General features: G+C 42.0%; 4 protein-coding genes across 5 annotated transcripts in view; 2 read left to right on the top strand and 2 right to left on the bottom strand.

The window, feature by feature from the left end:
• Positions 1–20,115, bottom strand: part of setbp1 (SET binding protein 1) — a 34,746-nt gene extending 14,631 nt beyond the window's left edge. Inside the window, exons 1-2 of one of the 2 annotated variants that reach the window (XM_063897617.1) lie at positions 19,420–20,115; positions 12,869–13,456 (exon numbers count right to left, since the gene is read on the bottom strand). In XM_063897617.1, the coding sequence (XP_063753687.1) occupies positions 12,869–13,297 (429 nt within the window). In that variant the 5' untranslated portion in view covers positions 13,298–13,456; positions 19,420–20,115. Of the gene's footprint in view, positions 1–12,868; positions 13,457–13,742; positions 13,846–19,419 lie in introns of those variants that run through there. The other variant, XM_063897618.1, reaches the window with a different exon arrangement.
• An 8,919-nt stretch (positions 20,116–29,034) lies between these two features.
• On the top strand, positions 29,035–37,159 carry cdk7 (cyclin-dependent kinase 7). The gene is made up of 12 exons (XM_063898331.1): positions 29,035–29,164; positions 29,390–29,449; positions 29,539–29,572; positions 29,655–29,722; positions 29,819–29,887; positions 33,105–33,215; positions 33,297–33,415; positions 33,782–33,881; positions 33,978–34,064; positions 34,153–34,302; positions 34,743–34,881; positions 36,770–37,159. The coding sequence occupies exons 1-12, from the start codon at positions 29,099–29,101 to the stop codon at positions 36,796–36,798; spliced, it is 1,032 nt and encodes a 343-aa protein (XP_063754401.1). The 5' UTR covers positions 29,035–29,098; the 3' UTR covers positions 36,799–37,159.
• A 2,296-nt stretch (positions 37,160–39,455) lies between these two features.
• On the top strand, positions 39,456–59,918 carry serinc5 (serine incorporator 5). The gene is made up of 12 exons (XM_063897172.1): positions 39,456–39,623; positions 48,232–48,399; positions 51,292–51,470; positions 52,649–52,731; positions 53,028–53,121; positions 53,390–53,601; positions 53,809–53,901; positions 54,977–55,103; positions 55,645–55,714; positions 55,905–55,941; positions 56,768–56,912; positions 58,168–59,918. Exons 1-12 carry the CDS (start codon positions 39,597–39,599, stop codon positions 58,310–58,312), a joined length of 1,380 nt encoding a protein of 459 aa, XP_063753242.1. The 5' UTR covers positions 39,456–39,596; the 3' UTR covers positions 58,313–59,918.
• thbs4a (thrombospondin 4a) lies at positions 58,949–69,924 on the bottom strand. Its single transcript, XM_063897170.1, is given in 24 exon segments — positions 58,949–60,381; positions 60,469–60,608; positions 61,274–61,409; positions 61,412–61,445; positions 62,059–62,255; positions 62,372–62,420; positions 62,541–62,719; positions 62,887–62,983; positions 63,103–63,187; positions 63,271–63,323; positions 63,726–63,844; positions 65,238–65,397; positions 65,494–65,601; positions 65,691–65,795; positions 65,911–66,063; positions 66,146–66,226; positions 66,523–66,660; positions 66,737–67,047; positions 67,140–67,191; positions 67,770–67,861; positions 67,975–68,077; positions 68,157–68,404; positions 68,537–68,734; positions 69,695–69,924. Coding segments are annotated over 24 exon segments (2,967 nt in total). The 5' UTR covers positions 69,774–69,924; the 3' UTR covers positions 58,949–60,331.
• Between the last annotated feature and the right edge of the window lie 2,165 nt (positions 69,925–72,089).

Below are 72,089 nucleotides of genomic sequence, written 5' to 3'. Positions count from 1 at the left end.
CAAACACACATAAAACTAACCACATAACCACCACAGAGAGATGATAAAGAGAGGAAGCATCGATAGCCCTACGACTAGAGATAGGAGTGCACAAACAGAAATAGGGAACCCCCCCAAGCCTTCTGGTTGTGGTTGGGTTATTGGCATCAGTTCAGCTTTTTTGCTCTTAGTTTCCGCCCTTCTACCACCCTCTCCGCCTCGTACACTCCAAGAAGCATTTCAAGGAAAAATAGACTCACTGTCTGGAATTCACACAAGAGGATATTAATAGTGGTTCTAAGGATCGAAGTCCTCCTGTGGTTCTAAGCGGTGCAAAAACAACTCCTTATTATTCTTTCTTTCTGCAGACAGGAACAACCTCATTCAAACAATGCGACAGGTTCTCATATGATAAATATGCACATTTTAATATGGGCTTTTCCCTATTGCGTCTCAGAGGTGTTGTCCTGTACTTTAAAACGTTAAGTCTTTGCACGGTTGCATCAATGCCACAGAGCAACATGGCTGTACTTGACAGGTTCATTCGGATTTCTCCCTGTCATACATACAGTGCCCTGCTCTTGTCATGTGCTGCTGTGTGAAGAGGTACTGTGCTACTGCTGGCCTGCAGCAGGGGGCAGCGGTCAGAAAACCAGCAATAGCATGGACTCTGACCCTGGAGCAGCACATAAGCACAAAAGCTGTGAAGCTTCGACCTTTTCCACACTGCCCTTCTTCTACAAGTCCCTTCTGATCAGATTTAGATAAGGAGAAAGGCCAGCACAACAAACCCAAGTCATGTTTAGTCCTGAACCGATTTGATGCGCTCTCTCTCCTTCGAGGCTCTCAGTGCTGTGTTTGGGGGTTAAGGGGTGAACTCCACAGCTAGGTCAACAAACATTTCTAGGATGTCTTCCTCTGGGTCAGCACTGTAACAACATGAACTGGTCTCAGTCAGCCACACAAAGGCTTTCCGACAGCCGAATGCAGGCAGATACGGAGCCGCACATTCCTTTCCTCTGGTGATGTAACCATCAGATAAGGTCAGAGCGCAGCGGAGGAGCTCATGGATAATATGTGACTAAGTGCTGCAATCAACCAACTGAAAGGCACTTTGCAGATGAGTTAGCATATTTACTGTCAAATTCATGTGCGTCTAAAGTGATGTCCGAACAAGCTGTTACTCTGATAGAAAGTTAAACTACCCTCTCCAATAGCTGACGTGAGGGGACCAACGGCCACTCCCGTCCTTTCCTCTCCTACAGCCTCTCCTTTACCACCGTTGAAAAAATTGAAAGTCAGTGGAACTTCTTCCTCACACACACAGCACCCTGGCTGCACCATTATACTGGGAAAAAAGAACACCCTAAACAGGCACACCCAAAAATCTCACAACCCAGCACACACATATACAGCAGCAAAAACATATACACATACTCCGTGCACGCACACACAGACACACACACAAACACGCTGCCCTTCAAATAGTTTTTCGCAGCCTTTTATTTGGCTGCACGCCCGGTGGTTAGAGTGTTTCATTTTTCCCTGTGTATGGAACTGGGCAGCTGTCCAGGCAGACACACAAAGAGAAAGAGAGAGAGAGAGGCAAAGAGAGACTGGGGGAGAGAGAGGGAGAAATGGTGAGGGGGGGGGTTACTGAAAGAATGAGAGCGGCAGAGAGGGAGGGAAGAGGACCAGCAAAAAAACAAGAAGAGGTGCCTTCCTACGAGACCCGTTACCAACAATTTCCCTCCAAAACCTTATGAGTGATAAGATCCTGTCTCTCTTTATCCTCTCTCTCCCTCCTTGTCACCACTAGTGTGAAGTAACATTTACTAAAGTACAATTTGGAGGTACTTATACTCCACTACATTTACGTAGAACCTTTATTTACTTTGCAGATGTAGATTAATGGCAAACAATCTGATTAACACTTAAATTAATGTTTAGTTACACCTGGATTAAATTCACAAGCTACCCTGCAGTAAATAAAGTCATTCAAACTAGCTGCACCTTTAGCAGCTTGATAAACACATTAATAAATCAATCATTATAATGACACTGTATCATAAATACGATACTTAAAGTATATTTAGATACTTGTGTACTTTTTGTAGGACTGTTACTTGTAACAGAGTATTACTACACTCTGGTACTTCTATTTTTACTTAAGTACAAGATCTGAGTACTTCTCCCACCTCTGGTTGTCACACACACTCGCCTTGGCTTTGACACCACGCTGTCTCTCTCTGCCCCTGTGGCCTCGTGCAATGCCCCCCCCCTTATCACATCCATCCTTTTCTTCTTCTTTTCTCTTTTCTGTAGCTGACCATTCTCCCCTTGTGGGAACTACCCCCCCCCCCACTCACCCCTTCTCTCCAGCTTCATTCAGAGTGCCGCTTCACTGTGATCTGTGTTTCTGACAGCTCCACACACACACACACACACACACACACACACACACACACACACACACACACACACACACACACACACACACACACACACACACACACACACACACACACACACACACACACACACACACACATACACACATACAGCTCCTCTGCAAACAAACACCATGAATACTAACACGGCTTTGTGTCCACAGCACTTAAAACGGGTTAAAAGGAGAGGGAGGGAGGGAGAACGTGGGGGATTCAGAGAAAAAGGAGGGAAAAGCGATGGAGGAGAAAAGAGGCACTGTGTTGATCTTGTGGCCACTCTCTCACAGACCTCCCCCCCTCCCTGCCTCTCTCCCTGCCGCCCCCCTCCCTCATCCCTGTTTCTCGTTCTCTCGCTCTTCCCACCAGTTCTCCCGGGAATAAAGACTTCCATTCATGCGCCTGAGGAGACCCACAGCAGGGGAGAGAAAAGAGGGAGGAGAAGGGGGAGGGAATATGAGGGGGTGTAAAGGTGGGACAGTTTGGGGATCACTGGGATCAGGCCCAATGCCTAAATTGTGTGTCTGTGTGTGTGTGTGTGTGTGTGTGTGTGTGTGTGTGTGTGTGTGTGTGTGTGTGTGTGTGTGTGTGTGTGTGTGTGTGTGTGTGTGTGTGTGTGTATTTTCTCTCAGCCAATGCTATCTATCTCAGATCGTGTGACCTCTGTGCCAGCCTAAGCATCTTCTGGGAAAGTTGGGTGGGAAAGTTTGGGATTTGGGCTCCATTCAAAACTTTTCCCCTCAGACTAATGCTGCAATCCCACAGCTATGTTCTCAGCCGACAGCTACGATTCAAAGAAAAAAGGGCTTGATTATCTGAGCCGAAAACTGCACCATATTCTTTCCTACAGGCTGTTAGGGACCTTTCCTGCTGGGCATCATCAAGCATTCGATCTGAGGTACATTTGTTCTTTAAGCTAACTGTCATGCAGAGGCCAAATTTAAAGCACAGCAGTCGGTGTCAAGCAAAGTGTTCCCTCCTACGTCCACAGCAGTAATCCTTCAGATTGGAGTGCTACTAAAGATAGCAGCGCAACACCCAAGAGTCTCCTTGTGACACTCACTTCAGACACGCTCAGACGTAGATGACTCAATCTGAACAAAAGCCTGTGATTGGCTGAACCGAAGCATGTTATTAGGGTGCAATTGGAGGTTTTCACTTGCTCAGTAATGACAGACACATTTACATGCTACACAAAGTGTACAGCTAATCCCCGCTATTAGCATTAATGGTGCGGGAGCAGACACATGTGGGACCTGCTTGTGAATAGCGCTAAGAACGGCATTAGGAGAGTTTTTCATAGTGATTATTACAGTGATTATGTACTAATTGTTCCTTTCATGGAAGTGGCCGAACCATTTCAGTCAGCGCACATGTTCAGCACAGTCTTGTTTTCAATGGAAAAGCACAATAACAAGTATTTTTGCTTAATGAATTCATCTACTGGGGTAAGTAAATACACACACCTACATACACATGCACAACAGCCAGCACAAAACCAAAGGAACGTGTTGTTTACAGCCCTCTGTGCACCATATGACCCAAATCGTACCACTTCTGTACAACAGGAAACAATTAACAGCCAATCAGCTGCTCTAAATCCTAAGGGATGGCTTCCTGTGTGGAATGATGGGTAATTCAAAACCGAAGCTCTGCTGAGATTAAACACTTCCTCTCTGGCAAACAGAAGTCTGTCACAGCGAAGCCTCGCTCACTGATTATTTATGCAAAAATAAGGCACTCCAATGCATCATTGTCTAGTTACTGGGGCAATTCACAACAACATATAACCATTTAACCTGTAAAGATGTAAATGTCAAAACTACCTTTTTTGATAAAGTGGAGTAAATTCAACATTCACTACATGTGCTGCTCAAACAAATCCATTAATCATTGTAATTATAAAAAATGAAATTGAAAGAGCTCTAACAGAACATCAGTCATTTTGATAATCCTTTCTGTTATTTATTTAGCAAAAATACAAAACCTGCTCCGTTTTAAGCTTTAAAACTTGAACTGATTGAGGATTGATGCTTGCCTCAACCTTGTCAAAATCCCAACTAAATGACCTTGGACAAAAAGGGATTTTGAATAGAGGATTCACTCCTAATTCGTGAAACCTTTTAGAGTGAATAATTAATTACCAATGAAAAAAAACTACTTTCAATGTATTCCACATATGTATATATTTCACATCCTTAAATCTTTATTGTTGTTATTGTAAATATTCTTCTCTCTTTTTGCACTATTTTGTCTGTCTTATTTACACCATGTATGTTGAGTTGTTGGAGGAGCATGGTATATGCTGTGCATATGACCAATAAAACCTTGAAACTACAACATCACTTGATGCTTACAAACTGCTGACAGACTGTCATGAAACATGCCCCCCCCCCCCCCCCAGTCTGCAGGTAAATACCTATTTCTTTGAATCACAAGTCCTCAGATGATCCCCAGCTTACGAGAGAGAGAGTTTGAGAGTCACTTTATGACATCCACTGTGACAGGAAGAATGGGCAAAGTGAGACACAATAGTCTTAACCAATCAGACTGCCCGCCTCCCCTCAGGCCCCCTCACACTAACAATAATGCCTTTGTATGTGGCTGCACTCCACTCGCGCTTACACACACACACACACACACACACACACACACACACACACACACACACACACCAAAGCGTAGCATCCTACCCTTTCGGAGACAGTCACAAAGACAGGCAGGAGAGGCACCACATCTAGGAGTGCATGAGTACAAACAAAACTATGCTAAACTTAGACTGTGAGCATTTTTGCTAACAACCTGGCTGTGTGTGTGTGTGTGGCTGGTGTGTGTGTGTGTGTGTGTGTGTGTGTGTGTGTGTGTGTGTGTGTGTGTGTGTGTGTGTGTGTGTGTGTGTGTGTGTGTGTGTGTGTGTGTGTTTCCTTCCAGGCCTGGGCACATGACTGCAGCTGCCCCCTCACTCCCTTGTCTAAACCAGCACCCCTCCTTGTTGTAGGTGAGAGGTCACACGGAGTGGCATTCCTCTCGGTCTGAGAGTGAACATTACGCTGAGCAGAGGGAGCGGAAAAAAGAGAAAGAGAGCAGGGCAGAAAGCAGAAGGGGGCAAAAAAAGCAGCAGAGCAGGGCAAGTAAAAGATGAGGAGCGCAGGGCATTGAGTGTGTGTGTGTGTGTGTGTGTGTGTGTGTGTGTGTGTGTGTGTGTGTGTGTGTGTGTGTGTGTGTGTGTGTGTGTGTGTGTGTGTGTGTGTGTGTGTGTGTGTGTGTGTGTGTGTGTGCATATGTGTATGTGTGTGAGTGTGTGTGTTGAAATGGACCACTAAACAGAAGACCCTTGTGGCTCTTCTCTGCTTCATAAACACAGCTGTTTGTTTAGTCTGAGCTGCCCCACGGGACAGACACACAGACAGAAGGACAGACAGACACATTGATATCATTTATTCATGTCCGCATCCATACTTAGGAGACATCGAGCATAAATAAACAGCAGAACTACAGACGAATTATTTTACAAAGCAGCAGAGAACTGGGCAAACTCAGACACACACACACACACACACACACACACACACACACACACACACACACACACACACACACACACACACACACACACACACACACACACACACACACACACACACACACACACACACACACACACACACACACACAGTCTGAAAGCCCTGGCTTAGAGGCTTTTTTAATGATTTGTATAATTACATGTTATTACATTATTATAGTGAATAAGATGTATATTGTAATGGTGATTGTGTCTAGATTAAACAGCAGATAAATTGAAAATGTAAAACTAGTTTTAAAAAAAGTAAAGATATTTAAAATGACAGTGAAAGAAAAATGGAAACAAATATTTTTGTAAAAGTAGTGTTGGACACCACCTCTACACTTTTACCTTTCTTGCTTACACACACACACACACACACACACACACACACACACACACACACACAGACAGACAGACAGGCAGACACACAGACACACAGACACACACACACACTTCTGACAGGCACGTCCCAGACAGCTGATGGGGCCATCAGATTTCACTGACAAACACACTTACGCTTTAAGTGAGACAGAGTGAAAGTCAATACTCTGTGCCTGCTTCTCCTTTCTTTTGACTCCAACATCCCCCTGCACTGAACATAACCCTCAATCCCTGCTGGACCTCCTCTCAAAACCACAGAATACACTCCTCCTCACTCACACACACACACATACATACAGACACGCTGGCACACACACGTACACACTAACCACATAGGCAGAGGCATGATGGAGCCACACTAACAAAGTAGCCACCAGGAACACATGATGCTGTGACTCAACATCATCCGTGACCACAGAGGACATCAAACATGGCCGCCCTCCAGATTATCCCACAGTTATGCGAGTCAAATGTGTCCAAAAACTCAACTCTTGCCTGGATATGTTTTTCACAGAGCCTACACTTATATTGATCTTGCCATGTCAAACCAAAGACTGCTTGGATTTGGGAATTCCTTTTTTATGTTTATAGTTGGAGCATGACACATGTCCTTTTTACAACAGTTGTTATTATTTTAAGAAAGACCAATTCATTCAACTTTAAAGCTTCCTGAAAATCTTATTGTGATCCTTCAAAGCTGGAACTTGACTTATTGGCAAAACTTTTTTAAATGCCTTCATGTTCATTGTTAGCACCCCCTGGCTTGGCCGTTGGCTTTCCTTTGAGTGCAAGTAGCTTCTTCAGATCTTCATTAAAAAGTATCTTTAGCTCGAAGGGCTATTATATTCTGCCTGCATCTGCCTGAAGAGGAATAGCAACCCACTGGGACAGAGGCACAAGAATAGTGAATGAATAGGGCTTGACCTTTGGGACGGATTGAGAAGATGGTATGTGTGTGTCTGATTGAGAAATTAGCTACAGTTCCAACCAAATGGTCAGCACAAACACACACACACATACATACAAAATCCAGCCCTGGGGGTAAGAAAGCAAAGGCCAGACTCCAGTTGTCTCGACCCTGACCCACTCGCACAAACAAACAATACAGCGCACACACACACACACACACACACACACACACACACACACACACACACACACACACACACACACACACACACACACAACTGTGGAGTCCAGCTATCACCTCGACATGTGAATGTCCGGCAGGGTCAAAGTTCATCTCTTCTTCTGCCAGTTCTTTGTGTGTCTGGGTGTGTGCATGTATGTGTGCTCACTTTGAGTGACCTTGCAGAGTCATTCATTGTGGATACACTGCAGCACCATCACTACTGCAGAGCTGATTAGGGACCAATCTTTCTTAGTATAATGTTGTGTGTGTGTGTGTGTGTGTGTGTGTGTGTGTGTGTGTGTGTGTGTGTGTGTGTGTGTGTGTGTGTGTGTGTGTGTGTGTGTGTGTGTGTGTGTGTGTGTTTGGTGGGAGATAGACAGATGAACAGATTGTGTTTGTCCAGATTTTCTTCAGGTTTGAGAGATACTTAAGAGCAGATCAGAGGTTAGATGCTATGAGGTGTGGTGGTCTGTGTGTGTGTGTGTGTGTGTGTGTGTGTGTGTGTGTGTGTGTGTGTGTGTGTGTGTGTGTGTGTGTGTGTGTGTGTGTGTGTGTGTGTGTCAGTGTGTGTCAGTGTGGATGTCGGTGTGTGTTTCAAGTGTGTACAGGGTGTGTATGGGGGTCAGACACAGATGGACAGCTGGTGTTTCAGTGGTGCTAAATCACTCACCCCTCCCCTGTGTGCAAGCACATACACACACACACACACACACACACACACACACACACACACACACACCATCCCCCATCAACCACAGGGAAACGCCCCTTAAAGCATTCCCAGCTCTTATTCTCAAAGACTGCACACTGAGGGAGCACACACACAAACACACACACCAAAATAAAGCCTAGTTATTTTCACCGCAATGACAGACATAAAAAAAGCCAAATATGACAGTTTGGTCAGGTGATCATTTAATGTCCATGCATTTTCATAAATCACTCAAGGATTGCTCTCTGTGGGCAAGCACACACACACGGACACACACACACACAGCTATTTTATGAGCTCATCAAGTCCCCCAGGTCACCAACCGCCATCTCAGCCAGGCATAAAAAAGCGCACATCAAAAGGCTAACCATTTCACACACGCACACGCATACATGTGCACACATAGCATGCGCATATACTTGGCGTGGCAACTGTGGCAGCATTAATTTCCTTGTGAATGCACTTGACTAACACATAATAATCCCAAACACTGCTGGGAGGCCACCAAGCATCAACCAACACACACACACACACACACACACACACACACACACACACACACACACACACACACACACACACACACACACACACACACACACACACACACACACACACACACACACACACACACACACACACACACACACACACACACACACACACACACACACAGCCAGGGGGACCACCAAGCAGAGGGGCTGTCAAGACAAGATAAGTGTGTGTCTAGCATCAGGGTTTCACATACACCCAACACCACACACACATATACACACAACAACAGCAACACACAACCTGGCCTGGACTCCTGGAAAAGCTCTGGCTTATCTCTCCCCACAGATAGTGAAATGGATTAACAGCCACATTTGGCACGTCCAGAGAACTGGACAGATAACCAGGAAAACACTCTCTGTAACTGCAATCACTGCTCAACATGATTTGTGTGTGTGTGTTTCTTTATGAATGTGTGTATGAGTGTGTGTGTGTGAGAAAGAGAGTTGATGCATTTTAGCGTGTGTTTGCTCCCCCACGTGTAGCCATTGGATCAATAACTGTGTCTATGCGTGTGCGTGTGGGCATGTGTGTCTGGAGAAGTGATGCAGTGGTTGACCCAGGACCCAATCCGTTGGAACACACACATTCATCTTCCAAACACACACAGCGTGCCCAGACAAAGAGTTGTGTGTGGAGGGGACATTCAGCATGTGTGTGATGTCAGCTGGAGACAGAGAAGGGGAGCCCATCATATCCCGTTTATGTGCGTGTGTGGGTCTGTCCCCTGACACAAGGCGCCTGCTCATTGACCTCTGCAGTTATGGATGCCTGCTATGAAGATGATAGGTGGGTGCAATTCCCTTCAAGACAGGGAAATTGCAACTTTTTCCTCCTCTCTTCAGTATGGCTGTGACGGAAATCACCACCTTGTTCAGTTATTCACTTCCCCCTACATAGTGGATACTCAGTTATTTACTCATAGTGAGCAGGAATCTCAGATTTTGTTTTTTAAGTATTGTTGAAATTGCTGACAGCTGTACATTGCATTGTGGGTTTGTCCACACCAGGGAGACTACTGTTTTTGTTCTACTGTGGGAATCATTGAAAGCACTCTATCCTATGGTTATACATTTACTTAACAGCTGGGGGATATACATGATCAAAATAGTAATGCATAATTATTTCTACCGCCTTTCAATTGCAATGTAAAAAAAACAGCGTCCCAAATCGTCAACAAAGCTATGGGTTTGATCCTTGAAAGCTGGAGCAAACCATAAAGGTGTATGGAGCATAAAAAAAGGTAAGGCTATTTAGTAATGTATATTGTTGACAAAGTTAAAAATGACCAGTATCGAGATGGAAGTATTTGGGGGTTAGGTCAAGTGCACTATTTAGTAAATAATAAGTAATTTAATCTGTTTTCTAATCTACACTTATTCTTACAGGGACCATTTCTGCCATGCATCTGCTGTTGAATAAGTCAGTTGCAAATTGGAATTCAGTAACCCCTATTTGCATTAAGTGTTCGTCATTTTTTTGCATGCTGGGTCCTGTTCCTATTTGAAGTTGGAACAATTCCCACAAGTGAGCAACAGAAACTTTAACGGAGAGAGGAGAACATACGTTTTGACAGCAGATTCTACAAGAGAGAGACTGGCTAAAAAGCGTTTTTTAAAAGTCTTTCTTTGCGCCATTTTACATGTTTACCTACTTATGTGTCTGTCCCTCTCCCCCCTTCTATGTCCATTAGAGTCAAATCTCCCGTCTTAATGGGCATCTATTGTATCCTACTTCTCCCCCTTCTCTATTCACCACACTACCACACGCACATACACACTCCCTCTGAGGGGGCCCCTTAACCAGGCTCTCCATATGCCTGACCCCCACCTCCTTTCTCCCCCTCCTCTCTCCACAACCCCCTTCTCCTCTCTCCATCTCCTGCTCACACTCTGGCTTCTGCTCTGCTGCTGCCCCACGCTGCCATCTGCTACAAGACAACAGAGGGTGAAAGAGGGAAGAAGAGGGAGAGAAAAGAGCGGTGAAAAAGAGTGAGTGAAAAGAGGAAGACACGAGGGAAGCAAAGACTGAGGGGAAAGCTAAGAAAGAGGGACAGATAAAAGAGGAAGAGGGAATGAGAAGAAGTGGACACAATACAGCAGAGAGGCTGTCCATCTGCTCCCCCTCTCGCCTCCCCTCCCCTCCTGACACACAGCCTCACACACACCACAAAGAGAGTATTTAACCTCAACGCACACACTCACACACACACGAGGGGAGAAACAGAGAAACAGAAAGCAGCCCAGCCTCTCTCTTTAACCCGTTCCTCTCCAGTGAGCCTGCCTGTATTACACCCTTGGGGTGGCAGGTGATGGGTGGATGGAGGGAAAAGGATGTTGGGGGGGAAGCAGGGGGGAAGAGGGAAGGGGGATGGGGGTGTGTGATTGAGGGACAGAGTGTAGGGTATGAAGGGTTGAAACTGATCTGAATCAACACCAACACATCCTTCACTACCCCCCCACCCCCACTCTTCCCTCACCAAGTCTCAATAGGGACCAGCTTGCTATCCCTGTCACTATGACAACCTCTGTCAATCATACTGTAGCAGAGGGTTTCCAAATGGGGACCAATGGTGCAGATTAGTAATGGCTGCCTAAATATCAGAGAGCGAGGTTCTGCTTTAAACTCTGAACATGATTGTGGTAAATAAGGCTTTTTCAGAATCTGTTTTACAGGAAACCCACAGCAGGTCAGACACACTCATAGCCATTTTCCTCTGGTGAGAGAACACACATCCAGCAGACAACTAGCTGAAATTGTGGCTTTGGATGACGTTGATATCTGCCGTTAAATGACAAAGCAACGCCCACATGATTTCTTTCACAACATTCATACAGTCGTTTTTACCTCTATGGCTTATGAAGCAATGATTATACGAGCCCCTTGTCACCGATTGCAAATGTCTACTGGTTTACACCTGTTTAATCAAAAGCATGCTTTATTTGAACATCCTTTAGAATCCTGGATAACTCAAACTATCTACTCGTTCATTAGAATAAATGATTAAGGGAAACAGCTTTTTTATGCCTCACTTGTTAATTATCTCATGACACATGAAGATTTATCTTTCAGCTCCTTTTATTAGTAGCAATAATATAGCTTAAGAGGACTACAAATGTATCAGCTGGTTTTGTGACACTGCAAGTAGCCTAATTGAGAGGATTATCAGCATGAAGCCTCTAATTGGCTGACTGATGTATTTCCTTTGATTGACAGATTCTAAAGCCCTGGTATCTTTGAGAAAATCTGACAATTTTCAGTGTAAGAGGGGTGTTTGGATATGACCCATTAGCCTTGTCCATATTTCCCTCATTGAAGATCTTTAATGGAGCTGAAAGGTTATTTTTGCGGTTGCATTAAACCCCTCTTTACCACAGACACATACAGTAGAGATAAATCTGACAATGCAGTTAACTCTTATTGATCTAAAACCACAAGACTGAAGCACAACAGTACAAAACGCAGCCCCACATCATGTTGACGACATGACGCCTTTCGCTCCCGCTGTGCCTGTCGAGCTCAGTGACATGGAGATGGCTGTCAGGTTTGGACACACACACCACAGTGTAGGTCAACACACACTACAAACACTAGATTCCCCCAAGGACCTGTACGTACACAGTGTCACACACACCAAAACACCAGTGCAGTGTGTAAAGGGTGTGATGGAGGAGGGGGATGAAGGGGCGTGACCCACAAGAGCTGATTTCATTAAAGCGGAGGAGGGAAGAGGGGAGAAGAGGAGACAGGAAAGGTCTCGGTGTATATGACCACAAATGGAGAGAGCAGACACCAGCTGTCACCTGCTTATGTCAGCTCTATTCTCAGCTCCTATGAGAGTGCGAGTGTGTGTGTTATGTGCTAGTGTGTGTGAGCTCAGCTAGCCATGACTGGTTTCAATTACGAAGCAAACTTTGACCCTGTGTATCCAAGCAGGGAAAGGAGCTACTGGGAGAGAGAGGTACAGAAAGAGGTGGAGTGTATGAGTGGGAAAGCAGGTCAGTTTGAAGATGTCGTGGTATAAAGACAGGTTTTTCACTCAGTACAACACGCCTACTTAGATCACAATTAAGGCAACTGTTCAAGGGATGGTGACATACCCTTTTTCTGGGCGGTCCTCGTTCTTCGTCCTTCTGGCCCCGCCCTGCCCCGCCTCCTGTCCGTCCCTGCCGCCCCCCTTTGCCCTCTCCAACCGGAGGTCTGATGGTCATCCTGATCTCCGGTGGGCAAATGTAGTTCTCAAGGTTCTTGGGGGGCTTCTTGGTGCGCTTTGTGGTCTGAATCTTCAGCTTTAGACTTCCTTCCTGGAAACTTGCTTCCTTGATGGAGAACTCCTGCTCCTCCAGAAGCCCCTCCCCCTGCTCCTCTAGCCCCTCCCCTTCGCTGATGGCACCATTAATCACATCATCACCACGCGCCAAACCGATGCCCCCTGCTCCTTCCCGGTCCACTTCATTGGGCCCCACCCTGCCTCCCTGTAACTCCGCCTCTTTGGGTCGGGCCGAGCCAACCAGATCCCTTGGCTCCATCCACACTCCCGCCAGAGCCAGGTCAGGATGGGGGAAGCTGTGGCAGCCAGCCAATAGGAAGATAAGAACAGTAGTCTGTCGGGCTGGTGAGTTGTTGTCAATCAGCTACTGGAGTTGGGTTAGGGTGTCCCACAGGAACACAGCAAAGCCAGGGACAGTCTGTGGAGAGAGCAGTCGAAGGATATGATTAGGGAGAGAAGGGCGATTTAAACAGAGTCCTGTTATCCACATGGCTTCCATTCCAGTGCTCACTCTCAGCACAGGCCTGTCTGCTGTCATCAACATCATTAGCTGCCTGTTTTGTATGAAGACAAACTCACAGGCTCATCACTGTGGGGGCATGCTGCAGCACTCTCATTTGCATTTTGTACCTTGCATAAACACACTCACTTTTGACACCCACTAACACTTGCCTTCCTCTCTCACTTCTCTCTTCTTTACTCACTCTTTGCTAATCTTCTCTCCCTCCCTTTCATTATATCCCCCACCACGACAGATCTGAAGCAGAGCCGCGCAGAAACTAGAGTGATCAGTGCAAAATAAGACATTCCTCTTCTCTGCTCTTAAACCAGAGTGAAGTTAGCCTGAGGACACAAGACAGAAAAAATGAAAGAAGCTGACTTCTGTTTTTTTTTTTTCTCCTTTTCACCAGAGCAGGGAAGGAGGGGGGGAATCACACATGGGGAGAAGTGAAGGCAGCAGAGAAAGACTGAGGGAAGGAATCTAAATTCTTTCCCCAGATGTGGTTTACGAGCTGGTCTGGAAAAACCAGCGTCTGAGCTGTTTTACACACGCATGCAATGGCATTGATACACACATGCATGAAAAACTCCATACATTCCATGCACGTCGGTACACATAGAAGTGATAGGATTGCTGTCACTGAGTGCACTTATTCACCGCTGCTGCTGCTGTTTATTTCCAGAGAAAAACTTGTGGTAGCCATTTCTCACAGGATTGAGGTTTTCCTTTTTGGATCATTGCACATGCTGGGCGCAGATATATATTACATACTTACATCAACACACATATGCACTTACACGCAAGCGTATAAACAGAAAGCAACCAAAACAAACACTGAACTACACTTCTCTCACTACAGCTCCTGGGAATCCCATCAGTCAATATGACATGAGGCATGACTGAGCTGGAAGTGGGGAATGCTGTCTCACACACTGAGCTTAAACTGACACCATTTACACTGATGTGAACCCAGACTAGACCACCACCTGTGGACAGGATTGAAGTAAAAGCTTACTGTTCACTGCAGACTTACAATGACCCGAGAGCAAAAAAAGATTTACAGCATATACTGAGAATAACCCACCTCCAGCATTGTGCTAATACACTCTCTGACATTCTGAATGAGTGTGTGTGTTTGCTCTGTGTGCCCTCCTGTACCAACCCACGCTACTGTACTAACAGCTGATCCCCATCATAATACCCAACAGGCCTTACAGCACATGCTCTCAGTCAATCCATCCAGCTATACGCGCTTATCCTTTTAGTGGGTCCCAGCTGACACTAGGCAAGAGGTGGGCTACAGTACAGGTCGCCAGACAATCACAGGGCACACATGGGCAATTTAGAGTCGTCAATTAACCTAATCGGCATGTGGGAGGAAACCAGAGCACCCAGAGAGAACCAATGCATCAGACGGTGAAAGTGCCTAACACTGTACTACTGTGTTTCCTGCTTACAGTGTGATCGACTAATCTTAATCCACAGAAGTATTTCAGTGTAATACTGTAAAAACTGTGTCCAACCCTGAGGTCAAAGTCAATGGTTGATCATTTTTCTTCTGCATTTGCTAGATTCAATGAAAATGAAAATGTTTGGCTTCTCTCTTTAGCCCTTAAGTTGGTCAATCGGAAACCACAGTCTCAAAACTGACTCGTTATTGATGCATGTTCTGGTAAACCCATGGTGGTTAAGTACGGCAAAGACTTAGAGCATCATAACAGTGGTTTTGGATGTTAAAGCTTATGAACTCTAAATCGCCTATAATACACTGCCAACTTTATATTGTACCGGTCATTTTCCAAAGCATTCTTTTCAGATAGAATTCCAACCTTACTGTAGTATTGGAAATCCATTTATTAAGTGCAGTATGAAACGGAACTTGAGTCTTTAGTCTGCTTTACTTCAAAGTCATATTACTTTCACAAAGTAATATATTTTAGAAGAAGGAACTATTCTGAAAATGCTTCCTTGTTTAGTTTGAAAAAAACTAATGTTACAGCTAGCAGCCCAACCGCAACCTATCTAATGCAAGCAACTATACAATCACTGTAATTATTTCTACAGTGCAGTTGATATTTGTCTTTTGAGTTTAATTTCAAGACAAACAGGATTTGAAGTGCAATGCTTTTTGGCAGTTCACAGTAAGAGCCCCCTTATTTTAACCATCCCACCAACAGCAGTCTTCAAAACAGATCTTGCTCATCTATAGCCAATGGTCAACAAGGGTTACATCAATCAGTAACACTGGCGCACAAATTAAGGAGGCTAAATGCTGAGTTTGACGGATCACTCCAGGAAAGTCGCTGCAAGATGATTTTCATACCCCATTAAAAACCCAATGGAAACCACTAGCTGTCTGGAAGTTAAAATCAGTCAACAAAAAAAAAACATGGTATGTTGAAGAAAATGGCGAGCAGTCATGTAGAGTAAAGGTGATTTGCATTTAATGGACCAACGCATGCAAAACCACCACTGTGGTCCCTCTGTAACCTTTCAGTATTCAAAGTGTTACAGGGATGAGTCCAGGCTCAGTCCCAACTTGATCGTTCAGCGCCCACATGACCATGTTTGGTCCTCCAGGAACTTCCCAGTCCCTAATGTCAGCTTGGTGACTCGCCCTCATGGCATGTGTGAAAGCCACCCTGTCTGTCATGTGACTTTGGACAATGACAGGAAAAAGAGGCAGCTGCCAACCACAACATCACACATACAAATGTTCACAGCCACACATGAAAACAAAAACTCTCCACTCAGGGTGCTGCTCTTAAGACTCCCCTCACATCTATAGCCCAGTATGACAACACACTGCTGTCATACATTAGTACAATCTTCATTCTGGGCTATTACTGTGTAAACCACTTAGCTGGGTCACGACTATTCCTCCTCCCGCACAGCTCGCTGCTTAAAGCTGTGTTAGTGCTCAGTTACTGGCAGACGGGCTGAGAGTTTATGTAAGTCTGACCCCTCCTCGGGCCTCCCTTGCCTAGCCTGAGCCTCACTGTCTCCTCTCCTTCTCCTTCTCTCTCTCTCTCTCTCTCTCCTACACACACAAACACACTGACACACACACATACACACCTCGACTAGCCTCAGACAGCAGGGTGATTGTGAGAGGCCAGACTCACTGCATAAATAGCTTTATTATGTTCTCAAAACTAACAGCGCTTACCAGCTTCCCTCTCAAATAGCATAATGTCATTGGCTGTGCTGGATGTAAGAGGCTTTGAACGAGACATCCTAAAACATTTTGCTGTCCTTTGAAAACAATTATGATAAAGCGTCCATAATGGAATACAGACGGACAGAACAGAGAGAGGGAATGATAAAGACACACAGACATAACAGAGGTAGACAGAGTCTGAGTGAGAAACACACAGAGAGAGGGTGAGTGAGAGAGATGGCAGCAGAAACACAACCTTTTAAGGCTGCATACCCAGCAGGCTAGTGCCTGAGGTAGACTCACAAATAGCTCATACACACATGCAGACAGATGCTCACACACAAACATGCTCACACATTTACACCTCTACAAGCACACCAAACGCCCGTGTGATTGCACAAGGTGAAGAGTCCTTTTTTCTCCCTCTCTTTGATGTGAGAGTGTAGTACAGGCTTGGCCATCCCTGGCTGTAGATGAGTATCTCAGAGGGATGATGAACATCGTCTGTCTGCCATTTTCATTTTCCATTTATCTCCTTTATCTCTTTTTATTTCAGCCCTCTAGTGAAGGGGCAATCACATAAACCAATGTTTCTAGAAGGATCCAATCTTTGGTTGGAGAGAAATCAAAAGGAATGGCCCCGGCCTTCCAATATACAAATCCAGTGGGCAAAGGCATGAATTTTCAAACTGGAGGTCTATTAGTCCTCTGCCTCAGAGCGCAGAAAGGTGCTGGAATTACATGTTTTTACCTGTCCACATCAAAGAGCATACTCTGCTTTTAAGTGAACATTACATACTTCTATTTGGATTTGAAATGCAGAATTAAACGTTCTCTCCACAGCTCAGTGAGGATGACACATGTGTTCAGCTGTAGGGCAGGGAGAAGGACAACCATAAAGTACCATGTGCAGGACAGCTATAATAGAAAATGATGGCCTTGCAGTCCCACATGCACACACTTCTCTGGATGAGCCATATGCCAGGTAGCACTAAAACCATCCTCACCTAACTAGCCAGCAGAAGCAGATGAATGTTAAACCATTTTAACTGCAGCAGAAGCCACAAAATGGCTGTCAGCAAAAACACCTCCCCTTCTCCCCAACTGTCTTCCTCCTTCCCCTCACCTCACCCCCTCCCCAAACCTCTGTTCTCTCCCCTCTCCTCCGTGCTACCTCTTTCCTTTACCCTCCACCTCCTACCTCTCCCTCCCTCCCTTTTTCTGTGAGCTCTGCCAAAAGGTGCTCCAGTGCTGATATTCTGTAAAGAGAGCCTGCCAACAGTTAGATTTGTCCTTGGATCCCGTTCACATTCCCTCCACCCTCTCTCTGTGATCCTACTCTGACCAGAGGTATCCAGCTCAGAAGGGGGATACACCTAATCGATTTCTCATGCTTTAATTCAAAGGTGGCATGGGCATCTCAGTACCTGGTATGGGGCTTAAAAGCCGGGTTCATACTTTTAAACCACAAGAACACAGACAAAGTTTCACCTACGGCAAACCTGTTAACAAGACAAGATCGATGGTTCCCTCCAAGTCTGAATCACCTCTATTATCCATCCCTCAACCCCATTTCTCTCCATCTAGTCACGCACTTCTCTTACAATTGCCTCTCCTCTCATACCCTTGTACTACCTCTTCATCCACTGCTCCTTTCCACACCTTCACTCCTATATATCCTAGAGACATGACCATTTTTCCACACTTAACCTGACTTATCTAGAGCTTGTCTATTTATCTTCTGCTGCTGTGGTTGAGACTGAGGTTTGTGGGAGCTGCTGATAACAGCACTGAACTGTCATTCACTTTCACCCATCACCTTTCTCCCCAAAGATTGTGATTGCCATCACGTTTGGCCATGCCATTTCTGACCCCCCAGAAAGTTATCAGCTCTTGAACCACAGTAGAGTAGCGCTGGCATCATCCAAGCATTCTAAGTGCATGGTGTTTGTATGCTGGATTCTCTGCACTTTTCCTAAAGTGGGATTTAGTGCTACTAATGAAAAACAAACCAGAACAAACAAAAGGTGAGGAATGAAAGTGCTTCAGTTTGCAACTTCCACAGCACTTTCCATCAACCATGTGACATTTGTCTCAAGCTTCTACAACTCAACAAGTCCACATATCCACACAGCAAATATTTCAAAATTCCATGATAAACAGTCGAAAGGTACATAGCAAAGACTGGAGGAGCGTGCTGCATGTCATAGACTGTGATGCAATGTGAAGGATCATCAATGTCAGTGAAGATGCAGAAGGTCCACCTCAGTAGAACAACATTTGAACTAAGAGTGTGTGAACTAAACAGCAGTGTTTGAGCTGGTCCTTCATCAATGTGTAGTGGACACTTCATCACATTGACCTAATTAGCTGTGTTATCTCACTGTCACCTAATTACAAAGGTATTTCACAGTAATAATGATGGAGACTGAGTGGTACAGCATGGTTTTGGGTGGTCTCTGTGTCTACATGTGTGAGTATGCGTACGCGTGCATGTGTTTGGTCGGAATTTGATGGCATGTGACTGCAAGAAATGTCAATTATAGAATAATACACTTAACATTAAAACGATAACTACATGGGTTTAAGTAGCATGGTAACATCAGGTATATAGAGGAGCAGACACATCAGATTACTAACATTCATACAAACATTAACACATTTATAGGAAAGGTGTATTCAGGTGTGGAATGTGGCCAGTCAGCCGGGGACTACTTACCCATTTCTGATGTTGTCACACACTCGACTCTATCGTGTAAATATTTTATCAAGATCATTTACAATCCATTTAGACACATTTTACACAAGCGACGGATGGGATGACAGCCTCCCGGGGAGCTGTCAAACGGTGCCAGAATATATGTTTTTTGACAGAAAACCCCGAGGAAAATGGCGTCAACGGTGCTTTGGAAAAGGGGGAAAAAAGCGAAAATAGGATTTGCAGCCGATCTGATGACAGGAGCAAGGTAGCTGCACAGGAGGGGAAAATCCAATCGGAAACTTGGCGCTTATGTCCAATTCCTCACAGAAATAAGATCTTTTCGAGGCGGATAGACGCGCGTGTTGGGGCAGCGGAGCAGAGAGACGCTCCGGGGCCGTGCAGGATCGCCGGTCACTCGGGGAGCTGCACAGAGATCCCTCGCAAATCCGCTACTCGGTCGGTAGGGAAGGAGGGGGGCGAGTATGACTATTACTGCAGTCAAAACAAGCCCGCATCCGACTACAAGCCCAAATCCAGCGGGAAAATATCAGCAACAAGACCGCGTAATCAGCCGCTAGTACCGGAGACCGAGGCGCCGAGGCGGTAGTTTAACTGGCTTCCCCTCGCCGGTTGCATCGGACCAGGGTTTTCTGTCTCTACCTCTCTCTGCTTTTCCGATCGGCGAATGTCAGGTCCCGGAGCCTGGTGTCTGGTAATGATCTCACCCAGCAGACTGAAAGCTCTCTGACCGAGCAGAGCAGAGCAGAGCAGGGGAGAGGAGGAGCGACACCGCCTCCACCTGGCAGCACACACGCGTTTCCCTTTTACAACCTTCCCCTGATTCCCATGGCCTTCTCCTGTCGGACTGTGTAATGCACAGGGTGAACGCTGGTGAACATCTGCTGTTTTTACTGTCACTGGATGTTTTGCACCCATACATACATACATACATACATACATACATACATACATACATACATACATACATACATACATACATACATACATACATACATACATACATACATACATACATACATACATACATACATACATACATACATACATACATAGGCCTACACACCTTAATGTTTAAGTCGTACTCTGAAATCTTTATGGCCTTTCTCTGAGTGCAGCTATATGGAATATTTGTCCAAAAGATTTAGGAAACAACAAAAAAGACCTTTAAAAATTGCCTTACAGAAATTACTTTATTTTTTGACAAGGACGGTTTAATTATCTGCTTAGTCTGTAAGGCCACATTGATCAGATAAAAGTTAGAGAACTGTATTTGAATATCCATATTTCTGTAAAAATCCTCGGTAACATCCAGAAATATGTTGACAAATTGTCACTGTTTTCATTTTTTTGTAAGGGCCTCAAAGTTTCTCTGTCCTGGGCTAGATAGCAGCACCAAATACAAAATGCAACACCTTGCAAAAACCTACACAAAATGCAATGACATATGTAAAGACACAGTAGATTAACATGCCTAACATACATGAACAACACCCTAAAACAGATTAATTTCCTTATCTCAAACAGGCTATTACAAATAGATCTTATAAATAGTTTTTGATACACCAACAGTATCTTCTCTTCCATTAAATAAGAGTGGCTTCTAAGAATATAATCACTGTTTCCACCTGTCTCATCTACAACGGACAGCCATCCAAATTACTAAGTACTTATTCTTATCAGATGTTGTTCACACATCCTTGGGGGAGTTTTGACATGAAGCATTTTACAAACCCGTGGGCTGACCTAAAAATAAAGTTTATCACCCTTGTCTTAATAGAAAAATGGTTTCCCCATAAACCACAACTGCTGGGCACGACCTGTGAGATGTTATTTGACAGGTGGAGTATAATTAAGTCTGATTTAACATGTGTGTTCGGTGAGACAATAGTTGCCACAACACACTAATGCTTCAGAGGAAGAGGCGGTGGCTGTGTGAATGGGGTTTTGTGGATGATAAAAGTAGATTAAAGAGTTGATGTGTGTGTGTTGAGTGTGTGCTGGTGCTTTCCCCTTTATATGTCGAATTACAGCAGGGTGGAAAAAACACATAAATCAACCTTGAACCGGCCACAGTTGTTCCATTAATTCATCATTGTCTGAAGTTGTGTTTATTTAGTGTTTCTGTGCAAACGTTGACCTTCCTTGTATGGAAAACATCCTTTAACAGTAACAAGCAATGCAAATTATGTCAGATGAACTTTCCCCACAGTTATTAGCTGTTAGTCATGCCAGGCGCGTGTGTGTGTATGCGTGACCACATGTATGGACCACACTAGGCGGTATTTCATTAAGCAGGGTGCTATTTGTGATTGTGTAAAAACTCTGCACAGTTTCAATTCCGTAGAACAACACAATCTGCAATGCCATGAGTGGGTTGGGTGTTTTTGCTTTTCACTCTCCCAACTGCGACACATTCATTTAATTCACAAATGTGTTCTGTGTGTTTGTGTGTGTGTGTGTGTGTGTGTGTGTGTGTGTGTGTGTGTGTGTGTGTGTGTGTGTGTGTGTGTGTGTGTGTGTGTGTGTGTGTGTGTGTGTGTGTGTGTGTGTATGTTGCTATAAGTGTGAATATATTGTGTTTAGAGTGTCTACTTCACTGGGAGTGTTCTCATAACAACAGCAACACTTATTGCCCATTTGCTGATTTCTTCACTTATGGGCATGGGGCCAGCATTGTATTACTGTATGTGCGCATTTAATTCTATATTCATAAGGAACAAATGTCTTGACCAGGAGGAGAGAAAAACAGCATGGCAGCATATTTCAGGGAATGATGTTTATTAAAAAAAAACTCATGTTTGAACTGGGTTTAGGGTTAGCTGAGATTTGCATATGACATTGGATTGTTATAATCAAATCAGAGATACAGGGTCCTGCTTCTGTGCAACCGCCAATCCTCAAATTAGATACAGAGTTAAATCCCAGATCTAATGAACATCAGAGGGTCCTGAGCATGATTCTCTTCAGTGATTGTAATGTTATGTCAAATGTCTGTTTCCTTGTATCTTGGTTTAAACATCTGTCCTTATTGATGTTGCAAAGGAGCTGCTGTGATGCAAGAAAAACTTCAGACTTGATCTGAAAATAAAGTATTATGGTCTATGTATAATAAATAAGCTTCACAGTTAATTGTAAAAGTTGAGTAAGATGAGGCTAGATTTAGATTTTGGTTTGCTTGGATGTAACATTTTTGGATTTAAGAAATCAAATTTGACTTTCAGATACATTTAAGCCCTTACAAAAATAGAATAACAAACGTGTGTGTGTGTGTGTGTGTGTGTGTGTGTGTGTGTGTGTGTGTGTGTGTGTGTGTGTGTGTGTGTGTGTGTGTGTGTGTGTGTGTGTGAGTGTGAGTTTGTCATGTGTGTCTATTGATTTGGGATGTGTGCAAGAATACAAAGAGACCCCTGAGAGTGAGGGGTCAACAGCTGCTCCCCAACAACCAATCAATTGCAGAGTATCAGTAAACATCACACACACACACACACACACACACACACACACACACACACACACACACACACACACACACACACACACACACACACACACACACACACTCACAGAGACATACAGACGGCACTCTGTTCTCAAAAATCTGTTGCCATGGATACCAGATACAGGCAGCCAAGAGGGAGCAGTTTCCAGCTTAAACTGTAAATATTGAATTATGATGGGGAGGAAAGAGACAGCAGTGCAGGGCAACGTTCCTGCCTGAATGATCTAAATATCCAGATAATCCTTTCATCTCTATTCACTGCTACAGGAAATCTGGTGCATCATTCATGTTCATCAAGTTCAACACAAAAAGATCAATCTGTCTTCCCGAATCCAGCCACTTATCTTACTCTCTATTACAGACTGAGCGCTGCCCCCATTCCCTCATCTCTCCCTGCCTTTTTGTCTGGAAGATCTTCACTCCCTTAAGTGGGATGCAAAGTAAATGCCTGATTTGCTATACATAAAAGTGAATCACATTCAAACCACTTTACCAAATGCTGGAGCTTTCATGTGGGTACAGTTCCTCTGCGGTTTCATGGGTGGGGAGAAAGGAGATAGAGGTGAGGAATGTGAAGAGGGGGGGAAAAAAAGATTTAACCATTAATAAATGCTTTGGCAAATGTTGTAAGAGGGGTCGCTGGAGAGAAGGACTGAGAGAACAGGAGAAGAGATACTCGGAAGGTGAATGTCAATAATTGGTTAACTGTCTTTATGAATAATATAAGCAGTGGATTCAGCTGAGCTTAAATAATAATAACACACTGATATTCATAAGAAAGCACAGCACTTGACTGCACCGGGAAGGAGAGCGGGCGAGAGTCAATGTGCTAACCTTGAGCTGACATTGTGAGCAGCAGAAACCCACGTTCAATCAATAAAGGGCTTTTCTCAGGGAGTCCACTAATCTCACAGGGCAGCAGAGGGTTCATCAGTGCTGAGAGACCCCAGGGACTGACAAAAGTAATGGGGTTAGCAGAGAGAGAGGGGAAGTGTGTGTGTGTTTGTGTGCAAGAGGAAAGATCTTCACTGTGAGTAAGACAGTGAAAGCATGCAAGGAACAAGCAATTGTGTGGTCCTGTGTGCTGCATATTTTGCGTAACACAACTGCATTTGTGTATGTGTGTGTGTGTGTGTGTGTGTGTGTGTGTGTGTGTGTGTGTGTGTGTGTGTGTGTGTGTGTGTGTGTGTGTGTGTGTGTGTGTGTGTGTGTGTGTGTGTGTGTGTGTGTGTGTGTGTGTGTGTCCGAAGGAGCAAGGGCCATGCTGATAGAGTGAGGAGTTAATGGGACGTGTGACAGGGTTGATTACTGAGGCCTCAGTGATCTGGCTGGGTTAATGAAATAAATTACTTCTTGGATAACACACTACCACGGCTATCTCCAGCTCCTGATACACTCTGATGAACCACAATGGCCTTCTCTTCTCCATCATTTACCATCAAAAACCTGCTGCCCTAAGTTGTATCAGACACATTCAGTTTACCTCTAAACAATACAATACAGTACAGTAGTACGGTACGATATGTAAAGGTACTATATGATAGCATACCATACCATATACTTTGTGGTATGGTACGATGCGAAATGATATGGAACGGTACGGTAGGGTACTGCACGATGCATACCATGTACTTTATTATCTTTATAAGGACATTTGTTTTAGATTAAGTCATGCAATTCCACAGATGATAAAAAAGAAACAAACTACAGAGTGCACAATAAAATAAATGTACTTAAAAACGCATGACTTACTTACATATACAAACGTGTTGAGAAGTTTAATGGACATAGGCAGGAGTGTTTGTAGCAGTTCAGCCTGCTCTTGGGAACCCTGAATCTCCTACCAGAAGGTAAGAGGTGGAACACAGGAGGAGGAAGTGGATGGGATCAGACGTGGATGTGTTTTAACCCCAATCATTTTCATAGCAGTCAAGGCGAGCGATCTGTGAGCCCATCCCCATGGTTTTGAATCCGTCCTAGGACACAATTAAATCAAAATGTATTTCCTGAATCTTGACAATCAAATAAGACAAGTATGAATAAGGAGATATTCAGAAATGCTAAGCACATAGTGAGCATTTCTCTATAGAGGACTAAAGTGGCCACCTGCCATTTGCACATGCTGTCATACTTGCATACTTTACAATGCTAGACATAGACACAAATAAAGGGAGAGAAAGAGTTATCGGAAGACTTTGTTTTCCATTTGGAGCTGAGGTAGAGATTCTTCAAATGAGAGTGAAAACGACGTCTGAGAGGAGATTCAGACCAGAACAGAACAACAACACAGATGGAGCTAAGACAATAACAAAGATTGCCCTAAATGCAGTTGACTGCCGACTCCCTGCTGGCTGTGTCTATGTGAAGAGATGACACTGCGCCCATCCCCCTGCTACTTATAGGGACATTATCATAATGTTGTCTCTGTATGAGCCGAGCTATCAAGTGGGTTCATCTTGAAGTCCTCCACAAGCCCCGGTGTACGCTCATGTCCCGGAGGATGGAAGAAGACAATGGTGAAAGAAAAAAAACCATCCTGCCCTAATATTTATTGAAACTGACAGTGTTGGCGTCTAACAATGGAGCCCAGGACTGACAGCACCAATTTGATGAATCTCTGCGTTGGTTGTAAACAAACCTAAGCAAAGAAGATAATGGTCGTCCTTCTGTTTGTCCTTCTGCTGTCCTATTTTCTTGTCACTAAAGACAATCGAAAGAATAAACTTGAAATGGGTAAAGTGACTCATGTTGGGGACTGTGCGTGGTTTCTGTAAAGAAAAAAGCACCAGATTAAGAGTGGAAGCTACTATTAACGCAGGGATAATGAATAATTAGTTCTCAGAAGAACATATTTTTTGTCAGCGCTTGTGTTAACCTTCACACCTCAAACATCCACCCTACAACATCCTGTTGTGTTATAACTGTGCATGTGGTCAGATACAGCTGCAGTTGGATGTGTGTATGTGTGTGTGTGTGTGTGTGTGTGTGTGTGTGTGTGTGTGTGTGTGTGTGTGTGTGTGTGTGTGTGTGTGTGTGTGTGTGTGTGTGTGTCTGTGTGTGTGTCTGTGTGTGGGGCCTTTATGTGAGAGTCACAAACAGAAACAAAGAGGAAAACTCCCTGTGACAGCACTACCACTTCCCCTGAGACTTGATGAGTAAAACGACAGCATGTCTCTGATACTGCACTGGCTACTAAATGCTGAATCATTCTTCTCCTGTTTTTCTCAGTGTACAGATCTTATATTTCTGATGTAATGACCTCATAGATGGCATTTTCTCTCTTTTTGCACTATGTATGTTGAGTTGTTGGAGGAGCATGGGACATAAGATTTTCATTGCCAACATATACGTTGCATATGCTGTGCATATGACAAATAAAACCTTGAACCCTTGAAACCTTGAAACTTCATAACTAAAGGTCAAAAGGTGTAATGCTTCACTACATTGTGAAATGAAGCAAAATGACCAACTAAAACAGAAAGAGAAGGTCTAATGTACGACAGTGGTTTGTTTGTTTTGTTTTTTACAAGGTCATACTTTTATTTTGAGTTCCTAGTAGAATAGGTAGTGATAATTTAAACTAACAATCTTTGTTTTCCATGTGGAACAAATCTGTTCAAATCCCCAGTGTTTTAATCAGGATTTAAAATCAAAAACTACAAATCACAATATTTGAATGACAATGTTGGGCCTTTGGTGAGTATTTGTCCCTCTAAGTATGTGCGATGTGTCTGGCACTGTTGACACTTTTCTTTTCTGCAGACATGTTCCAACAGATATGGTTGCCTGTTTATGTTAAGTATGTGTTACAACAACGGTCAGTATGTCTGCAGTCTTGAGTCTTCTGGTTTCCCTTTTTAAATGCAATGACCAGATGGGGAGCATGTTCATTATGTTCTAATGAGTATGCATGTGCGAAATCTGATTGGCCTATTGAATCCAATGTTTTCTGACCTTCACGGCAAACAAAAAAATGAATTTTTGTACAGTTTGTGGGGTAATAGGAACTGTATGCATACCAAAATGTATGCATGCGTATGTGAGGTTTGCATGATATGTCTTCTTTAGGATTCGTTACTTCATTCAAATACAGATTTTGTCATCTGATTTTTTTTGAGAAATGCATGATATGTGGGTGGCGATGATGGTTTTAACAAATGTGATTATCAGTTGAGGAACTCCACTGTAAAAAAAAACCCAACATCTTAAGGGACCTCCTAAATAGCCTCTTCTTCTCTGTCTTTGAAAGACAACCGTCCAAATATTCAGTGCTTTTCAATCATTGTGCAGAGTTGAATGAAGTGGCCACATACAGTACCACGCAAACACACACATGCACACAAATAAAGACACCTGTCCTATATTTGTTGTTTACTGTACATCATGTGAACATTGTCCCATCTGAAGCTGCCTCTAGCAGCAGGATGTGGTGTTGCGGCACGTCCTCGCTCAACAACACCCACTTCCTATGAGTTTGATAAACAGCCCTGCGGTTTCACTAACCTCCTGCCCGTCAAACAGAGGTACACACACACACACACACACACACACACACACACACACACACACACACACACACACACACACACACACACACACACACACACACACACACACACACACACACACACAAACATCAGCTCAACAGCTCCACAGCATCACCATCTGCTAATTTGACATACAGCCAGAGTGAGTTAGTGTGCGTAATGTATTCCATACTATCATGAGATTTACTGTGACAAACTGTATAAACGCCACCAGAATCACTTATGCCTCCATAACTCAGCAGCCGATCTCCTCGTCCACAGCCTCGAAGGGAGAGACTGAGGGGAATGAGCACAAGAATGCCCTCAAATCACATCAGAATTACAGAGGACATCAATATGTCACATTTGTTTTAGAGGGAGGGATGTAAGTGGGTCTGAGTTATGTCCACCACTGGACAGTTATGTTCCACATTAAGGCTGCCTGTGCATCCCTAAAGGTTGATAATACAATGCCATTTGTGATTTAGACCTCTGCTATAGTCTCTCCTCGTCTCTTGTCTTCTCTCATCTTCTTCTCTTTCCTTCTCTTCTCTGCATGGTTGCATGGGCACATACGGTCCTGTCAGTCACATCTGTGAGCTGTCAGGATGTGAATGGGCTTGAGACTGAGGGGTGTATTAGGCCTGCTGATCCTTCACACTCCTCTTGTCAAACTTAACATGAAAATGGAAGAGAGAGTGTGTGTGTGTGTGTGTGTGTGTGTGTGTGTGTGTGTGTGTGTGTGTGTGTGTGTGTGTGTGTGTGTGTGTGTGTGTGTGTGTGTGTGTGTGTGTGTGTGTGTGTGTGTGCCTCTGTTATGAGGGAGAGAGAGAGGCAGGGAGGGTCAAAGGAGAGGAGCCATGCCTAATCCTGTGGGATGTGAGGGTATCTACTGTGTATGGAGATGGGATGTAGAGATGTGTTCAGTGGTGCATGGATCACAAAACCTTTCTAACTGACAGAAGAGACTCTCGAGAGACCAATGTCAAACCGCAACAAAAAAAAGAGGCTATATAAAAAAGGCAAACTGTCTCGAGCACAACAGTGCTGCATATTGCATCATATCTGTGAAATGATACGGATCTGGGTTGAGATTTGGTTTGCCTTTATTCATAGAAATCATTGAGCAGTATAAAAAACTGGCACTGTGTTATTATCAGAGAATTTAATATTCTTAGTAGTTTCAGTAATATTTATAGAAAGGAACCCTATTAATTACATATACATAGGATGCATACATTTTTCTGTGGTTGATGTTTTTAGTTTTATTTTATACAAACCTGCTACTAAAATTATGAAAATTATAAGAGTTAAATTATTGTTATTATCACTGTTATTTTTGTAGTAGCTATAGCTTTGTTAAATAAGAAGTGGTTCGATGTTTTTGTTAATAATAAAGAAATAGGTAGGCTTACAAACTGACTTCATAATTGAATACATAATATTACAAATATAAACTGTTACCAAAGATATTGCCTGTAAACGTTTGAATAAAATCACATAAACCTGCTTTATGTGTTGATGTAGTGATCATTTGACCCAGTAGATGGCGCTGTTGGTCAGTATTAAAAGTGATTTAACCCGGAAATAGAACTCGCGGACCTTTAACAAAGCAGGAAGTGGCTCCTGCTGAAAGTGACAGTTAGCAATCATGGCGCTTGAAGCTAAATCCAGAAACAAACGATACGAGAAACTGGATTTCCTCGGAGAGGGACAGGTGGGTGGACACAGATATGAATGGATTCGGTTTTTAAATCTGTCCTCTTTCTTCCTCCTGCAGGCTGTAGCTGGTTGTGTAGAAAGCATGGTAGCATTAAGCGTTAGCCGGTTGTTAATGTCAACAAAGCCTTGCTGCTCCACGCTATTGTGCTCACTACAGCAGCAGTGATGCTGATTAAACAACACTTTTCTCTACTTGTTGCTCCCCCTTTGTCTTCAACAGTTCGCCACAGTGTACAAAGCCAGGGACAAAACAAATGACTCCATAGTTGCCATTAAAAAGGTACAATAAATCACTTTAAAGTTGGACATGTGTTTCTATTTCTATGCTATGCTGATGTTTAACACTATGATGTTGTTTTTTTCTGACAGATTAAGGTTGGCCACAGAACTGAGGCTAAAGATGGTAAATGATGACTGCACACATTGAACAATCAGTGCTGCCCATTGTCATCACCCGGTTAATGACTTGTATTTCTTTATAATAGGTATTAATAGGACTGCTCTTCGAGAGATCAAACTGCTGCAAGAACTGCATCATCCAAATATCATTGGGGTGAGTGAACATTTCTTATGTCAGTCAGTTTATTTCTTCTAATTAAAAAGTGAAAAAATGCACTTTCTATATTGTAATTATTCATCTTGTTTTTAGCTGCTTGATGCCTTCGGACACAAATCTAACATCAGTTTGGTGTTTGATTTCATGGAAACAGATCTGGAGGTGAGATAATTTATCATATACAGTGGGGCAAAAAAGTATTTAGTCAGCCACCAATTGTGCAAGTTCTCCCATTTAAAAAGATGAGAGAGGCCTGTAATTGTCATCATAGGTATACCTCAACTATGAGAGACAAAATGAGAAAAGAAATCCAGAAATCACATTGTAGGATTTTTAATGAATTAATTTCAAATGATTGTGGAAAATAAGTATTTGGTCAATAACAAAAGTTCATCTCAATACTTTGTTATATACCCTTTGTTGGCAATGACAGAGGTCAAACGTTTTCTGTAAGTCTTCACAAGGTTTTCACACACTGTTGCTGGTATTTTGGCCCATTCCTCCATGCAGATCTCCTCTAAAGCAGTGATGTTTTGGGGCTGTCGCTGGGCAACACGGACTTTCAACTCCTTCCAAAGATTTTCTATGGCGTTGAGATCTGGAGACTGGCTAGGCCACTCCAGGACCTTGAAATGCTTCTTACGAAGCACTCCTTCGTTGCCCTGGCGGTGTGTTTGGGATCATTGTCATGCTGAAAGACCCAGCGACGCTTCATCTTCAGTGCCCTTGCTGATGGAAGGAGGTTTTCACTCAAAATCTCACGATACATGGCCCCATTCATTCTTTCCTTTCCACGGATCAGTCGTCCTGGTCCCTTTGCAGAAAAACAGCCCCAAAGCATGATGTTTCCACCCCTATGCTTCACAGTAGGTATGGTGTTCTTTGGATGCAACTCTGCATTCTTTCTCCTCCAAACACGACGAGTTGAGTTTTTACCAAAAAGTTCTATTTTGGTTTCATCTGACCATATGACATTCTCCCAATCCTCTTCTGGATCATCCAAATGCCCTCTAGCAAACTTCAGACGGGCCTGGACATGTACTGGCTTAAGCAGGGGGACACGTCTGGAACTGCAGGATGTAAGTCCCTGGTGGCGTAGTGTGTTACTGATGGTAGCCTCTGTTACTTTGGTCCCAGCTCTCTGCAGGTCATTCACTAGGTCCCCCCGTGTGGTTCTGGGATTTGTGCTCACCGTTCTTGTGATCATTTTGACCCCACGGGGTGAGATCCTGCGTGGAGCCCCAGATCGAGGGAGATTAGCAGTGGTCTTGTATGTCTTCCATTTTCTAATAATTGCTCCCACAGTTGATTTCTTCACACCAAGCTGCTTACCTATTGCAGATTCAGTTTTCCCAGCCTGGTGCAGGTCTACAATTTTGTCTCTGGTCTCCTTTGACAGCTCTTTAGTCTTGGCCATAGTGGAGTTTGGAGTATGACTGTTTGAGGTTGTGGACAGGTGTCTTTATACTGATAACGAGTTCAAAAAGGTGCCATTAATACAGGTAACGAGTGGAGGACCGAGGAGCCTCTTAAAGAAGAAGTTACAGGTCTGTGAGAGCCAGAAATCTTGCTTGTTTGTAGGTGACCAAATACTTATTTTACAGAGGAATTTACCAATTAATTCATTAAAAATCCTACAATGTGATTTCTTGGATATTTTTCTCTCATTCTGTCTCTCATAGTTGAGGTATACCTATGATGAAAATGACAGGCCTCTCTCATCTTTTTAAATGGGAGAACTTGCACAATTGGTGGCTGACTAAATACTTTTTTGCCCCACTGTATTCACAAAATCTCTTTCTGTACATCTATGCCTTACTAGAGGTAGACCATCATCACAGGGTAAAATCTAATGCAGTTATATACACAATTTAACTAAATGAAAGAGCTTGCGGTCAGTTAACAGTTCCTTATTAATTCTATGTGTTTCAGGGCTGCAAATTAATTGTCCATTTATCTAGAGATCATTTGATAGATTAAACAATACATTTTTGTCTACTGTATCTAAGGCCAAGTGTATTGAGAAATGATGAAGAAATGTAAATCCTTGCTTTTCTATTTCCTTTTAAATGTCTTGCTTTGTCAGACAGTCAAAACTAAAAGATAAGTACTCTTTAATAGTGTATAAAACAAAATATCCACATTTTTAATTGCATTAAATAATTGATTATTTGCTGATTTGTTTTCAGTCCATCATTGCTGCTCTAATGAGTTGTTTACTGAGACGTGTACTATATTGTACATCTGGAATTGTATTTCCTGAATGTGTCATAAATAGCTTTATGGTCTACTGTTTTGCTTAAATACCATAACACCTTTATATAAAGTGACTCAGCAGACGAATACCACACACTGCAAACAACCATAAATAGAGTTAAATCATCACTTCTTGAATTAAATCATATTGTGAAGAAGTATCCTTATACTTTTTCTATGGGAATTTCCATCTCTCTGTCATGGTTGTAAAAAGAACATAATGTTGCATTTCATTAGTGGTCCACCACATGATCGACATTTCAATCTTTATTACCTCCCATTTATTAGAGATCAGGGAGAGAGAGCATTCAAAGTGAGGTTTATTTCCCCCTCTTATTATGTTCTAGGTGTGCGGCCACTGTCGTAGTAATTTGTTCACTACTATGTACAGCTTCTACTTTGTGAAATGCCAAGAGTGCAAAAAGAATGAGCGAAATAATGAAAAAATTGTCAAGAGGTGTGAGGTCAGATGACATAAAGAGCAGCTCAGAATATATGAACAAGACGACGACAATTGGCAGCGTAAGTGCTCTCCTCTAACCATTAAGTGCTTCTGCACGGTCACTGAGGCTTTTTTTATTTTCTTCCTCTGGTTTGTTTTAGCATACAAGGCTCCAGATGGGCGCCAACCACCAATACATCAGGCTCCAATAGGAAGATGCAAAACAAGATATATACACTTAAGAAAAAATCAATAACACTCCACTCTTGGCCTTCAGAATGAACTGATGCCATTAGTGGCTCCCAGGCAGCAGACAGACATGGAAATGAAATATGATGCTCATCTGATTATCTGTGCTCAAAGACTATTTTTAGTCCTTGTTGTTAGATTTGGCTGTAAGAGCTTTTTAAATACAGATATGTGATACCGTTTCAACTAAATTGTCAATAAAAGTCCTTAAGCAGGACACTGAAATGGGTGTTTATGGAAACAGTGAGAGGTTGAATCTAGATTAGGCTATTTAGCCATCTTGCAGCTGTGTCTGATCTTCAGAATTATACCAGTTTTTATGGTCTTCTCTGCTCTGAAACTGATCTGAGACATGCAAATATATGAAGTTATGGAAGTGGAGGAAGATTATTGGTCCGACTTTACATAAGCATCTCTGTTTTTGTTTTTTAGGTGATCATCAAAGACACCAGCCTAGTCTTGACTCCTGCCAACATCAAAGCCTACATCCTCATGACTCTGCAGGGCTTAGAGTATATGCACCACCACTGGGTCTTACACAGGGTAAGAGCACTTGTATATAAACACACAGGCATATTTGCACACACTGTCAGTCATTTACATTTTGCTACTCTGTTTGTCCAGGATCTGAAGCCCAACAATCTTCTGCTAGATGGCAGTGGCGTGTTGAAGTTGGCTGATTTTGGTTTGGCCAAAGCGTTCGGCAGCCCCAACAGAGTCTACACACATCAAGTCGTCACCAGGTATGTGCTTTCTGTCAATCTTCTTGAATCAAGAATGCAGAAAGTGGTCTTCTCTGCACATTCCTGTGTATTTGTCTCCACTAGAACTCTCCCAGAGTAGCGTAAATATATCCATTAAGACAAATCATCATGTGCTTGAATGTATTGAGTTAAATATCTGTCAGTAGAAGACTGGTGACTGGTTAAGTCGTGTGTGACCGCACATGTACTAATCAATACAGAAAAGTGTCCTCTTCTCTTGGTTAAATGATATCAAGTTTTCCCAAGTGTTCGAATTGACAGAATGAATGTTCAAACTAGCAGAGTTGCATACCGGATTCCTGTTTTAAGAGTTGTAAAAATGTAACTTGTTGATCTTTTTCCCAGGTGGTACCGCTCCCCTGAGCTTCTGTTTGGTGCGAGGATGTACGGTGTGGGCGTTGACATGTGGGCAGTGGGATGCATCTTGGCAGAGTTGCTGCTTCGGGTACTAAAAACACACTTAGAAATATTCATGCAATTATGGGGAATGTTGCTATTTCTGTATCCCTGCTAAGGTCTCTTTGTGTCTCCTTTACTGTAGATACCCTTCCTGGCTGGAGACTCAGATCTTGACCAGCTGACTAAAATCTTTGAGGCTCTTGGGACTGCTACAGAGGATAACTGGCCTGTTAGTATCTTTTGTTTACCACTGATGGATGTTTTATCGTACTTGCACGTGAATCCTTGTGTAATTAGTTTGTGATTTATGTCTGCAGGGCGTGAGTAGTCTACCAGACTATGTGTCCTTCAAAATATTTCCTGGCACACCTCTGGAACATATATTCAGTGCAGCTGGAGATGACTTATTAGAGCTGCTACAGGGCTTGTTCACCTTCAACACCTCCACGAGGACCACAGCTACACAGGTTAAGAAAAAAGCAAAGCAAATATTCTCACTTCCACATCATTGGACTCATGTCAAAAAATCTTAGCTTAAAACTGTATAATCACCATTTTACCAGTTCAGTTGAGTGTTACAAATTATAACCACCAACTATTTTGGTAATTAATTAATGGCTAAAATATATTTTCGATGCAAATGACCTCTGCAATGCCTCTGAAATATGGAGGTTTCTTTCTACTTGTTTTAAAAACATACAATGATGAAAAGTTTTTGGACATTGTAAAGCCAAAATAATTAATTGAGAAAATAATACAGATGGATAGATACTTTGATTTTACCAAGGGGGAAAATTGTTTAGGCATATGAAGCAAAATTAGGAAAGATTCTAGACATTGCTGCCAAAGTAACGAGTTCCTATCTTTAGGCGATGATGTGTTTATACTGTTGTCTTTTTCGGTCCAGGCTCTGAAGATGAAGTACTTCAGTAATCGACCCGCACCGACACCCGGACCCCAGCTACCCCGACCCAACTGTTCAGCTGAGGCTCTGAAGGAGAAAGACACAGTCGGTCTCAAGAGGAAAATCGAGGGCCTGGAGACGAGTAATTAATACATAATTCTATATACCAGTCAAGTACCACCTTAACCTCGATATAATCAAAGACAGTTAAAGCCAGTCAATATTATCATGGTAAAACTCTTAACGTTTTTTAGATTAGATTCAACTTTATTGTCCTTGCACAGAGTACAAGTACTTAGACAATGAAATGCAGTCAGCATCTAACCAGAAGTGCAAAACAGTGTCTATTAGCAAATAAACTGCCCGGCCAAAAAAAAGGTCACAAACTTGGGGGGGGCAGTGCTATGATCTGGGGTTACTGCAGTTGGTCTGGTCTAGGTTCAGCAATGTGCCCAAAGAATGAAGTCAGCTGACTACCTGCATATACTGAAGGACCAGGTTATTCCATCAATGGATTCTTTCTTCGCTGATGACACGGACATTCTCAAAAATGACAATTCCAGGATCCATCGGGCTCAAATTGTGAAAGAGTGGTTCAGGGAGCATGAGACATCATTTTCACACATGGATTGGCCACCACAGAGTCCAGACCTGAACCCGATTGAGAATCTTTGGGATGTGCTGGAGAAGACTTTGCGTGTTGGTCCGAATCTCCCGTCATCAATAAATGTTGTGACATTGCAGAAGCTTGTGGAAACGATGCCACAGCGAATGCGTGCCTTAATCAAAGCTAAAGGCGGTCCAACGAATATTAGTGTGACCTTTTTTTTGGCCGGGTAGTGTATTACTATGCCATAAAGTTGTGGACTCAAACACTGTCTGCAACAATATGTTGAGGCTGATTTATAAAAGGAGTTGGACATTTTAAAAGCCTCCCACTCCAACCCTTAGCAGCCAATCTTACATAACATGTTGTTAATTTTAGCCGAGGGAACCACTCGTTTTCTCAGGGTTACGCGCACTACAGTCATAAATGTAGAATACCACTTGTTTTGAACCTAGCAATTCGAAGGGTGTTGGCTGCACATTAAACTGTAGTTACAACATTCAGAGTATGGCAAAATAGAACACACACACACACACACACACACACACACACACACACACACACACACAGATGAGTGGATTGTGGTAAGGTATGTTTTACTGAAGGAGGACCTTGATGTTACTGGGAGGTTCAAAGCTCTTCCAGCTCCTCCTGTGGTTTGTGTCCTGGTTGACTATACGCTCTGCTCCATGCTACAGTATATTATAAAAAAAAAACCTATACCCGACTGAAACTTCAGTGGTTAGCAGATTGCTCATTATAGGTTATTTAAAGTTGCAAATGTACTGTACATACAGTACGTGACCGTATTGTTAGCCAAAGTATCTTTCTTACTTGAGGTGAAAGTAAAAACACAATATCCTATCCAGTTTAGGAGCATCAGAGATACTAGGGCTCGGGTTAGGGTTAGAGGCATTAGAAAAGGAAATTGAAAATGTAGCAAGCTGTCTTAAACTGCATAGTAATAGTAAAATAATGACAAATCAGCACATTCTGGGTACATTTAGGACACTTCTGAGCTACTGGTCTCTATTTTGACAGTAATACAGAAAGGTTTGCTAAAAAAAAAAAGGAAAGGCTTCCATTTTGGGTAAATATGTAGTTTTGATCCTGTAGTTTAAGCCACCTAGAATGTAATGGTCATGAGGGGGATTTCCAGATTAACAGAGTTGTGAATATAATACATCACTGTTTAGTATCAAAGATAAGAACTAAACTCTTAGTTCCTATGGACCACTTAAACATCAGAAAGGGAGTTATAAACCAAAGAGAGATGTTTCAAGAGCAGATACCGACCGAAACATATTGTTCATATCTGCTGTTAGTGGACTCCCAGCTAGCCTGGGTTTACTAAAGTGAATTTCATGTGACTGTTTTGTTCTTTTTCATGTTTTTGTAACAACAGCCTTTGTATTTTTTTCAGCTGTGATGAAGAAGAAGCTCATTTTCTGACCTGGTTTATCAGAGGATCACCTTCTTCACACCCTTGCGTGGTTCACCTTTCCCGCATTGCTCAGGATTATCCACTGGAATGGAAAACAAGTCCAAAACCAGCGGAGGGAAAAAGGTCAAATGTGTTGACTTTGGGACATTTTAGAGGATGTAGCTGTTGAATCAGTCAAGACTTGTGCCTAAGATTTGCTCTACGTTTCCGAGGTGTGCTGTGCTTGCCATCCCACCGACTGATGTACAACAGAGGTCAATAGTCTCAGCTCCGGTGGTCTTTCTTCATTGTAACAATGATGCCTAAGCTCTGGGAGCCTTTTGTAATATGTACATTTATGTGACTGAAAATATAACAACCAAACAAGTACGCCTGGTTTATTTAATTTATATATATTTGTGAGGGATGTTCCTACCTTAAATCACTCTGACCCTACACGGTTTTATTTGATTTATTAAGACATTATTGTGACAATATATTTACGCAGCCTGTTGGTCAGAGTCAAAGGTAGAGAGGTTCATATTTTTGACAACTATGTGTGTGTTTGTGTGTCATGAGCCATGTCTTCAGGGCAGACAGTGACACTTGGCTTGAACCTGTCCTGTAACAATGTTACAACATCACTGTGATCCAATGTGTTCTGACATGTCAGCGAGGCCTGATGGCCTTTTGGTTATCTGTCAAACAGGATCATATCAGAAAAGAAGACAATGAAAGACATGGGAGTATGTCGCAAGAACAATGCAGTCTCTATTATTAATCAATTCAAATGATTTCAGAAGATTTATGTTTTCTGTATGCTGCTTTAATCTCCACAATGAGCTCATGCTTAAATTCTCTATAAGGTAAACAAGATATTTATATATGCCGAACATGAATGCATACATTTTACCATCTCATTGAGTGTGACCATTTCTCAGATCCGAGCAGAGAGAAATTAAAGCTCATGTTGCCCTAAGTTTAGAAATAAATTGCTATTTGTGCCTGTTTATAAATATTCACAGTGCTTCACTCAGAGGAGACACAATGACTGTGTGGTGGTGGTGAGTGACTGCTGTGTTGGCTGATTGGGTCAGATGACAGGCTTGGCTGATAGCTGCACATTCATAGAGAGAAACAGTAAAAGCCTTATCAGCTTAGGCTCATGCTGAGGCCGATTCATTGGCCAGGAGAGCCTCTGTTGGAACCAACGCACTCGCACTGTTGCCCACATGCTGTTACTGAACATTAGCACAGGGTTTGTGGGAGAAAGTCATTCTTGCTCATATTTCTGATTCAGCGAGATAAGCATGTGGGATTGACTGCAGTGAGATGATTAAGACTTTGAAATGAATAATACAGTTTAGAAGCTTATGTAGAGTATAACTCAACCAAACGGCAGATCTCTATGTTAACGTATTGTTTCCATTAGCATTAGAAACAGACAGGCTTGCACGTCTCCCCTGAAGACTTGTTGTGATTAGGCTGAGGTGAAGATAGACATTTCCTTAATTCGTGATCATTATGATTTAAGCACAACCTCTTTAGTCAACTGTTCTGAGTTTCTGAAATATTATAACAACTTGATTTTTTTACATAGAGCCTAGGACAATAGGCAAAGTTATTTTGTTACAATACAATCTCATGAGAAAAGTTATGTTTATGTCGCCCAAATGTTTTTTCACAAAAGTAAAGTTTTTGGGGTTTTTTCCACTTGGGCACTTGACTGTACATGAAACAACATCATGACAAAATGCCAAACAGAACATTACTCAATTTCCCTCCTTGTGCCAAAGCCTTTGCATATACTTTGTCTGCTTGGGAATAAGACAGAATAACATCTTATAGGTTGTAACAATGCAAAATATCTTTAATACTTGTGTTTATGACAGCATTAGGAGTTGTTTTACTTTATTCCCTACAACTGCCACAAATAGGAGTGGTTACTTTAAGGTCACACTTAACCGCATGAGCAATGTCATGATATCATAGTCACACGTATGGTGATTAATAAAAATGTACCACCAATTATCTATAGGTATCAAGTAATGAACATTATGTGGGGATTAGGGATTCAAAGATTCAACATTCAAAGGCTTTATTGTCATATGCACAGTAGGTAGGGTACAATGTAGATATGGCAATTACAATCTTAAGTATACATTGTGCCATATTATCATGAAGACCAATGTGCAAGTAATGAAGATGAAGTAAACTATATACCTATAAAGAAATGCAATAAGCTTAATGTTGCAGAGAATTTTGTAATTGAACAAGTAAATGCAGGAGTCTACATCCATGTTAATAGATAAACAAGAACAGAATGTAAAATGATATACTGTTTATTGTAGGATTAGGCCATTGATGTGTTTTAAATTATATTTAACTATCACCCCAGCCCTAATAACAGTGTGAAGCTCTTATTACATTGTTCTTCTAGTCTATAGAGTAATAATCCATGATGGTCTTGTAATGTGTTGAGTGATTTTAATGCAATTAATCGGTGTGACATCTGGCTTTGTGGAAGGCGCTGACCTCCTAATTTAAGCATATAGCTTAAAGTGTGTCATAGATTTTCCATGGCCTGTTTACAACCACTTCTTGAAGCCCTCTGTGGCTTTCAGCTTTGTGCTGGGCTTTTTGTTGGTGATGTGCAGTGGGAGGAGAGACAGTGAGCATTAGGGAGGGGGAGGAGGAGGAGGAGGAGGAGAGACAGCGGGGACAGCAGCGTTGTTTCCCGTGTGGCGGTGATTTCGTGTGGAGAGGAAGCAGAAAGCAGTTCGTCTTTTGATCTTAAAACGGATTTAATTCATTGTCTCCCCGCAAAATGTGTACTCCGTGTTGCATATCGCAGGTAAGCAACACTACTCTGAATGACTGCTGTTTGATTGTTGTAACCCACACAATGACACGTTATTGAATCGCTGGGTGCAACGTCGACTCCAGCCTTGTTTACTGTTTGTATGAATTGCTGCTGCCTCTCATCGTCAGCTAACGCGAGGCAGCGATTATTTAATGTCGCGTTGATTCCCGTGACCCTGTCAGCCGCCGTCATTCACTAACATTGTACAATTATTGTATTTCCATCACCGACATGATTGAATAACTTCACTGTACTTACAGCCGGTGGGAGACAAAGAGAGATGAGGCTAAGCTAAACTACAGCCAGTATACCTGCTATCAGAAATAACGTCATCTTTGAATGTCTGTACAGATGTTTTGCAGGCGGAAACTGTGAGCAGCCCAATCGTGTCTTATCTACATAGCTAGATAACGAGATAGGCGCATTGACGTCTTCATTGTGGTTTATTTATTCTCTTTTCAGCAATGCACTGTTTAACTTTTACAACCACTGAGGAACATCTTGCTCTCCAGTTTAAAAAAACACAAACATTTTGAGCCAATCCGATTTCAAGCTAGTAACCTACTTTATATTCCAGTCTAAAACAACCTAAAATAAATGTTTTGGTTATGTTTCGCAATTGGGTTTGGGCGATACGTGAGACTATATTAAAGCAGTGGTGTAAAGTAACTACATACGTACTGTATTCAAGTACAATTTAGAGACTTGAACGTATTTCAATGTTTTACTTTGTACTTCTACCTCACTACTATTCAGGTTGTGTACCTTTACTCCACTTCATGTATGTAATACCTTTAGTTACTTAGCACATTTTGTTAAATGATTTGAAATATAATCATCACTGAAATAAGACTTTAGTTACAACTGGAGTAACATTCAAGAGATAAAGTAAATAAAGCTAGCTGCACCTTTATTGTCATTATTTTACTGTATTCCTACACTCTGGTAGTTCTACTTTTCCTCAAGATCTGAGTACTTCTTCAGTCTCTGTATTAAAGTTACAGAATTACTTGTTGTTATAGTGTATCCCCTGTAGAAATCCTATGGTTCAATTTAACCAGGAGAGCACCTAATATTATCTGGTTTTCTTTGTCCTCTATGATTAAACAATGACTTTGTTTTCCTTTTTAAGGATTAATCAATATAACTTTCAAATGAGTCAGCAAAGACTAATTGGTTGTTTCACTGTTTGTGTGTCTTAAATATTAGGCCTACCTCCTGTAAGTAATATGACGTTGCAGAATTGCTATGAAAAGTCTAGCTCATATGCAAAGTTAGAGAAGACTTTCTTCCGTACTGAGTGTCTTTTTCATCCAACAGATTGTATTTGACCACAGGGTTACCACTGCTGTGCTGGTCTGGTCAGGAATTTAATTACACAGACACATCCCTCATCTAAAGAGAGCTTTCTTCTATTTCCTTTTCTTTTCAGAGACAGGATGATGGAAACAGGGAAGATTAGGAGGAAAGAAAGGCCAAACAATACGTCAGTTTTGTGTTGCTTTGCTGGTGGTGTGCTAATCCCTGCCACAGACACTCCGTTTTGTCGCCATCTCTATTTATGTGTATACTTGTAATTAGCTTTTTTTGTGCATATATGTGCCCCTCTTGAGTTTCAGAGTAGGCTAAATTGATGTGTGGTCTGTTAATTTCCTCTGGCTCAGAGGTGGAAATTAAGGGAGGGTGGGCGGTGTTTGGATTAGATTTGGCGAGGAAAGAAGGCATGGTGTGGGAGCAGCTCACTCGTAAATTCTCAGTGGGATCAGGCATGTATGCCATATTGTGATGGGATAGGGGGTAGGCTTTAGCTCAGTGTTGAGTTTTGTCCAAAGGCCTGCAAGCGTTGGCTGTGAGTGTGGGACAGGACCAAAACCATGTGGGTGTTAAAGCAGCACAGCTATTGCACAGTTCACTTTGGCAGGGTTCATGCATCAAGAATGACCTCGAGGACACTAGAGGATGTGTTCAAGCAAGCGTTTTTCTTGATAAAGTATGCTTGAGTAACACATCAAGCACTTACTGTACACTCTGGCCTTTTCTGAATGTGCAGGCCCATGTTGCACAATTGTTTCGAGTACACCATGCTTTATTATCAACACATGTTTGCCTTTATCAGGGTAGTGCAAGAAAATAAGTAGGCTAATTTGATAGAAAAGGGATTGGTGTGACGTGTCTTGATGTTGTCATGGATCCGAAACCTTATACACTCACAACATTAATCAATAGAAACACATTAAGACACGGACACAGAAATGGATGAGGTTAAATATTATATTGTTACGTAACAAGCATAATAATGTGAAAACACCACGTTGCTCCCAAGCAGTCAAACGCGCAGTGTCTCCCAATGGAAGGAAGAATCGTACAGGTTATAAAGTGAGACTTCCCGCCTTGAACGCACACACACATTCCAATCTACATATGTTAGCCTGTCCAGTGAACATGTTACAGATGTGTAGGTTACTGTCTCTTAACCTTTTAAGGCACCAGTCTTACTCCCAGGGTATACAATGTCAAGGTCTGAGATAAGGTCTCTTGCTTGAAACTTTCTGAATAACACTTGGTTCATCCTTAAAACAGGTGTTTGATGAGCTATAAAATGTACTCAACTTGTACATTTACAGCCTAACTGAATACCCCCACCAAACATCTGTAGCAGTCCCCACCAACTTCTGGGTCAGTCATACTATTAGAATTACAGGCCAACTGGATCCATGTGAGACATGTCTGCTATTTTCAGCTTCCCCTCCGGAATTTTGCTGTGGTCAGCAGCAGCAGGAGTTTGTTTTCCCGCTGGGACTGGCAATCTGTTGTCTCTAGACCGTCATACAGCGGCGATAATGTTCTACACAAACCTCCTCCTTATCACATCTTCCCATGTCTTGCATGTTACCTATCAGTGTAGTGCAGGTGCTGATGTAACCGTGTGAAATACCAGCTGACTCTTAGTTACATGGTGCCATTGGTTGAGCTTACAATAAGGCAGTGGCTCTTTTAAAGTACATTATATTGTTTCAACTTGGCCTAACTTAAGCATCACTAGTAAACAACACCGTTTAAGAAGTGAAACAGGCCTTCTGGTAAACACAGCTCAGGGTTAGCCTGTTGATCTGACATTCCCTTGTATTTTGACTCACTGTGTTCCCCATTCTTGCATTGTCTATTTCCGTTGTTTGTTTTTGGAGGGACTCCTTTGTCTGCACAGGATTGTTTCATTTCTGCTCTGTTTTTCAGCTCTTCACTGTACCTCAGTTCTTCTTTGTCTGTCTTTTTCTTTTATGTCCATTGGACTTAAGTTTCTCTCTGTTGGTTGTAGCTAGGGGCTGTATTTGCCAAGAGAGAAGCAAAGCCCTTTCTTTGTGTATAGGAAACAGAGCAGTGATACATTTTTGCTGTGTGTATACAGCTGCCTAGCTATATGAACAATAGTGGAGCTGTCAGTCACAATGTAAGGGGAAACGGAGTAGGTTTTGGTTTAGGGCTTGTGCCAACCTCACTTTGGTGGAAAAGATTCTGCCTTGTGTCTTATTGTTGTTAGATTTCGCCTTCTCTTATTTTTTCGCTGGTTTCTCCCTGCTCTTTTTGAGCCCATGCATTGTTGTAAGTTGAAATAAGAGGGTGTGCCTACAGTTTCGACTGACATTTGGTCCGCCAGGAGTATTTATCCCCTGGCCACAAACGGGGAATTCCTTCAGTATTACATCAACCAACTACAGCTGAGTCTACACGTATAATAAAAGTAAAGCAGGACAGAGAAATACAATTAATTTATTAGATGCGGTGAATGAATGAACAGCCACAGGAATGGTTTGAAATTGTTATGCCACCATCTTCCAGTCTGTTTTGTTTTTACAGTGTTCATCTTGGTTGCGAGTCATGTCTGTCTGCATGTGTTGCGATATTTTCCCATGGAAAACTGTTTGTGTTTTTCCCCCACCCAGATAGTCAACATCTCAAATCAACTGAAGTTTTTCCCTCTGTCCCTCATCATGGAAGTCACAGATGTTTTCTGTCTGACAAATATTCCATCCAGATTTTGTCAAATGTCTTCACTTCCTAATTTTAGGAATTTTATTTGAAGTAATTGCTTGGCTTGGTTGATTTCATGAAGGAGAAACCCTCTCTGTATCTTTTTATCCAACCCTTTGCTGTGCCTTCCATGATAGAGTGAGTGACCTATTTTTGAGATTGATTTGTTTGTTTTGCGTAAGCAGTTGTGTCTGCGTGGCTCTGCGCTCCCGTCTACCCCTGTGTGTATGATCTAGGCTAGCCTTGTCGTTTCCTGTTTGTTAAATACTGCAACACTCAGCACTGCTGGGTTGGGGGGCGGAAGAGAAGGGAGGAAGGGAAAAAAACATTGTAATTATCCTCAATGCTTTGTTACTACTCACAGATGTTGCCTAAATGTAGGAGTGAATCACATTGATTAAGCTTCCAGCTACAGCTCAGGGTCCGTGTCTAACAACTCAAGGTCAGACTGACTAATTCTGTCTTTGGAACCACTTGTTTAATTTCTAATGGCTTTTGAGTTCATTTCCTCAGGGGGTTCTCACTGCTGTGCCCTGTCCATCCTCTCTACGTAAAGCAGATTCCTGTGGGTGCTTTGAGCTATATCGTCTTCCCCCTGTCCCCTAGAACAGCTGGAGAGTAGCTGGAGTGAGTGATTTAGGGTAAATGGCAGCTGAAGATAACAAAGAAAGGGCAAAGAGGGGAAAATGAGAGGAAGAAGGACAAGAGATGGCAACGATAAAACTCTGAGTAACAGGGTGGGGGTGGACGGAGGAAATGAGGTGAAGTGGAACAGAACTTCAAGCTGAGTAAGAACGTTTTTGTCTCTCAAGGAATCCCACAACCACAGTGGCGTGCAGCTTGGTGCCTTTGATAGAGGGTTGTGTAAAACATTGATCATTTGTAATCAGGCTTGGGGTGTAACGGATAACATGTAACAGGATTACGTAACAGGATGCTAAAAAAAGGTAGCTGTATGGGAATACAGTTAAAATTAAAATAAAATACTATTAAGCAGGATCACAATGCTAGAATACATTTTAGAATAAAAGCACAAATTATTGGTAAACGTGCTGCTTGATTATTCATTTTGTTTCATTTAAGCTACTTTTAATCTTTATATTTCTCACATGCAGTTGGTGGACACATGATTTATTAACAAAAACACTGTGTTTAATCGTGTATTAAACTGAATCAGCATTTGAAAAAACGACGTTGACTTTAATTAAATGTATTGTGTCAACAGATTTCACATAACTGTATTATGTTAGTTGAAAGCAATAATATTAATTTGAACCTAATGTTTTTTATTTCATCTTAATATTATTGCTTTCAACAAACCTCATACAGTTATATGAAATCTGTTGACTTAATTTTTTTAACTTAAGTCAATGTTTCAGTTTTTTCGGTGTAGGTTACTGAATACATTTTGTTACAGGTAACTTATCATTTTTACAGATTACATTTTTTTAAGTAACCCTCCCAGCCTGTTTGTAAGTCTAATGACAGAGCAAATGGTTAAAGTGCCATGTTTTCTGATTAAATGTTGTGCTAATCTTTGGGACGTTTGGCTAAAGTGTGAAGCTAGTGGGGGGTTGCTGTTGATATTGAAGTAGGGGTGTACTCTGCAGACACCCGGCCACCTGTCGACATGCTGGTGGGGCAGGCGGGCTGTGGAGGAGGGGTTGAGTGGCTCATTAAGAGGGTAGGGTCAGCGTTGGTTACCATGGATACTTTTTTAAAATCTGTGTACGGTGGAATTCCTGCCCCCCCCCCCCCCTCCATCAGTGCAGTTTGCTGTTGGGCCCCTCGCTGTGTGCAGTCCACTGGTGAAACACCCCCTAACTAATGAAATCTAAACACCCTCATGACTTGAATCGTCCTGTTTCCTTCCTGCTTACTTTCACTGGGTTGTGGTTAATTAATTGCCCATTGATGAAGACGTGGGTGCAGCGGAGACAAAGGAAAAAGCTTATCCCGTTGAGCTGCGTGCCGTCTAATGAAGAGCAGGGGCCACATGTATAAAAGTTCTTTCTAGATTCAAGGCTAGAGAGTCTTTGTACGCTTGTAAGCAGAAATATGCCCATGAAGCCGTGGAGGAAGAACTTTAAAACCGCTTCTGACCAACTGTGTGTGCTAAAGCTCAGTGCCTTTTTCCATTAGTAAACAACACACCACTCACAAATCCTGATTAGAAAAAATCTTGCATCATTTTTTGTTTGATCTGGCATCAAAGAAGTCCTTGTGTTTGTTTCCTATAACTCTTAGCCGGATAGCGCGAGGAAGTCAAATTTTAGATTTGTCCTATTTATTCTGCATTTCTACTTCTGCGTTACATAATTAGTGAAGGAATTACACATGAACCACTCATTGTATGTTAACCTATGTACGCACACTTGAATAATCTAGTGAATGACTTGCTACCCTGAAGCCTCACACTGTATTTCTGATCCAAAAGGTGCTAGGTTATTTTTTAATAACGTTCATTGATACATTAAAGAGCAAAAGCAACAGGCTTCAATACTTCGTCAGCTCTTAGACGGGAACCTGGAGGAAGCATAATTGAGTTTCGTTTCACATGGGAATCTGTTTAGAGAACTGGGAAACTTGACACCACAGAGCTGGTATACAAAAGGGAAAGGTATCGGTTACCTTTCTTCACCTCAAGGCAAAAAAACTGTTAAATCTGTCTAGAAAAACGACTAGCAGGGAAACCTTTGGACAATGGGAAGGCAGAGGCATGTGGCCAGAGAAGTAGCCCTATCTTGACCATGTGGCTGTGTGGATCCACGAGTCTGCCGCATACCGCACATTACTGGCATCTGGAGCGTAACGCAACGCATCAGACAATGTTGCACACTGGCTTTACTACAGCAATACACCCTGGTAACATTACAGACCCAGGCTTAGGACACACTCTCACAGAGGAGGCCTAAGATACTGTTATGACTGAGAGAGGGGGATAAATCTTGTCACCTCGAGCTGGATATATGGAAAATCCTTTTGTGTGTGAAGGCAGCAACCAGTTAGAATCAGTTAAGCTGAAGTTGGTGTGTGAGATGTTTATCAGTCATTATACAAAGGAAGGGAATTACTGAAGGATAAAACAACTCAGAATGTGCTGATCCAGCTGTACAATTGTTTCTCTTTTGCATACAAATGTTGATTTTGACTTTTATAAAACAATAAGAAGTATTTATATTACTCCTTCAACCTTTCTAACCTAATGTCATCATGACTGTAGTTAGAAACACGGTTTCCCTGTTGCCAAAAACACTCATGATCAGCCTTTCCATGTACATCACCTAGAAAAGTATGTGTTTTATCCTATAAGGGGAGATAAACAAAGGAAAGCAGAGAAGCAGCAACGTAGCATGTACCACACCTCGATTGCAGACCACAACAGAAGTTCACCTCTCACCACAGCAGTGTGTGTTCTGCAGGATGAGGAGTAGCTGGGTGGGGCGTCTACAGAAAGACCTTATACTGTATAATTACAGAGCCTCTTTCCTAAATAGAACACAGCCCCTGTCTTTATGAGACTCTCTCCCTGTATGAGAAACTGTCAGAAGAAACAGAGTAGGCCTCTGTGAGTGTGTATGTGTGGGTGTGTGTTTTCGGACAAGACTTCACTGTCTGCGCCGACCAAGAGTACCCTCTGTGAAGGATAGGGAGGGATTTGTCTCTTGTGATAGAAACCATGAATGAGCAAAGAGATAGTCAGGCGGGGAGCTTCTTCCATGGCCCTGTAGATGCCATACTTTTGAAGTGAGAAGTCGCTGTTTCAGGATTGTGCGAGCTGAATTTCTAGAAAGCCAAAAAGGCCCCAAATTCTCACATTTTGCTACTATAGCTGCAACCTTTGAACACTCTTTAAAAAACCTGTTAGATGAGATAAAGTTACCTTAACTATTCAACCTTTACTAAAATGTTCTTTGCAATTAAAGTATACCTTCTGTTTTATTCATCTATTATTGACCTATCAGAATTGCTATGTGTGTCTTATACAGTAAAATAGGGCCAGCTGTCTGTAGTTCATTGGTTTTTGAGGTTTAACCGACTGTAGTAATTGACTACTGCTATTTCTGTCCATATTCGGTACATTGCATGTGTGGCCATCCTGAAAGAGGAATCTCTCCCCTTCTGCTTTGAAGTTCCTCTGTTTTTCTCCTGTTTCTTTCTAGCTTTACATGAAGTTAATTGAGAGTATAGAGGGGGCATGTTGTTCAGATTTCAGACGATGTGATTTCTCGTTGTTACTCTGTTGTACGATCCTCTTGTTATCATTGTACTGTTTAATTAGTTGCAATTAGTGAATGGTAAACTTATTTTGAAAGGTGCTATATAAATAAACGTGCATTTCCTCGCCTTGTCTTTCGCTTCGTTCCCTTCCTCTCATAAAAATCAAAGTGAAGTCTCTGCAGGCGACAGTACTGTTTGCAAACTGCACATTGAAACCCTGGTCATCCCTTATCCAAGTGCCTTGTAAATACATTATGGCTGTATCTGATGGGTTTTAACAATGTGGAAAATCCTGAAACTGATACGGAAATGTTTTCCCTCCCTCTTTTCTCCATTGTTCTGTGTGCAGCTGGCCTGCTGCTGCGGCTCAGCGGCCTGCTCCTGCTGCTGTAACTGCTGCCCCACGATGAAACAGTCCACAGGGACCCGCATCATGTACGCCTTCTACTTCCTGCTGGTCACCATCGTCTGTGTCATCATGATGTCCCCCACTGTGGAGCAGGAGATGAGAGACAATGTAAGTGCATAAATCACCGAAGCAAAGTATCACTCTCTCCCAGCACAGACACACAGACACACACACAAACAAACACACACACACACACACACACACACACACACACACACACACACACACACACACACACACACACACACACGTACATGCTATTAAGACTGTAAGTTGTATACTGTATAATAGAAGTATATAATTTAAGACTTGTCCTTGGTTATACAGGTTAATTGAAATAAAATGAACAAGTAGGAGGGATGAAAACAGCACAGGGGGAAAATTAAAGCTCTCGTTTGTGCTTCAGCTTATTTTAAATACCGAGTGAGGAAGCGGTTCTGAAACCCTCAGTCCTAAAGGGCTCTAAAATATAAGTGCTTCCATTACAGGAAATAATGTATGAGGAAATAAAGTCAGATCAATTTGGGTTGGAGGTAATTGTTTCCTTTTTTGTAAGTCCAAAAGATATCCAATTTAACATGCTAGAAGAAAAACCAAAAAAAGCAGGAAACCCGTTTATTGAAAGGTTGAATCTGAATTTTTGCATGAAAAAGTACCTTAAAAATGTATAAATCCTCCAAATAGTTCACCCACCTTTTTTATTTTCACATAGATGATATTTTTCATACATTTATCTACATTTTTGGAGCAAACTGCTGCACAACGCATGGCACAAAGAACATTGAGGGCCCCCAATTAGTTTTTCTACACTGATGTATGGGAATTTGTGCTCACTTTGGATTTTAAGGAATGAGATTGGATTGGGAAAACAACTTTTATGATTTGTTACATTGCTTTCTGCTTTCTGATTGTGTAACATTCAGTGTATTTACTCGCAAAATAAGTTATGTTTTCTCCAGCTTTAAGTCTTTATTCTGCAGCTTCGTTGTTAAGGGTTTTGTCTAGTTCACTGACTGGAAGAGTTGGGGTCAGCTCACGGGCTGCAGTAACCAAGCCAACACTAGCTTCAATACTGTGTGCTTTTCCACTGTTTGGTCTACCGCTGTCTCACTCTCTTCCCACTACTGGTTTTGCAGAAGTTAGCAACTATACACAGAGGAGTGTTGTTATGTTTGCTGCCATGGAGCAGAAGTGAAAGGAAAGATGTTTTACCAATTCAACTCATTTTTAACTAAATGTTGTCTGTTCAAATGAGATATCTTCTGTGTTTAACTCTGTGGTGTAAATAGATTTTGCGAAAATGTTATCCTGCAACAGGCAAAGGTGATATCCCACTGTTAAATATCCCTTGTGTATCGAGGCAGAAGTAAGGCCGCAGTCAGGAGTTCAGGCTGGTAGCTCTTTGTTTTTTCGCCCTTAGCCTCTGAGGTTGGGAAAAGATACACAGGAGGCCTGTTGCCCTCTCTTTTGATCCTTATTGCTCTCATGTGTTTTCCCCTCACGTTACCTCTTTGAATCATCATAACTCAGGATTATTATCAGAGTTACTCTTTGCGTTTTTTTCTGGGAAATTTCAACAGAACTGTAAGGCTTTGGTTGCCTCGGCTACAATACAGTGAGTTAGACTGTAGTGATACATCGTCGTTTCGTCCTCTCTTCTCTTTAGTCTGAGTTATAAGGAGATTATCTCAGCTTGAGAGTTATTGTCCTTCTTTGAGGTACCCTCCAATATTTACGGTTTAGTTGCTGAATAAGCATTTACTAGACTAGGACGTCTACTATGAGCTGACAGTGCTACTATGGCAATGACTGCAATCAAGACGCTATTTGAAAACTCAGTCTTTTTCCATCAATCCTCTTCTGCTGCCTTTTCTTCTCTTTCCCTGCCACTGTCTACTGTACAGTATTAAAATGATTCCCTACTGCATGTCTCCTTGTGAGAGGGCAACCTCATAAAAGACTCAACCAGGCACAAAATGGCCTCTGATAGCCCCATGCAGAGCCTGCTGAGTTACACACACGTATATGCACATTTACACGCACTCTGCCAGTCACACACTGAGCGCAGTGGGAAGTCCCGGCTAAGAGAGCAGCCATTGTGCGTACGAGAGTGCTGGTCTTTTCTCAAGAGATTTACAGCTGTCCGAAACAGCCGGCCCCCTTCCCTCTTAATCACGACACCATGGACATGCTAATATGGTCCTCAACGTGAGACAAAAGCTCCAAAATGGCCTTTTTACTCTATGTTGTGATCTGGCTCTAGACTGTGCTACACACTGAGGTGATGACAACTCAATCCCCTGGCGTCTAACCCATGTGTACAACCTCAGTGAACAAAAACTCTGCCAATAACTAGAAAAGCCGACTCAAAGCGCTATCTGAATGTAAATATCTGTTCTCTTAAAGTTTGACTTCTGTTTGAAACGCAGAACTTGTGTTTGACTTTGAGTCACATCTCCGCAGTCTCGGGGTATCAGAGAAAGGAAATAAATTCAAGCCTCCATTCTGTGGTTATCATTTCAAAGGCCGTCTCTTCTGTTGGCACCGAGCCACTGAAGCACACACAATTTCCTGTTGAAGGCCACGGCCTTATCTTCTGTACTGATTCCAGTTTTGCTTTGCTCTTTATTATTTTGCTTTCTTAAGACAGATCTGCCAATCTCTTTCTCTTACTCCACCTCTCTCTGCTCTTTGCTGTTCCCTCGCTGATAGAAGGCAGTTAATTTATTCATCTGTGCCCTTTGTTTGTGTACACTGACAGTTAGTCGTGAGGCCCCTCTAACAGCCTGCAGAGAACGAGGGATGAAAGAGGGCCACATGGAGAGAAAGAGGGGTTGTTGTTGCTGCCTGTTTTCCCTTTCTGCTCTTCAGAGGCGTGACGCTCAGAATAGACGCTGTCCGGCCTTTTCTGTGAAGCAGCGTACTAGACAAACACGATCAAAGGTGGGGGGTTCAACACCGTAATGATCTAATCAAAGTGTTGATGATTTTGTCAATCAGATCCCGTTCTACAATCAGATGTGTGAGAAGATGAAGGCAGGGGAGAACTGCAAAACTCTGGTGGGCTACTCTGCCGTCTACAAGGTGTGCTTCGGCATGGCATGCTTCTTCTTCTTCTTCGCCATCTTCACCATCAGAGTCAACAACAGCACAGGCTGGAGGGCGGCCGTGCATAACGGGTAAGAATGGCCTTCCTCCCCTTACTGTCCACTTTGTGTCCTGCCCTTTATTTTTATTAATGTCTTGCTGGCTTGGCACCCTAAATGTGTGCTAAAGGCAAACACAATTAAATCACTTGATGGAAGTTATCGCAAGAAGTCAGGTTTTCATTCACTCGGCCATTAGTTAGATCCAGTCAGTATCTCTGCAAATCCAAAAATCACAGGATATTGTGTGCAAGTTATTCAATCCTGCAACATGACAGGTGATCTCCGAGCAGTTTTCCTGAACATAATTTAATACGCTTATAAAAATGATGACATAAACTTTGACGCCTGTTACATCATACTGCAGATGTCATCCTTCCGTATTTGTTGCTACCTGTAATCCAAGATTCCCATGTTTACTTTTTATACTTTGTATGCAATTTGAAAGGTGGTCAGAAAAGTCCAATCAGTTTCTCTGCAAATATTAGAATGACAAGATATTTTGTGCAAATTCAATCCTGCAACATGACAGGTGAGTTTTCCTGAACATAATTTAACTAGCTTATATAAATCATGACATAAACATAGACACCTGTTACCTTATACTGCACAGCGTATCATACCATATTTGTTGCTTAGTGTTTTTACCTGTTATCCAAGTTTACTTTTTTCTTAGTATTTTCTATACTCTTTGATTTGACACATGCATTTTTCGAGTTTCAAAATCCTGACTTAGGCAGACATTCAGTATTAACCGCTTCTATTATTCCCATGTTTACTTTTTATATATTTCGTAAGTGTTCAGGTCAGTTTGATCATCAATGTGCAGCAGCTATGGAACAAATCATCCCCTCTTTTTCCTGTGAGAGGCTCCTATCATAACGCTTTAACACTGATAAATAAAAAAAACTGGAAGCTCTCTGGAGGGAGGAGGAAAGATAAAACAGCCAGGTGTAGTTTTCAGTTTCAAAATGTTTCTGCTGGGAGGTGAATTAGAAATAGATCTATGCTTCCAAGTTGACTGTAACTTCATTTGGTGGTATTTTGAAGGCCAGATGACACGCTGTAATACAACTGCTTGTTTGAAAGACATTTCTGACATTGACTTGAGTCATACTGAGGTTGTTCTGTCAGGAGTTATTATTTTGTCTTCCGTTTGTTTTACTTTTACCATTTAGAAGCTTTAACAATATCACTGCTCTAAATGTCAGGTTCTGGTTGGTGAAGTTCATCGTGCTGGTGGCGTGCTGCGCTGGAGGCTTCTTCATCCCGTACGAGGAAATCTTTCTGGAAGGTAAAGAGCAGTCACTCAAAAGGACTGTCTTTAAAGCTGGTATTCATGCTGTATTTAGATTCAGAACATATTCATTTCACTTAATTAGTAAAGTAAGGAATATGAGGAATTGCAGGTTTTGCAGTTCAAGCTCACTCAACTACACTGCCTTCCACACAAACTTCTGAAATAACTCTGTCCTCTTTTCTGTGGTTTTAATATAATCTCACAGCATGAAAGGGCAACAAGTCCCAGATATCTGCTGTAAGGTCTTCTTGTCTCTAAAAGCTTTTCACTGACTCCCTCTGTCCACACAGTGTGGCGCTACATCGGAGCGGCTGGCGGCTTCATATTCCTGCTGATCCAGCTCATGCTGTTGGTGAAGTTTGCACACAGATGGAACACAAACTGGTGAGAGCAACATGTCTTCTCTTTGCTCTTGTTTCCTTTGCCTCTTTTATCCCCCTGTAAATCAGAGCATTGAAGAGCTTTGTATTTGAGTGTGTGTGCTTACTTTCCCCTTAGCTTTTCACGCACATACCACAGTGGATTGTTTTGAAACATTTTGAAGTTTTGGTAATCATTACAGTAAACCTTAACCTTTCAATTTGTGAGGGAATGGACACTGATTTTAAGCTTTCTGCTTTCTCTTCCTTGACCACTGTCTTTCTGTCTGCAGGAGTTCAGGAGTGAAGCATAACCGCTTGTGGTACGCAGCCTTGGCCTTTGTGACCCTGATGCTGTTCAGTGCTGCAGTAGGAGCCTTGGTCTTCATGGGTGTTTTCTACACTGACCCAGAGGCCTGTTTACTAAACAAGGTCTTCCTGGGCATCAACGGCAGCCTTTGCCTCGTTGTCTCCCTGCTGGCCATCTCCCCGTGCATACAGAAACGTAAGGACCTGTACTCGCATGCACATTGTCTCATTTGACTGTCAAGTACAAGATGAAAATAAGCATTTGCAATCAGATGCTTCTTTTTTTAGAAAGCTTCTTGATGTATCACAAAGGGTATTTCACATTTGGGGCACATAGGATATAGAAGAATGACAGAAATATAATACTAATTCTTACAATATGTTGTTTGTTGTGTCCCTTCAGTGCAGCCCACATCCGGCCTGCTGCAGCCAGGAGTCATCAGTGTGTACGTCATGTACCTCACCTTCTCAGCTTTCTCCAGCAAACCAAAAGAAAGTGAGTATCAACAGACGCACATCTGAACCTGGGATTTAAAAAATCCTTTATTGGTTTTAAGGAACCTGTCGAATGAACACAGTGGAATGATAATAAAAGAAGAGCAACATTTAGTTTGAATGAGACAGAAAAACGGACCAGAAAAGTGCACTTTTTTTATTGTTCGGAGAATATTTTCTTTAAAATTAAGACATTTTTATGAAAGGAATAATTGATTTGAATGTCTCTTGTAACTGTAATGCACTTAAATATTCAGTTTCATTGAGAAATAAGTTACGGTTAATAAGCAAAGGTCTGTTTCACTTCGACTTACAGATTAGCATTCATCTTTATTTGTAGTCATTTAAACAATTTGGAAAAAATAACAAAGATTAATGCTCATATAACTTTTAATCAATAAATATCATCCGGTCAAGTTCATTTTAAAAAGCCTTAAACAGACAGGAGGGAAGAGGATCATCTTTTACCAGAAAAAACAACAATTCTGTCACGTTTTGTTCCGGTTGAAAACACAGATTTGTCTGTCAAGTGTTCAATGTTATCATAACAGTTAAGTATTCCTGCACATCTATTCTGTGAAGTGTTTGTTGGTGCTAGCTGAAAAGGAAGAAACATAACACCAACTCTATATAGTGAAGCCTGTCAAAGATAAGGCATTACAATCTCTATAATAGCTGCCGCATGGTAAACTGTGGGATTTATGGAAAGTTGTGACTCTTAAAGGGATTACTCTGCAGAGTCTGAAGTATCCATCCCAACAGGGCTCCTGTTTCCACTGCTGCTGTCAAAATGATATTCTATGCTGCGATACTATTGTAAAGATAATCTTACCATAAATATTTAATATCAGCACATGCTAGCTAAGTAACACAACATGTATAATACACAGTGGGGGGTTGTTGGCGCCTTTCTACTCGTTGTATCTTTAGCTGTGTCTCCATTTTTCCTCCTGCTCTCGCACTGACAGTGTGCCAAAATACACACTGAATCTTTCTCGATATTCCTACTCCTCACTCACTCACTGTACTTCTTCTGTTCCCTCATCCGTCTCTGTCTGCACTTTCTTTCTATCTAGTGGTGGAAAGAGATGGCATGAACACCACCGTGTGTGTGTTTCCCATCAACTCTGCGACGGAGAGCGACACAAAGATTGTCACCGCTGTTGGAGCCATTATCCTGTTTGGCTGTGTCCTGTACTCTTGGTAAGACACACACACACACACACACACACACACACACACACACACACACACACACACACACACACACACACACACACACACACACACACACACACACACACACACACACACACACACACACACACACACACACACACACACACACATCTTTTCAGTTCTATATTATTACATTTAAGGTGTTTATATATAACGTGAAGGACACAATTCAAACACATTAACTGCAGTCTGAGCGATGTGAAATAAAAGTGTTTCATGCCAGGCTATAGCGACAGACAAAGGTTAGTTTTGATTGGCCGTGACTCCGCAGAGGCAGTGCATGATTGGCTCTGGCTGAGCTAAGCGTGGGAGAGATAGCTAATGCCTTTCTGTGTTTGTTCACATGTGTTTCCCATTAAGCGGAGGCATCATGTCTCCTGTGCTAGTTCCCTGAAGGAGAGCGAATTACACTGTGCAAATGAATGGAAAAATACATAGTTACAAAATGACTACCTTTCTCTCCCTCCAACTGTAACCCTTTTTCCTTCTCCACCCTCCCCTCTAGCTTGACGTCCACCACCAGACGAAGCTCTGCAGCGCTTAGAGTGTATGGGAACAGTGAGCCAGAGATTGAGGTAAATGCAACATTTTTCCCATCTCACTTGGTGTGTGGCTTAATGAAATATATTAACTTATACAATTGATTAACAGGACCAGACAATCCCAATTACACGTCTCTATCAAATTAAGCAAATCGGACCCAAGAGACATAATGAGTGCTTGTATTCGAGTTTGTGGTAACGTGTGCTTTTCTTTATCTTGCAGAGAGCTCGCTGCTGTTTCTGTTTTGGAAATGATACAGGTGAGGAAAGTCAAGTAGTGTCCCCTGCCTACTCCTCTCCCCCTGCTCCTCCATCCTGCTCAGTGTGTACGATAGTGTTTGGACACAGAGAAAATAACTCATTGCTATTCCTCAGCCAGATTCAGGATGGTGAGAAAGTATTGGTCAGCAAACATGGATGATGTCACTGTTACTAGGAGAGTAGTATGACACAGGGAAGCAGGACCAGCAGCAACAAGGAAAGGTGTACAGGGTGACACTGCCCCCTGCTGGAAATAAACAAAACAGCTACGTGTTGGCAAATATAACCACTAGAAATCTAGCTCCACTTGTACACATATTCTACTCTTGAGTTTATAATAATTTACATTTTTAATTTTTTAAAGACATCATATCTTTTGGGGCATTTTCCCAATGTGTCCACTCATTTATATCAATCTTCAAAACAGTATCAGGTGTTATTTTCAAAAATGTAATTCAGAAGGATCCTATGATGACCATTTTTGGCATTGTTCGGAGAGAAAAATATTAATTATCTATACTAAAAAATAACAAAGTTTGTCACTTTATCACAGAGATTGATCCTTCTCCTCTGTAAAAAAAAACAAACAAAAAAAAAAGTGTTTCTGTAACATCTTAGAATTGAGAAATTGAGATTCCCTAAAACGAGAGAGACTTTGAGAGAATTAAAACTCTGTTTCAACCCCCACTTCCTGGTTGTCACTTCAAACGGAACAAGCCACGTTCATCTATAATCATTTATTATTTTCTTTCTTTGTAGTACATCCTTTACTTTATTACTAACTTGAAAAGAGTCACTTACCCACACTCTCTTCATGATTTTTAGACGACTATGATGAGGAGAAAACGGGTGGAGGCCAGAACGTGACGAATGATGAGAGAGAGGGAACCATCTATGGCTACGCCTACTTCCACTCTGTTTTCTTCCTCGGATCGCTTTACGTCATGATGACCGTCACCAACTGGTTCCAGTAAGTCATGCTTTAATTGTGCTGTTGTTTGGTCCTGTATTCAAAAACATTCTTCCTTTTTCTTCTTCAGGTTCGTAGTGTGGCTTCCTGGAAAACGTAATGGAAATCAGTCAGTCGGTTTAGCCTGTGCCTTTCCTCTTGTCAGACAAGAAAATAGCATTTAATGAAATTAAGATGAGATAAAGGATCTCAAAAGGTCATTAGTTTGTTCTTATCTGGGTCAAAGGTTCATAGGGCTTTATTGTCATTGACAGCTACTGTACAGTGTAGATGTGCTATGAAAAACTTAAGTCACTTCCAACAATGCAACATAAATATATACACTGCAATGACAAAAAAAAGGTCACAAACTTGTGGGGGCAGGGCTATGATCTGGGGTTCCTGCAGTTGGTCTGGTCTAGGTTCAGAAATGTTATGTGCCCAAAGAATGAGGTCAGCTGACTACCTGAATATACTGAAGGACCAGGTTATTCCATCAATGGATTCTTTCTTCCCTGATGGCACGGGCATGTTCCAAGATGACAATGCCAGGATCCATCGGGCTCAAATTGTGAGAGAGTGGTTCAGGGAGCATGAGACATCACTTTCACACATGGATTGGCCACCACAGAGTCCAGACCTGAACCCGATTGAGAATCTTTGGGATGTGCTGGAGAAGACTTTGCGCAGTGGTCCGAATCTCCCGTCATCAATACAAGATCAATTTTTTTATGCAAGACAGAAATTAATGTTGTGACAATGCAGAAGCTTGTGGAAACGATGCCACAGCGAATGCGTGCCGTAATCAAAGCTAAAGGTGGTCCAACGAATATTAGAGTGTGTGACCTTTTTTTTGGCCGAGCGGTGTATAAGACTTAAAAACAAATACAATAAAAAATAGAGCACACTCAGGAGTTTAGCAGTCTTATGGCCTGTGGGATAAAACTTTCCCTGAGTCTGGTGGTCTTTAAAGTGAATTGTCTACAATCAATATTAAAATAAGAACATCGCATTCATTATGTTAAAGCATAAGTGGTTGTGACGGACCAATAGGGATTCTTCTTACCCTCATTAGCTTGTCTCTTTGGCTCTAACAGGGCTCTAAGGCTTTGATTCGGTCTCATTTCTCTCAGTGTTTCTTTCGACTGCAGCAGAGAAACAAATGTTACCTGCCTAACCTCAAAAAGCAGCCAGATATTCTGCATCTAGCTGATCTACAATGTTGATGTTGCAGCTCGGTGTGGTTACTTACTCACTCTGTTGTTTTTGTTTACAGTTATGACAACCATAAGATTGAGAAGCTCCTGGACGGGAGCTGGTCGGTGTTCTGGATCAAGATGGTCTCCTGCTGGGTCTGTCTCTTCCTCTACATGTGGACCCTCGTTGCTCCCATGGTGTTCCCGAAGCGTTTTGAGGCATAGGACACCCCCCCCACCCCACACTACACTGAGGTCAGGCTACTCAGGCAGAAGCTCTCACGCTGAGCCAGGGACCAGCCCCCCTGCCCCCACCCCCCTTTTACCTTGAAACACAACCCTACACTACCCTCAGCGTGGAAATGGAGGATTATCTGTTGCCTTTTGTTTTATATGCTAGTGTCGATTTGACTTTGTTTTACGATGTAATACCTTGATGGTAATTTTGCTATCTTTTACTACCACTTACTCATGGAGTTTTGTATTGCTTTCCAATTTGAAATTACATAAAAAATCATGGGAGTACATTGTGAAACATGATAAGCATCCGACCCCCATAGATTCTTCATAATTTCAGATTTGGAAGTGCATTTTGTAAGTATTTACTGTGTATTTTTTTCAGGTTTTGCTTTTACAGCCAGGCATTTCAGTGCTGTGTAGTTGGACCATAACGTTGTAGCAAAGTTTGGGGACAAATGTGTTTAAGGTTAAAGATGTTTCAAGAGAAATTGTATTTATTTAAGTGCATATTCAGTAATCAGGAATCATTTTGTGAAGGTGTGGTGCAAAGTGAACTCCATTTGTCCCTGACTCTGTTTAAAATCTCATCTCTCAGGCTCACATGTAAGCTGTTTGTGTTGGTGTTATACCACTCTCTTTTTGTAGAAGTTTTCTATGCAACAGAGCAAACTCTTTTAGATATTATAGCCAGTGTTGTGAAGTTTCCACAAAGATTTTATTATTGTCCGTGCTCCCTTTGAGCCAGACTATTTCTTAAGAAAATCCACTCTTCAACATTTCCAGTCATCGTTGTTGTCGTACAGGGCAGAGCTCTTCAAATCAACCTGCCTTACATTAGAGTGACGTTAGTGGAGCGCCGCCTCTCTGGAAGAGCTGCAGTGACACCGTGAGGAATGTTTGCCAAAGGTAGATGTCAGAAAACAACCAACTACTCCATTAGAATTGTTTGGTCGGTTAACAGAAAAAAAACCTATGTATTTGCATGCAATCACAGACACTTAAAACAGATCTTTTCTGTACAGTTTTAAAGGTTTTTGTTACATGTGTCAGCTCATATTGGAGGTCAAAATAAAGTAGCATGAGTGTTTTTATTAGTGAGTTATTCAACACTGGATGTTGAGTTTACTGCCGAATTAAAATTCACACAAAGACCTTCAGCTGTTTGGTTGCCTGTGTAACAGATTTAGTTTGTATTGTATATAAATACAATGTATTACACATTGTCAACTGCAACATCAATAAATCAGTATGTCTTTTGTTTGACTGTATTCCTAACATGTTTTTTAATATGTACATTTCTGCTTGAGTCCAGTTGTCTATGGACATTCAATGCTTTATATACCTACAAATATTGTCGTGCGACTCATCTTCTGTTGATAATGTTTCTGCTTTTTAACTATCGGTATGAATGTAGAAAATAAATGGTGCTCTTGGCTTTGATATCAATAAAAAAATAAAATAATCAGATAGCAGGAGCTGCTGTTAACCATGACATACAGGAACATTTTGGTAGTATGTTTTAGAAACGGAATCATGGGTGCCATGCACTTCATTGTTCACATTCTTTCAATAAAACATACATCGAATGCTATCTGCTGTCTTTATTTACTGATATTTTCCTTCATACAGATAAATAATACAATGATCGGATGTAAAATACAACATACTAACCCTTCATTTCCTTCTTAAATGCTCAGATTATTTAGCATCTTAATCAAACACAGTATTTAAGTACTAATAAATGCTGGTATTGAATTTGAGATCAACAAACAGGACCTGTTGATCTATCCATGAATGTACTGGCTTCAGTTACACACAACTAAAGTATATAATGCCCAATTTGTAAGCTTTCCTAAGACCCTTTCACTCAAATGACCACGTTAAAAAAAGCCTTTAACCACAACAGTCAATTTGTTTGCTCTCTCAATTTAATTTCCCCTCACTCTGGTCCTCTTTGTTCTCGACAGTGCAGCTCTAATAGTTTATCTGATGGATTTCTCCGCTTCACTCTGTGTTTTGGGCGTTGAGATCTTCGTAGTCAGCAGGAATAGTGTCTGTGGGAATGAGAAAGAAAAGAAACTCATAGCATACTTACAGTTTTAAGTGGCTGATCTAGCTTTGTTTATCTTGCTGATACTCACCATTGCAACGGTACTTCAGGTTGGACCAGATGATGTTTTCCTGAGAGAAGCAGAACACGCCCAGTCTCCCTCCTCTCATGCTGGTGTCAATTATCCCCTCTGTGTCGGCCACCAGCTTTGGACCCTCAAAGAAGCGAGCCCTGGTTCACACAAGGTGAAACAAGCTAAGTCAGTTCACACTGTATGAGTGTGTATGTATTCGAGTGTCGGTGTGTGACCTGCAGTGGTGGAATATTATGAAGTACTGAATTTAAGTAAGAATCCTGAAGTACTTAACTCAAGTATTCTCATTTCATGCCACTTTCTACTTTTACTCCACTACATTGTATAGTTAAGTGTTGTACTTTTTTCTCTACTTCATTCATCTGATAGCTTCAGTTACTTGTGACTTAACAAATAACAATTTTTACACAGAAAAGGTATAAAGAGTTTGACTATAAGAGTAACTTTTTGACAATGGTTCCAACTTCTCAAAGAAGCTTTACAATGTCTTTACAAATTAAACAATCAATCAATTAATAGAGATACAAAAAAGCTCAAAAATCTATAATGAAAATAATCATTAGTTTCAATCTGACAGCCAACAACAACAACAACAGTGAAATCCTGCTTAATGCACAATAATAATCTTATCATACAGTTACAAGGGACAATTTATTGCATAAAGTATTTACATTTTTAACACTTAACTATAAGATCGAACTTACATAATTTACGAAGTACTACTTTTAATGCAGGATCTAACAGAGTGTTAAATAGTGTAGTATACTGTAAGTATTTTGTGTATCACCACTGATGTTTGTACCTGATGTATCCGACCTGTGGTCTGTGCTGGAGGAACCAGCGGTAGGAGACCTTGTCTTTCCAGCCAACGTTCCTCGGGTCCTTCCACAGGAGGCGGACCTGATCGTTGGTGTCTCCTGTGTGCCACAGGGAGTTCTCAGATACTCACCAGGACCCGTCTTTGACTTCACGACCTAGTGGTGATAAAGAGCAAGATAGCAAAGAAGAAGGGAAAGAACTGTTGAGGAGAGCAAGAACATTTCCCCCAGCTGAAACTCTGTGTAGAGTGAGCTGTCTGCTAATCACAAGATCAATCCCAAAATCCTCAGGCCTAGGCGCTTAAAGTGTCAGGGGCCACTCTGGCTTTCGCCAACATAATGTCGCTCAAAGAGAAATGAACTATCCAGAGCGAGACTCAAAATGACAACAAAAAAACACAAAACAACTACAAAAGAGACAAACAAACTACAAAGAGATGCATAACAGTGAACAAAAAGGGTGTAGAGACTCACAAAGACTATGAAAAGGGCCACAATAACCTAAAAGAGACTTAAAGCAACTGCAAAGAGGCTTGGTATGACTACAAAGAGACACAACATGCTCACAAAAAATTGCAAAACAAGTACAGAGGCAAAAAAAGGTCTCTATCCTTAAATGCCTTTTGAATCTTTGTGCCCTTTGCCTGTAGTCTCATAATCCATCCATGAACCTGTCAAAGTGTCCTTGGTCAACATTTTTAAATTTAAATTGTTCCAGATAGTTGGCTGCGATCAGTGTGTGAGTGTGTAGAGAAAAACAGCCATTCACCTTGAGCTGTATTCCTGGGTCAGCGACGGCTCTGAAGGGTGCAGCCTGCCAGTACGTTTGTTCGGTCTGTTTCCACATCACCACGTAGAAGGAGGAGGAGTCCTGGTAGCCGAAGATGAAGCCAGCGTAGTCATCATCCGTCACCGTGTTTACGTGGAAAGTTCCCTCAAAGTCAACACCACTGAAAGCTTTGTAGCCTACAGATGTTAGAGGTGAGAAAAAAGATAAAACATGTCAGGCAGAGGCTGCAAAAACACACTAAAGAGAGATGAGAAATATTTAGTTTCTAAGCAGGTGGGGGTGTCATTCTTACCTACAGCAAGGCCAGGGTCAGAGTTCATTGTCTGAACGATCTCCATGCCCTGTCAGGAAAACAGAGTAGCTTCACTTTGTTAGACCTAGTATGAGACTGTGGATTTGCAAGGAATTATGGAACCGTGAACGCTACACTGTAACAGAGGCTAGTTTTCCAGGTCGTTTACCTGGTTGAGGACCACCCAGTTGGGGTCGATCTGAGAGTCCCCCTCTGGATCCAGCACTACGGTCTGGTAGGCTCTGAAGTCCGTTAGCGTGACCTCTGCGTTCTCCGGGCAGTGGTCGATTATGTCAATGACGTTGTCTTGGTCAAAATCTCCTTCGCATGCGTCTCCGACCCTGTTTTCTAAAACACAGGGACACAAATTAGGGACAAAAACACATACTGTACACACATATCAACTGTACCTGTACACACGTCTACCTTAGTTCACACCCATCTACCCTCTTGACTGTATCCCAAGACACACAGTACTTGCAAACACAAACACTGGTCTACCATATGACACTAACCATCTGTGTCCTGTTGGTCTGGGTTGGGAACAAGTCTGCAGTTGTCGTCATCGTCCAGGATGCCGTCATTATCGTCGTCATCGTCGCATTCATCTCCCTATCCAGAGGAAGTAGCACAGTTTTAGTATTTTAAACACAGAGCCATCTTTATGTCAGCATACATTAGAAGAATGAAGTTAAATATAATAAGTGAAATATGAACAAGGAGATTAAAACCATTCCATCCTTATCGGTGTCCAGCTGAGAGGAGTTGATGATTGTGGGACAGTTGTCTTTTGAGTCTTGGTGGCCATCACCATCACTGAGGAAGAGGAGGGAGGGCAGGTAAATAAAGGACAACACTTTTCACATCTTGATACCACTGATGATGACAGTGGGCTCTACCTGTCTACGTTGTCATCACAGGTATCTCCTACGAGGTCATCATCGGAGTCAGACTGCAGGTATACAAAACAAACATGACCTGTTGTGCAATACTACTTATGTGCAATTTATATGTATATATACACTGCTTCATATTCATTATTATTATTATTATTATTAAAACTGGCTGCTGTCCCTTAGTTAGACAATTCAACTTCTGTAATAAATCTGTAAATAACAGTGCAATATTTATAGTATTTGGTATATTGTAAATTGTAATTTGTGTAATTTTTATTTTAATCTTCAATATTTTATGCAAGCTTCTTAATTATTGTAAAGCTATCAGGCTCTTTACTTGCTGTAACAACGTTAATGTCCCCTTTGTGGGATGAATAAAGGTATTCTGATTCTGGTTTCAAACACTGTTGGTCAGAGTTATAGCAGAAGGTAACATTTTTCCATTTGTTTTTTGTTACCTGATTAGGGTTGAACATATCAGGACAGCTGTCACAGGCATCTCCCACCCCATCGTTGTCCCGGTCCTCCTGGTCTGTGTTGGGGACTAGCTGGCAGTTGTCGAGGATATTATTTAAGCCTGCGGACATAAACATCTCGACTCTTATATTTCTGCGTCATGTTCAAAAGCCTTGACGCAGAAAGGAAAATGAAAAGAGCATGACAGGACTCAGACACGGTCCGTCAAATGCATCAGCAGATGGCAGTGTTTGTTGAAGACCGAGGTTAAATAGTTTCCAGTGGCCTTTAATGCCTGGCGAAGGCTCACCATGGAAAATGCGTTTTAGAGAGGAGACAGACATGACCAAGCACTCAGCAATCCAGCCTTAGAGTTAAAGACATAACCAAATGATCAAGAGGTTGGAGCTCTGCCAGAGTGAATGGACAGGGGTCAACAAGCACAGACTCAATGTGTGACGGATGCAAAGATACACAATTAGGGGAGAAGTTAAAACAATTTCTCCAGTGGAAGAAATGAAAGGTACTCTACTTGGCAAACAACTATTTGAGAACATTTTGGGAAAAACAACACTTTTGATTTTAGTTGGAACATTTTAACACTAATCACTGTTTTCAACTTGGGTTTGAATGGTTTCCCTCATAGCCAGTGATCTGACTGCTACAGGATGTGAATTGGAAACAGACACAAAAGGACCGGGAGGATGTTGTGAACTGATAAAGTGTTGCCAGTCCAGGGAAAAAAATAGCCCTGACTTCCCATTAAACTGGACTGTTAAGGTTTTATTCGTGTCTAGACAGTCTGCGGTTTGGATAACCCTCACAGACACGCTGGTGGTTAAATGCAATTATTGGCCATTTGGGTTTGGGTTTCAAAATCTATTACCTCTAATTGATGCAATAAACGCAGTGATGGTCCGGTAACTACACCTCCCACAGTAATGACCATCCAACCCTTGCTGCCAGTGTGACCATTTACAATAATTGACCTTATAATTACACACAGTTTATAGTCGAGTTAATAGTTATTTGACCCGTTATATAACACACATACACCAGGCAAGTGATGATATGATGCCTTTATGTTATGTGTTTTTTGGCCAAAATAATTTCAATTAATTTAATCATAACATTTAAATGACCCTGAATACTGTAATCATACTGTTACTTATTATTTATGGCATCACAGATAGGACCCACACCTTTTTGGTCATGATAAATGAAAAGAATAACAGAACAATCTTTAATTACAAATAATAAGGTGATGAAAAATGATGTGTGTTTCTCAATGAGTATTTGTACGAGTTGTACTACTTCTCCTAATGACTGCACTGCTTTCCACTTTTCATAACAATATTGCACATCTTTCATTTTAATATTTTTTTAGATATCTCTAACGACAGCTGTTTTACGTCCCTAAAGTGGAAATTCACTACCATCAACTTTTATTTGTGAGTGTTTTTCTTCTACGATAAACTCCTATATTGTCTCATCTCTTCAACATACACACTTACCGTCTCCGTCCATATCATCATCACACTCGTCTCCCAGCCCGTCCTGATCCGTGTCCCTCTGTAAGGGATTTTCCACCATTTTGCAGTTGTCACAGGCGTCGCCATAGAGATCCTTATCGCTGTTCTTTTGGTTCACGTTAGGAACGAGCCAGCAGTTGTCCTAGGATACAACAAAAAAGGTAAACTGCTAATTGCATGGTCTCAAGTGAGAGGGTTTGTAAAGGGTTTCTTGTATGGGTCGAGTGAAGTTACCTACATCTTCGTTAAGAAGGCCATCACTGTCTGCATCGTCATCACAGGAGTCCCCCTTCCCATCGCTGTCCGCATCCTCTTGGCCAGAGTTTGGCACGTACATACAGTTATCCTGGAAAAAACCCAAGTTAACACTCAGTATAAGATAATACTAGAATGAATTAAAGCATTAAACAGGGAAGAGTGGGGAGGAATTAGTACCTTCTTACAGTTGGTGTCTCTGCACGGGAGCTTGGTGTCCGGATACCCGTCAATATCTGTGTCCTTCCCACACATATATCCATTACCTGCCCAACCAACCCCACACTAACACACACACAACAGACCAGATGGAATAGTCATATATTTTTCTTTAAATGATATAATGAGAAACAGCAAGTGATTCATACATTTAAGATCCAAGTATGATCTGAGTGCTCACCCTGCAGCTGATGCTGCCGTCCCTCTCCACCACACACTCTCCGTTGCCATCACATGGGCTGGGTTTCCCGTTAGGGCAGAGCCTGGTTCCCTGGCAGCCTCTCCGCTGGTCTCCTGTGAAGCCAGTTTTACAATCTCCACAGCGGAAGGAGCCCTGATGAGGAAAATAACCACGTCAAAAACCAGGGGCCTCCTGCTATAAGAGTGATATAGTAACGTTATACTAACGGCCTCACTATAGTGTTGTGGCACTGGGAGTTGGCAGTGCATCCTCCATTCTCCAGCGGGCCCAGACACTCATCTATATCGTCACACACCTGAAAATAACGAATCATTGCAAGTCATTGTGGAATGGTGGGACAGATGTTCTTTTGGATTAAAATGTATCCAAACTAAATAATTGTGTTTAAAAAACATTCAACAGAGTGTTGAAATCATCCAGGCCTACAAATACTTTGGAAATGTGTTTGATGACAGCTTGAGATTGAGAAAATACAGATGTCACTGTGGAAAAAGGCCACGTTTTTACTGCACACTGCATGTTAAGTAAATAAAGATAACAGAACAGTAGGCACTGATAAACAAAAACAGAAAGTGTATTTGTTTGTTTTACCTGTTTGTGGGACTTAGCATAAGACACTCCGACTCCATTTATCTCTGGACCGCTGTATCCCAGAGGACATTTCTCACAGCGAAAACCAGGAGCTGTGTTCACACACCGGACACCAGGGTAGCATGGCTGAAACTTGCACTAAGACACGCAAAAACAGTCAATGGTAATAAGTGCTACTTTTACTGGTTGCATGCAAACTGAGTATAATCAATACCTCATCTACGTCATCACAGCGCACCCCGTCTCCTGTATATCCGTCCGGACAGGGGGCGCACTGATATCCCCCTGACTCTGAAGGGATGCACATGTTTTGTCTGAAACAGGTCCCAGGTGGGCACAGAGTCTGAGGCCGAGGCTTAGGTTGAGGCTTAGGCTGAGGCTTAGGCTGAGGCTTAGACTGAGGCTGAGGCTGAGGATGAGGCTGAGGATGAGGCTGAGGCTGAGGCTGAGAATGAGGGGGTGTCTTAGGCTTCATGATATACGGTGGAGGGGTTGGACCTGTGTTGGTTGGGTTGCCCCCGAGACCTATGGATGGATATGAAAGCACCTTGTTGAAATATCCCTTTGCCAGTAGTAGCAAATACTTGATAAATGATCACTGTTTTTGTATTGCTTACCACAGGCAAGACACTCTGCGATGGTGTTTCTCAGAAAGGTTGTCTCCTTAATCTGAACCATAGAGAAAGGTCAGTTAGTCAAGACAAGCTGTGTTGCTTTTTAGCTGATATCAATGGAGGCAGATCAGTCGCTCTAACGTCTTATCTCCAAACAAATCATCCACTTTAAATGAACTTCTGAAATCAACTGCTGCTGAGGTCATTTTCGCTTTTACTCTCTGCTGATGGGGTTACATAAAGTCTTGAAAAAAGACAGCTTCAGCAGTTCTTCCTCACAGTCTGGATTCTCCATTTTCATAACAAATTGCTCTTTTTTTAATTGCAAAACCATTCCTATCCCCAAAAAAGGAAATCCCAAATGGCTATGAATAACCCACATCATTCCACTTTAAAACCCTCTTCAAACAACCAATGACCTCTTGACATATACTGCTACCCAAAGTTTTCCAAAAAGCTTCTTTTAAAAATAAATATATATTTCACTTCATCTCAGCATTAAACTTTTTCTATGAAGCAAGTTAAGTAGTTGTTGGGCTTTCAAATAAATCTTGAGCAATTTCAAGGTTTTTAAGGTTACCTATCCATCAAGAGATACCAGTGTGAGACTCCAAAAACCATAGAGTGGGTTACCTGCTGGTTAAGCAGCACCTTCATCTCAGATAACATGCTCTTCAGCTCCTGCATGGTAAACTGGTCGTGCGTTGTACTGCCTCCCTGGATACCTGAGGGAATTCCCAAAAGAATTAGAGAGCTGGACAAACAACACCCACTACCCTGTCAGGTGACAATGACTGCATGTGTTTGTCAGGTGATTTTATCAGCAATCTTTTCTCACTGAGCAGTTGCAGAGTTTCATGCTGATCCACACTGCAGTCCTGCAGAGTCGCCACATTGTCTATGGTGTCCTCTATCACCAGCTTCAAGTCCGTCAATTCATCCTAACAAAGGAATAAAAGACAGCTGTGCATAGTTTTTCCAGCAGCTTATCTCTGCCTTTAAATGTGTGATTGCTCTTACCTGCCCTCTGGATTGCAGGGTCCTAAGAGCCACCTTGTTGGGCCCAGGGGGGAGAGACCCAAAGGCAGCTGGCAGATCATTCAAAGTGTGCACCAGTCTGCAGTCCACATAAATGTTGAGGCTGGGTGTGCCGCCCTGTAGGCCTCTGGCATGCAGCATCACATGGTGATCCCGGCCGTCTGCCAGGGAGGCATGGTTGAAACTGGTTGTGGCAAATCTGCCGTCAGTCTTCTGGTAACGAAGGGTCACTGGAGATGGAGAGAAGGGAAAGTTAGAGACAGAGAGAAGCAGCAGGAGAAGTTGTTACAATATAGCTGATAAAGTGGTCTGTTTCAGAAGAGGGTACAGACTGTGTCATGTGTGTTGGTGGATTATTTCACCCTTGCTGAGTTTGGCCTGCAGGCTGAGCTCCAGGTACTTGGTGTTGTCTTTGGGGTTGATGACACTGTAGAGCGAAGTCGGGGCCTTGCTGTGGAGGCTGAAGGAAGATAGGAGGAACGCCTCATCTCGCCCTTTGTTCTTCAGACTTCCTTGAAGCAAGTCTGGCAGGCAGTCTGGAGACACCAGCAGGTCGTAGACTAAGAGAGTGTCGTTAAAAACCTGCATTAGATTGCTGTGAACACATTGTACTATACTGAAAAAAAGATCAGAGAAAAGGCTGAGTTAAATAGAGACAGTGACCGTTTGTAGTTTGCAAAGAGCTTTGAAAGTATTCAGCATGTGTTCACCTTAAGCACTCAATCTGGTACACTGTAAAATGTGATGAGGGTTAAAAATAACTATTAATGGAGAGGTTTGTATCTATGGTTTGCAATGTTCTACAGATTGCTACCACTGAGTCATGGGGCTTTATTATGTGTGACAGTGTACCTGTGGGAGTGTGCACATGCGTATGTGTGTGTGTGTGTGTGTGTGTGTGTGTGTGTGTGTGTGTGTGTGTGTGTGTGTGTGTGTGTGTGTGTGTGTGTGTGTGTGTGTGTGTGTGTGTGTGTGTGTGTGTGTGTGTGTGTGTGTGTGTGTGTCAGTGCACATTGTTCTTCGTATCCTGCTGTGTTTTATAGAGTGGTAGACTGGAGGTGCAGAAAGGAGCAGCAGTAAAGTCTTTCCACTGGAACAAACCAGCTGCCTCACATGCACGTACACATCAATGCACAAAAACACATGCACACAGCCAATAGCTGAATTCAAGTAAATACAAAACCACCCACAATTATATGGAAACATTTGCGTGTAGATTCCAGGCAAATCAACTTTTTGGACAAACACTTTCTCAGCTGGCAGTGAAGGGATGTTTTAACGTTTAAAAAATATGTACTTATTTAGGTCAGACTGTAACTAGATCCAGGATGTCAAACTGATAATCACAGATAAGCCAAACACATTAATATAGTTCCCCTAGTTTTGCCAGGTTGCTGCAGATTAAAAGTTGAGAAGAAAACAGATAGTTAGGAACTGAAAAAGACTTGAGTTGTGCTGATCTACAGACAGAAGAGCATACTGTTGTTTTCCAGAAGAGCATACTGCTGAAGGGTACTTACTCATGCCTTGAGCTGTGACAGTGAGCACCAGCTGTTGCAGAAGCAGAGACAGAGCCACTGCTCTGGCCCACACACCCATCTTCAGTGCCTGAATGTGGGACACACCTCAGGAGAAGCTATGTTCCCGAAAATATAAAAAATGGTTTCCACTTATGGATCAGTAAAAATATCAAATATCATTCACCTGTTTTAACACAGCATGATGGAAGAATCCAGATGTTGAAGCAAAATCTCAGCAGAGGTGAGATGGTTTTGTGGACGCAGGCACAGCTTTTAAAGCAGAGGGGAGGGTCCTTGCACTCTACTGCTGCAGAAGTGGCACAGTGTAGGGACCAGTTTAATAGTTAGAGGGAGTGTCCCTTTCCAACTACTGTCCCACCAAAATATAAAGTGGTTGATGTCCCTATGCACAGTATTTTATTCTAACAGGGATTGTCAAAACACTGCATTACTTAAACTATATGACTTGTTATTATTTTACTATTTTTAAGAGTCAAGATAAAGCTTTTATTCCTTGAATCTTCATGTTTACTCTATTTTGGGGTGTGTAATATAATAGCATAAAATACATCTCTATATAAGACAGTACAGTCAGCCAACTCTAAAATGTCTGAAATGGATTGTGCCTGGGTCCTAAAGGGGGAAAGTTTGGTCTCAGCTGGCCCTTGTTTTTCACAAACATCACGAACCTGAGTTATAAATGTGGATTTGATTACCTGACCCCGGTACGCCAGTTATTACATTGTATATCTTTGTGCCAGATGTTTTAAATTTCAATTTAACGTAATTTAACTGGTTGTACATGCCTTTGCAAACCTTTCCTAAATACCTTTGGTTTGAGAGTGTGGGAAAGGGAAGACATAGAGGGCTAGACTGGAGGCCCTGGAAACATTTCATGATAGAAGTCTGTTACTCATCTCAAAACTTTCTCTACAAACCTCAAGTATATTTCAACCGCTCAGCTGCTGGTCTGAGCCAAAGAGAGACATTTACCATCCCTCTGAGCATTATCATCACGCATCCGTCTGTGTCTGGCTGTCCGGTCTCCAACCAAACACCTGGCATCCTTCAACTTTCTGACTATCAGCTGGTAGACAGACATCATGCTATTGTTTCTGAAAACAGGGAAAGTGTCAACAGAAAAATGGACATCGCTATTTGACATAAAAATCTATTTGAAAAGGGCATTTCCATTCCTGATTTGAAGCCAGTCGTCCCAGACTTGGATGCTGAATGTATCACTGTTCCTTTCAATCCTAATGTGAAAATAGTTTACATTTGATTCATGTTATTGATCTTAAAATTCAGGTGACAAGAGACAACATGTGAGCTCAGATTCCAATGATTGTTGGAAGTGATGCAGCTTCACTTTCTCTGGCCACATGTCACAGTGATTTTGGCTAAAGGTTCATGAAGGTATGACAAAGCATTACAAGGACCAATATTGATTTGGCCTGAGGCTACATTTTCGCCCATGAACCACAAATCATCTCCCTGTGAAGCCGTAGATTTTTTTCAGAAGAGTATGATAGTGGAAAATCGATTTCAATTAGAAACTGGAGAAACCCAGGTGAGGCCATTTTTTTAGGAAAAGGTCCATAGAGTTGGCAGGAGTGGCATCACACAAACACATTTCTTTCAGCTTTATGGATAGCTGAGAAATATTTGGAGAAGTGGAAAGTCTTCTTGGAATACATTGCTAATGTGGACAAATATTAGTGTGGACAAGTAAAGCACACGCCATGTACATAATACTCAGGTCCACAGCACACACTTTAAAAACTCTGAAACAAAGTGCAGTGTTGTGAGATAAAATATATGGATGAAAGGAGCTCACTTTCAGATCATATTTTTAAAAACCCAGATAAGGTTTCTATTTTAAAAACATTTTTTTTTTAATGAAGGCAGACTTGCTGACTGTTACACTGACATATAGTTATCGTATGGAGTAGTACTTATATATTCTTATTGTTAATTAAAATAAAATGTGTACAAAGGTGTATGTTTGTTGTAAGAATTCATCATTCTGTAAATGTATGGTAGCAAATGAATATGAATATATGTAATTTGTGTACTTTAAAACCTCCATAGTTGTATTTTTATTTATTTATTTGTACGTCTAGAAACCCAGAGTTAGTGTCCGTTTTTATCTGTATAAAGTTTACTAATGATCCTAAAACACACATTTAATTTTTGATCATTCCTATTCTATGTTTAATGATTTAGTCATTTGATGTGTTACCTACAATGTGACAATGTGTATATAAATATCCAATTAAAAGATTAATAACTAGAAACGTTTGTATTAAATAATATTTGTATAGAAAACATTGATTATTTTTTTCCACCTCTGATATGACAGGTATTTCGTGACGTCACCTGCAGCGCCTTCCCT

The sequence above is a fragment of the Eleginops maclovinus genome, chromosome 12, assembly GCF_036324505.1.
Source record: "Eleginops maclovinus isolate JMC-PN-2008 ecotype Puerto Natales chromosome 12, JC_Emac_rtc_rv5, whole genome shotgun sequence".
Classification (NCBI taxonomy): Eukaryota; Metazoa; Chordata; class Actinopteri; order Perciformes; family Eleginopidae; genus Eleginops; species Eleginops maclovinus.
Note: the sequence above shows the minus strand (reverse complement) of the source record. Positions and strands in the feature narration are given on the sequence as shown.

Bases quoted from the DNA above. Each gene is read 5' to 3' on its own strand.
- cdk7 (XM_063898331.1), top strand. From the start codon at position 29,099: ATGGCGCTTGAAGCTAAATCCAGAAACAAACGATACGAGAAACTGGAT. The intron at 33,416-33,781 runs GTATGTGCTTTC...TCTTTTTCCCAG, and splicing joins ACACATCAAGTCGTCACCAG to GTGGTACCGCTCCCCTGAGC. The intron at 34,882-36,769 runs GTAATTAATACA...TATTTTTTTCAG, and splicing joins AATCGAGGGCCTGGAGACGA to CTGTGATGAAGAAGAAGCTC.
- serinc5 (XM_063897172.1), top strand. From the start codon at position 39,597: ATGTGTACTCCGTGTTGCATATCGCAG. The intron at 39,624-48,231 runs GTAAGCAACACT...TTCTGTGTGCAG, and splicing joins CTCCGTGTTGCATATCGCAG to CTGGCCTGCTGCTGCGGCTC. The intron at 53,902-54,976 runs GTGAGTATCAAC...CTTTCTATCTAG, and splicing joins CTCCAGCAAACCAAAAGAAA to TGGTGGAAAGAGATGGCATG.